Genomic DNA, 60948 nt, shown 5'->3' with positions numbered 1-60948 from the left:
TAGAATTGTTGATACCTGGCTGAGCAGTTGCAATGGTGAGAGAAATCTAAGTGTCCCAATGGACCATGACAATGGGTCTAAGTCTACATGGAGAGAAGTAAGCAGTGGGGTGCCACAAGATTCTGTCTTAGGGCAAGTACTCTTCAATATCTTCATTAATGACTTAGATGAAGGAATAGAAGGGGAACTTACCAAATCTATTGGACCGGACGGAATATGTGCCTACTTCTTAAAAAAGCTATCCACTGCCATAGCCGAATCTCTAAGCATAATCTTTGAAAAATCTTTCAGGACCAGCTCCTTTTATTTTATTTATTTTTCTTATATGTATCCATGTATTCATAACTATGTTTTTACTATACCTATTATTTTGTAAGCAATTGATATAAATAAGTAAATAAATAAATAAAAATTGCAGATGATACTAAGCTGGCAGGAATAGCTAACACCCAAGAAGATAGGCTCAAGATCCAGATGGATCATGACAGACTAGAACACTGGGTCATATCTAACAAAGTGAAATTCAACGTAGAGAAAAGTAAGGCAAGAAAACCAAAAGTACATCTATAGACTGGGTGAAACCAGGCTTAATAGCAGTAACTGTGAGAGGGATCTTGGAGTCTTAGTGGACAACCAGCTAAATATGAGGCAGCAGTGGGCAGCAGCAGCCAAAAAAAGCAATCCTAAGTTGCACTAACAGAGGGATACAATCAAGATCAAGTGTGGTATTAATACCCCTCCATAAAACTTAGTAAGGCCACAGCTAGAGTACTGCATCCAGTTTTGTTCACCACATTATAGAAAAGATGTTGAGACTCTAGAAAAAGTGCAGAGAAGAGCAACCAGGAGACTCCAGGGGACTGGAGACTAAAACATGAAGAACGGTTACAGGAACTGTGCTTGGCTAGTCTAGTGAAGAGAAGGACCAGGGGAGACATAATAGCAATGTTCCAATATTTGAGGGGCTGCCATAGGGAGGAAGGGGTCAAGTTATCTTCTCAAGCACCTGAAGGCCAGACAAGGAATAATGCATGGAAACTGAACAAGGAGAGATTTAATGTGGAAATAAGGAGAAACTTTCTGACAGTGAGAACAATCAACCAATGGAACAGCTTTGCCCTCGGAAGTTGTGGGAGTGCCATCACTTGAGACTTTCAAGAAGAGATTGAATTCCCATCTGTCATAAATGATGTAACGTCTCCTGCTTGGGCATGGGGTTGGACTAGATGACCTACAAGGTCCCTTCCAACTCTGATTATCTGTTATCTGACTTAAATATGAGGCACCAGTATGTTGCAGCTGCCAAAAAAGCCAATGTAGACCTAGGCTGCATTAATAGATGGATGGGATCAAATTAATAAAGGAGAATATTTGTAGCTCGGTGCTGAAGTGATGGTTTCTTGTAGCTTTTGAGCATGGTTATTTTCTTGCAGACATTTCATTATCCAAACTAGGCAAGATCATCAGTGCTGGTAAGGAATGTGAGGTATGCTCTCAAGTTTATCTTCTAATGATTTGCTCTATAAGCACTGGTATGAATGGTCTTGGAAAGTTTTTTGTTGGGCTGTTAGTTTGTTTGGCAGTTCCTTGATTAGGGTATTGTTTACTTCTTGATTATTGGTCTGATGTTAATCAACATCAATTAACCAACATCATGTTAATCAATATCAATTAACATCATTAATTATTGGTGCATGAAATGAAAGCTATGGAAACTACAGACTCCCCAAATTGTGTCTGTTAGAACAGACAAAATTTCAACTAAAGACCTCTTAGCTTGTATAACTGACAAATTATATGAGAAACTATGGTCTCTCTGTCTCTTGTACAACTGGAGAAGAAAGTAAAAAGTTAGCTGCACAAAGAATTTGAAATATTGAAGCAGAGAACAATGTAGCTATTGTGGAGCGGCGGAGGAACGAGGCTGAACCAGAGTGAACGTTAAAGGCTTTATTCCAAGAATAAAGGGTTGCCGCGTCTGCCTTCTAACTTGGCAGGTTAGCTGGCGGCAATGGGGCTGACACTGCTTGACAGCCGCCTTTTATAGCCGGCTGTCAAACGGTGTCAGCCAATGGGAGCGGCTGGTGCTCCCGTTCAAACAGCGGACCTGGTTGTGGACTCCAACCAGTCCCAAAGACATAACAGTAGCAATCTTCCAAAATTAAATATAATATGGCCCTTTATTGGAATATACTTCAGTTAACATCATGCACATGTGAGTGTGCATTAAATTGTAAGGGTGATTGAGAAATATGATTTGCATTTTTATTTTTTGTCAGGTCCTAGATATTTCTACAGGAATGCTGGCATATTGGTGGGAGGAAGGGGGGCGGAATGGAGTGATCAGTATACGAAGGTTCTGTTTCTGTTTCCTGCATTATTGTGCTAATCTGTATATGATATTTCTATTTTCCTGCAATGATGTAATGTGGGAGCGGTTTGGTTAGCATTGCTTTCAATAACTGGTTTTAAGTGAGAAGATTTAATTCTTGCCTAGATCTCTTCTTATCACATGCCTTTCAATAAAAGCTCCTTTTGGAACAACTGCAGTTTCTAGAGTCCTGCTTTCTTGGGAACATTGGACAGGCAAGATCTTACATTTTTATTTCTTTTAGGTAATTTGTTTCTCATTTTCCATTTTTATACACAGTCTTCTTAATATTCTTTATTTAATATTATAAACAATTACCAATCAACAAACTATTCTAAGATGTTTATCAAAAGAAAAAGTTGGATTTATTAAAAACTCATATTTTGGAGTTGTCTTCTTCATTGCTTTTCCAGATCAGTCATAGAGTTGTTTCAAAGACTCTGAGCGATAAAAGTAAATTCCCTTTTTTCCACCGGATGCTCCTCAAAGAAGGGTTTCAGTATTCAGCAATTGTCCGAGTGCTCCTGCATTTCAGGTGGACCTTGATTGGTCTCCTTGCTCCAGACACAGAGGAGGGAGAGAATTTCCTCAGGACTTTTCCTCCTTTGCTTATCTGGAATGGAATTTGTGTCGTTATATCACAACAATTCTCAATGACTGCACATCGAGTACCCTTCATGGATTCCAGCTTTTCTCAGTGGAAGCAAGTCAATGTCTTTGTTCACTTCACAGAACACATTATTCTTTCAAGCACATTTCATATTTTTCATTTAACAATTGACATTTTGTCAGGACCCATTAGAGAGAAAATCTGGATCACCACAGCTTTGGGAAAGTGTATAATAACTCATCATGGATATCACAAATACATCCATAGTATTTGGAGCTTTGAATTTATGCAAAAAGTAAGCCCTAAATATGATGATTTTGAATCCTTTTCCTTTTTAGACCCTCAGTATGAAGACAAGAATTTTCAGTGCTCTTTTCCAAAGCATGTTTTTTCTGTCAAAGGCCGGAAAAGATGCATCCAAAAAACTCCAGTGGAGATAGAGGATGATTTTAATGGGATATTGGTTGAAAACAGTGACTCTGTTTACATGGTCTTTATGACTCTGGCCCACATCTTGAAGGCTGCATATTCATCCAGATCCTGGAGGAGAAGGAAGGAGGCCCAAGAGACACTGGAGGCTCCAAGGCTGCAGCCCTGGCAGGTATGGGGTCCCCACAGGGATCCAGCAAACTATATTCCTATGGAGAAGGAATCTGTTAGAGAAAGAGGGGAATCATATCAACCTCCTTGTACTACAAAAGGCCATCTAGTTGCCTGGGAATTTATTTACAAAAGAGTTGGTACCAGATATGTTTTGATATTAAACACTTCTAATTTTTAAAGGGTGATTGCACTTTTAATGATATTCCTGTATGTAGGGTTTGTGGTTAGCACTGTAGAGTTTTACTGTTTGAAGGAGACCCTGAGAACAATGGATGGCATAAGCGTTAGATGGGTTCTATTTTCCAATGTGAGTGGCTCATGAATCATGCTGGATTGAGGAAGGCAACTTTCAGCTGTTTACTCCAGCAGAAAGAGTGCTTCATCCTGGGACAGAGGTCCATTTCAAGTTCTCTGAATAAAAGTTAGCTCAGAATTTAAGGCAAAATGTTCCTTTGTTGTTTACAACATGTCAACCTATGTGACTTCTTTCACAAGATGAGAGTTCATACTTGGGTGATTACATTTGTCCTTTTTGGTACAGGATTGCCTTTGTTGTATTTAATACAAAATTGTTTAAAAAGGTAAGTGAAAATATCTACAGATCCCTCAAATCGTGGACTTATGACTATAACTTTGTTGCCTGTATCTTTATGATTTGTATTGTTTTATTTGGTTTCCTAGTATGATTTATGTTGATTGTGTCAACCCGTGAAGCATTCCTGACCTGTTCTTGAATTGCTATAGGCAAGGGGATGAGGAATCGAGTCTCGCAGCTGTGTGGAGGAACTTGCATTTCAGTCAAAACAAAGCCCATTCTAGCCATCAACATCAAAGTCATCTCCACAGAGATCCACAGTGGCTGGAGGGAGTGACTTCTACAACCTACGAAATTGCTTCATTGGGGAATGTGACTGATGACACACTTTGAGGGGGAGAGAGGGAAGCAGAGTTAGGGCCAAGGCACAAATTAAGTGAGGTCAGAGTTGGTGTCATTTGGTCTGTGCTGACATGAAGCTCCTAATAAATAACTGGATTTCCTTTGAAGCTTGGCCTGAGGTTCATGATTTAATTAGAGCATTGATTGGAACTATGACAGATTGCTTATTAATATCCTCTGACTTTCCTAAGTGTTGTATCTTATGATTTATGATGAATATATTTTATGATAACTATGATCATGATTTATTACTTATAGCTTTTATGTACATTGAGAGCTTATGCATCAAAGACAAATTCCTAGTGTGTCCAATTACAGTTGGTTAATAAAGAATAAAAAATTCCATTCTGATCACCTCCTGGCTGACAAAGTGTTGAAACCAGGGGTGGGATTCATACTTTTTAAGAGCCAGTTCTGTGGGCATGGCTTCGTTGGTGGGCATGGCTTGGTGGTCATATGACTGGGTGGGTGTGGCCAATTTGACATCACTCATATCGAGGGGCGCTTCTCCTCACCTGGCCTCTCGTGACTGTGGGGATGCTGCAATGGTTGTAAGTGTGAAAAAGAGTCATAAGTCACTTTATTCGGTGCCATTGTAACTTTGAATGGTCACTAAATGAACTGTTGTAAGTCAAGGATTACCTGTACAAAAATACAAAAAGCTTATTTGCTTGCAAAAAGCTGTCCTAAATACCAATTATTAGATTAAAAATACCTGCAAGCTGGAGTTACCTTGAGGAATTAAAATAGTTAAAATACAATGATAACTATCACCAGCCAACTCTTGCTCATAAAGTGAGGTCACAAGCTCTCCAGAAGGAGCACACCCAGGAGAAGCAATCCTTAGATCCATTTGCACCATTTAAAGATGCCAGCTGGTCTCACTCACCTCACAAGGTATCCTAAGGAAATCATCCAGATTTGAGGAAAGATCACATGTCCCCCAGAAAGGCAGTAAAAAAATCAGTGCCAAGCTTGCATCCTGCCTCTTGGAAGTACACCCAAAAAGGACATTGCCAGATACCACTAAAACAGTGAAGGGGGAAAAAACCCTGCCCAGATTAAAAAATCACGTCAGGAAAAAAAACCCAAACACAATAGAAACAATTAAATAACAACAGTAGCTGTTACTTGTTAAACTAATTATCAGAACAAATAGACACAGGAACTAGCCAGATTTCTCAAACCAGTTTCTTTTCAGGAACAGAGATTAACCTTTTTCTTTCCAAACAAAGCTGAACAGGGAATTTTTGTTCCATCAATAAACACAGAATTAAACATCACCAAGGACAGAGCTAAACTTTACCAGAAACCAGTTTTACATCAAAACTCAGAAAGGGTATGTAAACTTATGTTTGAATGTCAATCTTTCTAGCTAGCCTAGAAGCCTTGCTGAATGTCACTCATCTTGGTTCTTTGTCATTAAAAGCTTCTTTCTGGCAACTCTGCTTCATTATTCAATTATTTCTTCAAAATGCTAACTCCAACAGGAGAGTATTTCCTCTCAACAGCAGTGTAGAAAGCTTAAAACAATCCTTCCCCTTTAAGAAAGTCAAGCTATCAGGTTTGCAACTAAAATGGCTACACATATGTCAATTTTGGGCTACAACAAGCAAAGTACCAGCAAAGGAGGAAAAAAATCCCAGAGAAACTCCGGAGACAGGAAGTCTAGTCCTGCCAAGAAAGTAATAAGGGTTAATGGAGAGGCAGTTTTTGTAAGCAACAACTTCAGAATGTAAGGAATACCTTCCTTACAGGATTGGGCCTGTAAAGTGGAGAAAAACAAAAGGAGAATTCTTCTAACAACCAATTCTCCGAACTGCTTAGAAAGTTAACAACCTGTTTCTAGAGAATAGGTGTAAACCGGTAGAATCCCACCCCTGGTTGAAACATTATTTGAAACCTTTTCTTATGAATAATATTCTTCTCCTACAAGTTAATTGCTTTTCCTCCTCCTCTAGGATTTAAAGGGGACTTTCCCTATTTGAAGGATTCCTTTATTTCATGCTCTTCATCATTTTACATTCCTAAGCTGCCACCAAGCTATCATAGCCTAACCCTCTTCTCCACAGAAATCCCAGTTAAATATTATCTGACTACTAGTTGCTCAGTCTCTGCATTAAGCCAAACAGTGAAGGGGAGACTAAACTTCTCTGGTTCACTTGTGAAGCTGTAAAACTGCTCCTCTTCTTAAGAAATTTTTCTTTTAATTCAGCCAGAATGTCATCACTGTTCATTTTATCATGTTCCAGACTCTGGCATAATTGTGAACAGATCATAAGCTTCTGTATAACATCTTTCAGTTTTTGGAAGCATGCTCTATCCTTCTCTCCAGATACAACATTATTAGAAAAGGTGCTTCGAGGGACCTGATTTTCATCTCCTGAAGATCCACATGCCTCTTCTCCTTCTGGTCTTTCCTGAAGGCTAAAACCAGCTCCTTTGACCTCTTCCTTGACTTCATTACCTCTTCCCTAAAGTTGATCCAGGTTTTCTGAAATGTCTTCTCCAAGAAAGGAGGATTGATACTTGAATTGGGATCCCCCCAAATTAAATGTTCACATCTTGAAATTCTTATGGATGCATTTCTATTATTTTCTTTCCATGAACACCTCACTGCTGCCACACATTTAGTTTGCAATCATCTATTATTTTGAAATCATTTTCACAAATACCCCTATCAAGTTTGATCATTCTTTTTCGGTGCAACATTGAAGTTCTTGTAAAAAGTGTTATAGTCCTGGTTCCTAAAAGTCATCTCCTACTGGAATTTACTCATGCACCTCTATCAGGAAATCATCTTTTTGTGGTAGAAACTTGATACTCTTTTCTAAAGATAAAAAAGATCTAAGAATTGGTACAAATTTTTGACAAAATAATACTTTACCAACTCTACTGCAATGACAATATAGAAGAATAGATGACCAAAGACTAATTGTTATTTATAACTACCTAGTTTTATGAGAAAGATTAAGAAGATTAAAAATTATCTGAGTTTTTATCCAGTTAATTATCATACTATCCAGCTATCACTTAAGTTGGTTACTAATAATCACCTAACACAATCATTTGCTAGTACAGGTAAGTCCTCCACTTACAAGCACAATTGAGCCCAAGTTTTTTTTTGCTAAGTGAGATAATTCTTAACTGAATTTTGCCCTGATTTATGACCTCTCTTGCCAGAGTTTTTAAGTGAATCACTGCAGTTGTTAAGTTAGTAACATACTAAGTGAGAGAGGCTTCCCCATTGACTTTGCTTGTCAGAAGATCACAAAAGGGGATCACATGACCCCAGGACACTGCAACCATCATAATGTGCATCCAAATTTAGTCATATGATTAGGTGATGCTGCAATAGTCATAAGTGTGAAAATTTTGTTATAAGTCATTTTTTTCAGTGACGTAACTTTAAATGGTCACTCAATTAACTGTTGTAATTGAACTTTTGCTGAAATAAATTATATCATCATCATTCCCACAAGGTATTAAAGAACTGTAACGATATGCAAGAATAACTTTGAGGAAAGGATAAGATAACCTTCCCAGGAAGTGAACAGATAAAGTAGGGGATCCTGTAGCTGCATAAGAGCCAGCAAAATAAACTCAGAAAGGATGCTCCCTAAATTTTCAGGCTGGAAAATGAATTAGTGGGAGATTTGTACTTTTAGACTTACAACATTAGCTTAATAGCACTCCAATCAAGTTGAATTAGTTTCTGTGATCAAATTTCCTGTCTTGTCTATCTGGGAACAGGTTAGCTTGGGAACTTTCATTTTAGAAAAATGCATGCTTTCTGGTAATCAACCTGTTTTCAAAGAGTTTATGAACTTTTTGCCGCTGTTCAGTTTATTTGATACCTGCTATAGAATGCTCCCTATAAATTGATCAAATGTGTTTATTACATTTTCTCAATACAATTTTTTCAATATACGATTGACAAATTTTGCTGAACTTTTCTCATTCACTTATGAACTTAGTGGCAACACCTGTTGTCCCAATTAAGCATATTGGCACATTAAAAAAGAACTTTAGAAGAAAAAAGGAATATGTGAAAATACCAGGTGGGAGAATAAACCAAGGTTTCTGCTTTTACAATTCCTGGATGTTTCCATTCTAGTTCCATCCCTTTCTGGAGAAGAATGAGTTTTACAATCTTTCCCGCTGGAATCTTTACATGGACCATAATGGAGAAATAGCTGCAGATATGGACATCGAGTTCTTGGTGATTTCGCCTGATGGGGACTTGATGAAAAGAAAACTGGGGAGTATTGAAAGACAGCGAGTAATTATTAATGAAATTGCTCTTTCATGGATAAATATGATCAACAAGGTAGGTCAAATATTGCTGTGTCTTCTCTTTTTTCCAAAGATTATGACCAGTGGTGGGATTCTTTTTTTTTTTTTTACTACCACTTCTATGAGAGTGAGGGAGTGAATAAATGAACTATTTGTCAGTATTTATCTCTCCTAAATCTGTTTGGAATGAGTTTGGAATGAGTTTGGAATGAGTCACTACATATTTCACTAAGAGAAGCCAAGGAACTAATTGGCTAATATTAATATCTACATCCATTTTCATACATGCTTTTACCCAATATATTTTCTTTGGCATTTCTTCTTTTTTTGCTTAGTCTCTGCCTCAGTCCCAATGTGTGGAAAGTTGTCATCCTGGATTTGTCAAGCGGAAGCGAGAAGGAGAGCCCGCTTGCTGCTATGACTGCATTCCTTGTCCTGAGGGGACCATCTCCATTCATGAACGTGAGGGACACCAAGGAAAAGGATAGGACTTGTGGAAGTGGATTCATCTGAAACACTGTCATACAAATAGAAGTTAAAAGACAGACTGAAGCTAAATTGTTTTTGCTAGCAGTTTGGAATTTTGATTCTCCCTAGTTCAGGGTTGACTCTGATTTCCATCCTTGTGAGATTGGTAAAACGAGGACCCAGATTTTTGGGGGGCAATGGGCTAACTATATAAACTGCTTAGAGAGGGCTGTAAAAGCATTGTGAAGTGGTATATAAGTCTAAGCACTGTTGCTATTATCTTCAAATCGCACAATTCCTTATTTAGAGGGAGGAATAGCAGAAAAACCTTGAGGGAAGGCCAAGGAAGAGGTAGGTGGTGTAGCAGATTGAACCAGCTTCTCTACTGCCAGGAAAAAAAATCTCTTCTGCTTTCTAGTTTGGCTTCCAGATTATTTGCAGAACTAACTTTTTTCTAGCTAATTCAATTCCAAAAGACAGGCATCCAGAGTCAAACATATTAAGAAGAGCCATCTCTCAGGATCCAGGAAATGTGTCTAGAAAGATTAATTGGTTATCTACCTCTAATAATATAGGTTCTGCAAATGACAGAAGAAATCATTCAGGTTCCAGGATTTCTTCCAATGTCATAAACTATAAAAATATTCCTGATTTTTAAAATGTTATTCTTCTTACCTTCTTTCTGTACAAATTATAAGCAATACTTCTCAGAAAATTCTGTTGGTAACAATTTTTTTTAAATGTTGCTGTTTGTTTTACTCAGACACAGAAAAATGCACCAAGTGTCCAGATGAAAAATATCCAGATGAGGACAGAATCCAATGTATCCCCAAAGTTATATCCTTCCTTTCTTATGAAGAACATCTGGGAATCATTCTGGTCTCCTTTGCCCTATTCTTCTTCTTAGCCACAGGCATTGTTTTAATCATATTCATGAAACATCTAGAAACTCCAATTGTGAAAGCCAACAACCGAGACCTCTCTTACATCCTCCTGGTCTCCCTCCTGCTTTGCTTCTTGTCTCCTTTTCTCTTCATTGGCCAACCAAGGAAAGCTACTTGCCTTCTCCGACAAACAGTTTTCAGCATCAATTTCTCAGTTGCCATTTCTTCTCTCTTAGCCAAAACCATCACAGTGGTTCTGGCTTTCCTGGCCACAAAACCAGGAAACCGAGTGAAGAGATGGTTGGGGAAGAGCTTGGCCAACTCCATCATCCTTTCTTGTTCTAGTGTCCAAATTATGATCTGCTCTATCTGGTTGGGAATTTCTCCCCCATTCTGTGACTCAGACTTCCATTCCCAGCCTGGAGAGATCATCCTGCAATGCAATGAAGGTTCTGTTTTCATGTTCTACATCACCCTCAGCTACATGGGCTTCCTGGCTGCCATCTGCTTCACAGTGGCTTTCCCAGCCCGGAATCTTCCTGGAGCCTTTAATGAAGCCAAGCTGATCACCTTCAGCATGCTGGTCTTCTGTAATGTGTGGATCTCCTTCCTGCCCACTTACCTGAGCACCAAGGGGAAATACATGGTTGTTGTGCAGGTCTTCTCCATCTTGGCCTCCAGTGCTGGTCTGCTGGGCTGTGTCTTCATCCCCAAGTGCTACATTATCATTCTGAGGCCAGACCTGAATACAAAGGAGCATCTTACGACCAGAAGAAATGTGTAAATGTAAGTTAGAGGAATTTCCACTCTCAACACATTCCAGCAGACCAATTATGTACATGAGCTGGGGCAACAATTTTGAACTGAAATAATCAAAGGGCAATTGGAAGATAGTGTCCTCCATCCTTATCCAGTATAATTGCAAGATGTGGATGATCTGTATTGTCTGTCTGGTCAAATTATGTAGAAATAAAATAAAAGCGGAGCTGAAATAGAAGATTTTACAAAACAATTCCTAAAGAATTAAGAGTATCCATATTTGAGTGTCTGATAAATTTGGTATAAGGTGGGGAGATGGAATTGGGCATAAATACTCCTTACTAAATTGCAACAATTTAGGCACAAAGAATTTTAAAATCAGTTTCAGTTTAGGATTGAAAAATTGAGATCTAAGAGAAAAGAAAATAATAGAAAGACTCTACTATTAACTGTCTGGGTTCCAGAAAAATCCAACTCCAATTAAAAAGTCTGAGACAGGCATTTTCTCAAAGTTCCATTTTATTAGAGGTGTTATACTGGAACATCTAGGAAAACCCGAATCTGAAAGTTCCAGGTTTTCCTCCAATAAGTGAAATTACAAACCCACACCCTGAGTTCACCATTCCATCACGTGCCCCAAACACTATCCATTCCAACTTGAGACATCCCTTCAACCACTCCTCAACCAGGAGGTGCAGGAATAACATTACATGTCAGAATATGTCATTAACATTAAGGAGGGTTCAAGGATAGTTGAACTAGAAGACTGGCTGGATTAAAGTTGTGTCATCAACATAGAGTGTAACCAAACTCCACAGCTCTGGGTGACTTTCCTCAGCAGTCTGTAGAGACAAGATACCATGACGAAGGATAGCAGAAGTCAATTCTTTAGATCAAAGGTTGCCAAACCTCACAGACCATCAAACTCATAATTTTAAATCCTGTGGGCCAGTAATACGAATCCTTCGTGTCACTTGCTGAAGCACCTGGACTCCCACTGAGAGGATGGGATCCTTCAGGCACTTGGTTTGGCTGGCTATTTCTGCAACCTTAAATACTCAAAAGAGTCCAGAGAGTCATTTGGACACATTTCCCACAGAAAACAAAACACTGGGATATCTAATCTCTCTCTCTCTCTCTCCCCCTCCCTCCCTCCCCCTCCCCCTCCCTCCCTCTCTCACACACACACATCTCTCCCTCCTCCCTCTCTCCCTCTTTCTCCCTTTCTCCCTCTTTCTCTCTCTCTCTTCCCCCTCTCTTTCTCCCTTTCTCTTTCTCTCTGTCTCTCTTTCGGCCTTTCTCTCTCTCTTTCTCCTTCTCTCTCTTTCCCTCTCCCCCTCTCTCTTTGTACCTTTCTCCCTCCCTCCCTCTCTCTTTATCCCTTTCCCCCTCTTTCTCTCTCTCTCTTTCTTCCTTTCTCCCTCTTTCTCTTTCTCTCTCTTCCCCCTCCTCTCTTTCTCTGTCCCTGGGGGTGAGGGTAGGGGAAAGGAATCTCTAAACTGGTGCTGCATGGCGAGAATCTGATATCTGGAGGCTGACAAGCCACATGCTGATGACCAGATGGTGGGTGAGGAGGTGGGGGAATGGGGTGATACCAGTGACAGATGGACTCATACACGTGGGAGATCATGGCACTGGAGCCCTTCCTGGGTGATCCCTGGCCTGCAAGGGGGTCAGAATATGTCATTAAAGGAACCTCTGAAATGGTGTTACCACCTGTCTCTTGCCTCTGCACATTGAGGAGGTTGAGCAGCTGTCATCAATGCCCTCAGGTGAAGATGTTGCAAGGGGGAAGCTTGATCCCCTCTCCTGAGGAGCTTCTCTTCTTCCTTGTCAGAAGTGCTCACATGCAAAGCACTCACCGCAACTCTGACACCCAATAAGCCTTCTCCATCCCACTGAGTGTGTGAGTGCTTCTGGCGAGGAAGAAGAAGGGGTCGAGCCTCCACCTTGCAACATCTTCACCCAAGGGCATCACTGGCAGCAGCTTCCCGAGGCTCAGAAGGTCCATGCTCTTCCCGCTGCTGCTCAGCCTCCTCGATGCACTGAGGAAGGAGGCAGCAGCCATGACACGGGTTTGCTAGGGAGACTGCAGGATTGCCTCACCTCCATGCCAGCCATCTGGTCTTAGCACGCTGGACCCATCAAGATTTTCTCTCAGACCACTGGTGGGCTGCGGCCCACTGGTTGGTGACCACTGATCTATAGATCCTGTGACAATGTTTTAAAATTTTAAATTTAAAGTTTAAATTTAAAAAAAGGCCAATCACTGGGAACCTGGTCTTGTGAAAACATGTGAAGCAGATCATCACACTGTAAGATCCCAGAGGTTTCCCTGAGCCACAGAGATGCCAAAGAGTGAGACTCAAGATGAGGCTTGCAAAAATACAGTTTTTTTAAAAAAAATTCTTTGGCCAAAGCAAAATGTCTGGGTGAATATTATGTCCAAAACATACAGCCAAAACGCATGTAAGGAATAGCCATACCCTGCGAGAGTGACTCAGAATATTATATACATTTTACGCTGATAGAAATAAAGTTTATTCAATCAATTTACACTGTTAGAAACAAAGTTTATCCAATCAGAGACAAAAGTTCATTATTAATGTGGAGTATTCTTTGTTTGTGTTCTGTCCATACTTTGTTATTTTACACAGTATTCCTTGTCCTTGTGTGTTCATGTTCCAAGACAGCCCCCCCATCTCTGGATGTTCCTGGGAATTGTCTCCAAGGATGTGTCTAGCTCTGAAGCAAATTGCAGAAGCAAGAAACCAGATAGAAAAGAATAAAATTCTCTTACAGAATGAATTCCTAACAAATGATTCTCATCCTTACCAAAATAGTACAAGCAACTTTTTAAACAGAAGCAAAGAGCAAATATTAGATTGATTCATGTCAATATGTCCTTTCAACATGAAGCCAGCATTTGTTGTGGTTAGCCAGCAGCAGTGAGGAGGAGGTTCCCATGGTGCTTGTGCTAAGTGTGAGTGAGCACAGGATGATTAATAGAAGAGCAGCACAGGCAATTCAGGAGTAAGAATGCTAACTAACAGCCCCTCCCTCCGGGGAATAAAAGCCTGGTTTCAAAGTGTTTTTGCTCTGTAGAAGGCAAAAATGTTCTAAGATATAAGATGGCTTATCTGAAGAATTCTGTCAAGGCTTTTCTGGTTGGACTAATTGGCTGCAAGCCATCTTTTATCTACAAAGTTTATTCATAGATTAAAGCTGTGAAGGTTTGAGTTACTGAGTTTGGTTTTTTTCTCTGGGAACTCGGCTGGGTCAGAACAGTATTTTGTTTATATATTTTGTCCCAAAGTTGCTTTTTTCAAGAGGCAACTCAACTTTCTGTTTTTTTCTTTGAAGTCATTTCATTTCTCATCCAAGAAGCTTCTTCAGCACTGACAGGATAGTGGGGAATGGATAGTGGGGAATGGAAGGATTCCATCCATCCAGAGCTGAAGAAGCTTCTTGGATGTGAGAAGTGAAATGTCTTCCAGGAAAAACAAGAAAGTGCAGTTGCCTCATGAAAAAGCACCTTGTGGACAACCATGATCTGGATGACTGAGAATCAATCTCTCTCTCTCTCTCTCTCTCTCTCTCTCTCTTTCTCTCTCGCTCTCAACCTCCCCTCCCTCCCTCTGTATTTCTGGGGTTTTTTGCCTCTCTCTCATCACACTTAAACCTTTTTATTTTATCCTCATTTGAAACTCTCTCTCTCCTCCCCTTTGTCTTTGTTTATTCCATCTCTTCTCCTAAAGCCTGATTGGTGCCTTGAGTTCCCAGGCAACCATTGTCTCTTCCCTCCTGTTTGATTGGCTGCTGCTCTGTAGGCCAGGATGAGAGGCAGCCACTGGGGAGAGAGAGGGGTGGAGCTTTTGCCTTCCCTCAGAACTGGAGGAGTTGAAGGCAAAATCTTCTCTCTTTTAGGAAACTCTGCTCAGCTGCAGCCCAGAGTAGCGGGAAAAATAAAACAATATTTTTAAAAACATATTTTAAAAATGAAGGAAAAAGACCTTCAGAGACAAAATGGGTAAAAATGTTTTCAAATACAGAGGATTTTAAAGAAATATTCCATATTTTCTTTGAGGACTGATGGATGATCAGTTAGGAAAATGCCATGGAACCTTGTTTTAATATGTGAGTATGATAGTGAGATTATTCAATGCACAAGGAAACATTCAGAACTACCCATCTGGGAGGAATGGCTTGTGAAATTGACAGGACTTTCTGAGATGGACAAAGTGATTACTTTGAACAGAGAAAGGGCAACATTTACATGTTTTGATGACTTGAAACACATTATGGATTTTTTGGCTAAAAATGAAGTTGTGATTTATGGTTTTCATGGAGAGGAAGCTGTAGATGAAAGAGTCTTAATGTAACTTTAGGAAAAGAGGTTAAAATATAATTGTACTTATAATGTCTGTGAAGAATATTGGAAGGTATTTGTTGATATTTTTTGACAGTTTAGATTATTTAACATTTCTTAAAGTTTATTGCATTTTCCCTACCTATTTTCTGTAAACAATTGTCAACCTATGCACCCAAAAATGGTATGCTTTTTAAGTAAGAAAAAGTCCAGGGATGCAATAAAGCAAAGAAGATTATAACTAGAGCCACAGAAGTGAAAGAGGCCTGCAGGAATTGAATTCAATCAACTGTTCTGTGCAAAGTTGTAAATTAAACATTAGCTCAGCTATATTTAGTCTTAGATCAGGTGTCAACAAAATACATCACTTAAAGGAGAACACAGAGAAGAAAAACAAATTTAAAAAATGAACAATTAGCATTAAAAATAAAAAAAAATAACATCAATGTTTGAAAACTGGTTAATGACACACATGGTTTGAAGAAAATCAACACATGTATATGGTTAACATATACATGTTTCTCTCCAAAACAATAGAATAACAGAAGACAAAACTTGGCCATACATGTTTTTGCAGGTGCATCAGCAAAAACTAACTTTTCCCCATCTTGGTTAAAGTTGCAGATTGTGAATCAGTCCTTAAATGTTACATATTTATCCAGGTCCAAGAAAGGATGAGGAAGTCTGAGAACTTCTTGGGTGCTAGAAAGGTACAACCATGATAAAGCCAAGAAGGGAGATATACCCAACCAAACACATTTCTACTAAATTTGAGAAACTATGTCATAATATTTTTAAATAGGGTGTCCCTACAAATTTCCATTTCCAAAAGTTAAGAACAGGTCTTCTGAATCAGGCCAGGATCCATTTTTATCTCTCAGTGCCTTGGTAAGTCCACACTTGGAATACTACATCCAGATTTGGTTGCCACAATGTAAATAGAGATGTTGAGACTCTATAAAGAGGGCAGAGAAGAACAATAATCATTATTAGGAGACTGGAAATAAAACATATTAAGAATGGTTGCTGGAACTGGGTATGTTTAGTTTAATGAAAAAAACGAATAGGGTGACATGACGGCAGTCTTCCAATATTTTGAAGGGCTGCCACAAAGAAAAGAGAGTCAAGCTAGAGGGACAAGAAACAACAGATGGAAAGTAATCAATAATCTATCAGTGAAACAACTTGCCTCAAGAAGTTCTCCAACACTGGACATTTTTAAAAAGAGACAACCCTTTGTCTGAAATGGTATAAAGTTTCCTGTGTGAGCAAGGGGTTGGATTAGAAGACCTCCAAAGTCTTTTCCAAATAACTCCACCATCAGAAGAATGAGATGGATGAATTGTTGCAATTTAGTAAGGAGTATTTATGCCCAATCCCACCTTCCTCCCTTATACCACATTTATGGGACACTTACATATGGATAATCTCAATTCTTTAGGAATTGTTTTGTAAAACTCTTATATGGCTGTATTTCAGCTCCCCTTTTATTTCTACATGATTTGACCAGATGGATAGTCCAGTTTATCCACATCTTGCAGTTATGCTGGATAAGGATGGAAGGCAATATCTACCAATAGACCTCCAAAGTCTGCCTTTGATTATTAGCTGTCTCAGCTCATATATGCGGGACAGCTTGAAACAATTTTTATGCTTGGTCTGCTGGAATGTGTTGAGAGTGGAAATTTTTCTAACTCACATTATACATTTCTTCTGGTCGTAAGATGCTCCTTTGTATTCAAGTCTGGCCTCAGAATGATAATGTAGCACTTGGGGATGAATACACAGATCAGCAGACCAGCACTGGAGGCCAGGATGGAGAAAACCTGCACAGCCACCATGCATTTTCCCTTGGTGCTCAGGTAAGTGGGCAGGAAGGAGATCCACACATTACAGAAGACCAGCATGCTGAAGGTGATCAGCTTGGCTTCATTGAAGGCTCCAGGGAGATTCCTGGCCAGAAAGCCACTGTGAAGCAGATGGCAGCCAGAAAACTCATGTAGCTGAGGGTGATGTAGAACATGAAAACAGAACCTTCATTGCATTGCAGGATGATCTCTCCAGGCTGGGAATGGAAGTCTGAGTCACAGAATGGGGGAGAAATTCCCAACCAGATGGAGCAGATCATAATTTGGACACTAGAACAAGAAAGGATGATGCAGTTGGCCAAACCCTTCCCCAACCATCTCTTCACTCGGTTTCCTGGTTTTGTGGCCAGGAAGGCCAGCACCACAGTGATGGTTTTGGCCAAGAGAGAAGAAACAGCAACCGAGAAGTTGATGCTGAAAACTGTTTGTCGGAGAAGGCAAGTAGCTTTCCTTGGTTGGCCAATGAAGAGAAAAGGAGACAAGAAGCAAAGCAGGAGGGAGACCAGGAGGATGTAAGAGAGGTCTTGGTTGTTGGCTTTCACAATTGGAGTTTCTAGATGTTTCATGAATATGATTAAAACAATGCCTGTGGCTAAGAAGAAGAATAGGGCAAAGGAGACCAGAATGATTCCCAGAAGTTCTTCATAGGAAAGGAAGGATATAATTTTGGGGATACAATAAATTCTGTCATGATTTGGATATTTTTCATCTGGACACTTGGTGCATTTTTCTGTATCTGAGTAAAACAAAAAAGCAACATTTTAAAAAAAATTATGTACTCTTCAAGAAATACCTTCTTGGGACAAAATTTGTTACCCGCAGTATTTTCCAAGAAGCATTTCTTAAAATCTCTTCAGAAAGAAGAGATAGTCAGCCTATTGCCCCCAACAATCTGGGTTCTCATTTTACCAACCTTGGAAGGATGGAAATCAGGGTCAACCCTGAACTGGAGAGATCAAACTGCCAAACTGCTTGCAAAACAAAAACAAAACAAAAACCCAATTAAGCTTCAATCAGCCTTTTAACTTGTATTTGTATGACAGTGTTTCAGATGAATTCACTTCCACAAGTCCTATCCTTTTCCTTGGTGTCCCTCACCTTCATGAATGGAGATGGTCCCCTCAGGACAAGGAATGCAGTCGTAGCAGCAAGCGGGCTCTCCTTCTCGCTTCCGCTTGACAAATCCAGGATGACAACTTTCCACACATTGCGATTGAGGCAGAGACTAAGTAGAAAAACAAGGAACGCAAAAGAAAATATATTGTGACGAAGCATGCATGAAAATGGATGTAGATATTAATATTAGCCAAATAGTTCCTTGGCTTCTCTTAGTGAAATATGTAGTGACTCATTCCAAATCATTCCAAACAGATTTAGGAGAGATAAATACTGACAGATAGTTCATTTATTCACTCCCACACTCTCATAGAAGTGATAGAAAAAAATTGAATGCCACCACTGGTCATAATCTTTAGAAAAAAAAGAAGACACAAGAACATTTGACCTACCTTGTTGACCATATTTATCCATGAAAGAGCAATTTCATTAATAATAACTCTCTGTCGTTCTATACTCCCCAGTTTCCTTTTGATCAAATCCCCATCAGGTGAAATCACCATGAATTCGATGTCCATATCTGCAGCTATTTCTCCATTATGGTCCATGTAAAGATACCAGTGGGAAAGATTGTAGAACTCATTCTTCTCCAGAAAGAGATGGAACTAGAATGGAAACATCCAGGAATTGTAAAAGCAGAAACCTTGGTTTATTCTCCCACCTGGTATTTTCACATATTCCTTTTTTCTTCTAAAGTTCTTTTTTAATGTGCCAATATGCTTAATTAGGACCATAGGTGTTACCACTAAGTTCATAAGTAAATGAGAAAAGTTCAGCAAAGTTTGTCAATTGTATATTAAAAAAATTGTATTGAGAAAATGTAATAGGCACATTTGATCAATTTATAGGAAGCATTCTATAGCAGATATCAAATAAATTGAACAACAGCAAAAAGTTCATAAACTCCTTGAAAACAGCAGATTGATTACCAGAAAGCATGCATTTTTCCAAAATGAAAGTTCCCAAGCTAACCTGCTCCCAAGTAGACAAGACAAGAAATATGCAGGGGTGGGTTTTATAAAAACAAAGAAATATGCAGGGGTGGGATTCTACAGGTTCGCATCTATTCGCTAGAACTGGTTGTTAACATTCTAAGCAGCTCAGAGAAGCAGTTGTTAGAAGAAATTACTCGCCTAATCCTGTAGTGAAAGCAGGAAGGAAACATTCTGGTGTTGCTTACAGAAACTGCCTCTCTGTTAACCCTTTTTACATTCTTGGCAGGACTAGACTTCCTATCTCTGGAACTTCTCTGGAGTTTTTTCCCCCTCCTTTGCTGGTAGTTTGCTTGTGTGGAGTGACCATTCAAAGTTACAATGGAACTGAAAAAAGTGACCTATAACCATTTTTTACACTTATAACTATTGCAACATCCCCACAGTCATGAGAGGCCAGGTGAGAAGATGAATGCCTTGATGTGAGTGAGTGATTAAGACTTGTTAAGAGTTGTTAACCTAATCTTATGTAGCTTTTTCTCTGGTAATATTACACTAATAACTAGAGCATACAAAACATTTGCTAGACCAATACTCGAATACAGCTCATCAGTCTGTAACCCACATTACATAACTGATATTAACACAATTGAGAAAGTCCAGAAATATTTCACAAGAAGAGTTCTCCATCCTTCTACTCATTGCAGAATACCTTATGCCACCAGACTTGAAATTCTAGACCTAGAAAACCTAGAACTACACCGACTTCAGTTCAATCTAAGTATAGTATATAAATCACACATTGCAATGTCCTATCCTAGCTGAATACTTCAGCTTCAACCATAACAACACAAGAGCAAACAATAGATACAAACTCAAGGTTAATCACACCAGACTTGATTGCAGGAAATACGACTTCAGCAACAGAGTGGTCAATGTCTGGAATACTCTACCTGACTCTGTGGTTTCTTCCCCAAACCCCAAAAACTTTAACCTTAGACTTTCTACTATTGACCTCACACCTTTCCTACGATGTCTGTAGGGAGGATGCATAAGCGCATCAATGTGCCTACCATCCCTATCCTATTGTTTCTTTTATATACTTTTTATTTTTCTTATATGTATCCATGTATTCATAACTATGTTTTTACTTATACCTATTATCTTGTAAGCAATTGACAAACCAAATAAATAAATAAATAAAAATGTTGAACACACCCAGACAGTCACATTACCACCAACCCACGCCCATCAACTAAGCTACGCCCACAGAACGGGTTGTTTAAAAAATTGAATCCCACCCCTGGTAATACAATCACAGAAACTAACTCAACTTTATTGGAGTGCTATTAAGAGAATCTTGTAAGTCTAAAAGTACAAATCTCCCACCAATTCATTTTCCAGCCTGAAAATTTAGGGAGGATCCTTTCTGAGTTTGTTTGCTGGCTCTTATGCTGCTGCAGGATCCCCTACTTTATTTGATCACTTCCTGGGCAGGTTATCTTCTTCCTTATTTCAAAGTTATTCTTGCATATCATTAAAGTTCTTTAATAGCTTATGAGAATGATGATAATATAATTTATTTCAACAAAATTCCATTTACAACAGTTAATTCAGTGACCATTTAAAGTTACGTCACTGAAAAAAATGACTTATAACAAAATTTTCACACTTATGACTATTGCAGCATCTCCTTGTCATGTGACCAAATTTGGATGCACATTATGATGGTTGCAGTGTCCTGGGGTCATGTGATCCCCTTTTGTGATCTTCTGACAAGCAAAGTCAATGGGGAAGCCACTCTCACTTAATAACAACCTTGTTACTAACTTAACAACTGCAGTGATTCACTTAAAAACTCTGGCAAGAGAGGTCATAAAATGGGGCAAAATTCAGGTAACAATGATCTCTATTAGAAAAAAAATGTTTTCAGTTGTGCTTGTAAGTGGAGGACTTACCTGTCCTAGCAAATGATTATGTTAGGTGATTATTAGTAACCAACTTAAGGGATAGCTGGATAGTATGATAATTAACTGGATAAAAACTCAGATAATTTTTAATCTGTTTAATTTTTCTCATAAAAACTATGTAGTTATAGATAACAATTAATCTTTGGTCATCTATTCTTCTATATTGTCATTGACAGTAGAATTGGTAAAATATTATTTTGTCAAAGATTTGTACCAATACTTAGATACTTTTGATCTTTTCTAAAAATGTCAAGTTTCTATCCCACAAAGGTGTTTTCCTGATAGAGGTGCATGAGTAAACTCCGGTAGGAAATGACTTTTAGCAACCAGGACTATAACACTTTTTACCAAAACTTCAATGTTGCACTGAAAAAGAATGACCAAACTTGATAGGGATATTAGTGAAAATGATATCAAAATAATAAGTGATTGCAAGCTAAATGTGTGGAAGCAGTGAGTTGCTCATGGAAAGAAAATAATAGAAATGCATCCATAAGAACTTCAGGATGTGAACATTTAATTTGGGGGGATCCCAACTCAAGTATCAATCCTCCTTTCTTGGAGAAGACATTTCAGAAAACCTGGATCAACTTTAGGGAAGGGTAATGAAGTTAAGAAAGAATTCAAAGGAGCTGGTTTTAGCCTTCAGGAAAGACCAGAAGAAGAGGCATGTGGATCTTCAGGAGCTGAAAATCAGGTCCCTGGAAGCACCTTTTCTAATAATGTTGTATCTGGAGAGAAGGATAGAGCAAGTTTTCAAAAACTGAAAGATGTTATACAGAAGCTTATGATCTGTTCACAATTATGCCAGAGTCTGGAACATGATAAAATGAACTCAGTAATGATATTCTGGCTGAATTAAAAGAAAAATTTCTTAAGATGAGGAGCAATTTCACAGCTTCACAAGTGAACCAGAGAAGTTCAGTCTCCCCTTCACTGTTTGGCCTAATGCAGAGACTGAGCAACTACCAGCAGATAATATTTAACTGGGATTTCTGTAGAGAAGAGGGTTTGGCTATGATAGCTTGGTGGCAGTTTAGGAATATAAAATGATGAAGAGCATGAAATAAAGGAATCCTTCAAATCGGGAAAGTCCCCTTTAAATCCTAGAGGAGGAGGAGGAGGAAAAGCAATTAACTTGTAGGAGAAGAATACTATTCATAAGAAAAGGTTTCAAATAATGTTTCAACCAGGGGTGGGATTCTACCGGTTTACACCTATTCTCTAGAACAGGTTGTTAACTTTCTAAGCAGTTTGGAGAATTGGTTGTTAGAAGAATTCTCCTTTTGTTTTTCTCCACTTTACAGGCCCAATCCTGTAAGGAAGGTATTCCTTACATTCTGAAGTTGTTGCTTACAAAAACTGCCTCTCCATTAACCCTTATTACATTCTTGGCAGGACTAGACTTCCTGTCTCCGGAGCTTCTCTGGATTTTTTTTTTTCCTCCTTTGCTGGTACTCTGCATGTTGCAGCCCAGAATTGACATATGTGTAGCCATTTTAGTTGAAAACCTGATAGCTTGACTTTCTTAAAGGGGAAGGATTGTTTTAAGCTTTCTACACTGCTGTTGAGAGGAAATACTCCCCTGTTGGAGTTAGCATTTTGAAGAAATAATTGAATAATGAAGCAGAGTTGCCAGAAAGAAACTTTTAATGACAAGGAACCAAGACAAGTGACATTCAGCAAGGCTTCTAGGCTAGTTAGAAAGATTGACATTCAAACGTGAGTTTACATACCCTTTCTGAGTTTTGATGTAAAACTGGTTTTTGGTGAAGTTTATCTCTGTCCTTGGTGATGTTTAATTCTGTGTTTATTGATGGAAAAAAATTCCCTGTTCAGCTTTGTTTGGAAAGAAAAAGGTTAATCTCTGTTCCTGAAAAGAAACTGGTTTGAGAAATCTGGCTAGTTCCTGTGTCTATTTGTTCTGATAATTAGTTTAACAAGTAACAGCTATTGTTGTTATTTAATTATTTCTATTGTGTTTGGGTTTTTTTTTTCCTGCCTTGTGATTTTTTTAATCTGAGGAGGGCTTTTTCCCCCTTCACTGCTTTAGTGGTATCTGGCAATGTCCTTTTGGGGTGTACTTCCAAGAGGCAGGATGCAAGCTTGGCACTGACTTTTTTACTGCCTTTCTGGGGGACATGTGATCTTTCCTCAAATCTGGATGATTTCCTTAGGATATCTTGTGAGATGAGTGAGACCAGCTGGCATCTTTAAATGGTGCAAATGGATCTAAGGATTGCTTCTCCTGGGTGTGCTCTTTCTGGAGAGCTTGTGACCTCACTTTATGAGCAAGAGTTGGCTGCTGATATTTATCATTGCATTTTAACTATTTTAATTCCTCAAGGTAACTCCAGCTTGCAGGTATTTTTAATCTAATGATTGGTATTTAGGACAGCTTTTTGCAAGCAAATAAGCTTTTTGTATTTTTGTACAGGTAATCCTTGACTTACAACAGTTCATTTAGTGACCATTCAAAGTTACAATGGCACCGAATAAAGTGACTTATGACTCTTTTTCACACTTACAACCATTGCAGCATCCCCACAGTCACGAGAGGCCAGGTGAGGAGAAGCGCCCCTCGATATGAGTGATGTCAAATTGGCCACACCCACCCAGTCACATGTCCACCAAGTCATGCCTACCAACGAAGCCATGGGCACAGAAATGCTGTTAAAAAATGTGAATCCCACCCCTGGTTTCAACACTTTGTCAGCCAGGAGGTGATCAGAATAGAATTCTTTATTCTTTATTGGCCAGCTGTAATTGGACACACTAGGAATTTGTCTTTGATGCATAAGCTCTCAATGTACATAAAAGCTATAAGTAATAAATCATGATCATAGTTATCATAAAATATATTCATCATAAATCATAAGATACAACACTTAGAGAAAGTCAGAGGATACTAAATAAGCAATCTGTCATGGTTCCAATCAATGCTCTAATTAAATCATGAGCCTCAGGCCAAGCTTCAAAGGAAATCCAGTTATTTATTAGGAGCTTCATGTCAGCACAGATCAAATGATACCAACTCTGACCTCACTTAATTTGTGCCTTGGCCCTAACTCTGCTTCACCCCCCAAGGTGTGTCATCAGTCACATTCCCCAATGAAGCAATTTCGTAGGTTGTAGAAGTCACTCCCTCCAGCCACTGTGGATCTCTGTGGAGATGACTTTGATGTTGATGGCTAGAATGGGCTTTGTTTTGACTGAAATGCAAGTTCCTCCACACAGCTGCGAGACTCGATTCCTCATCCCCTTGCCTATAGCAATTCAAGAACAGGTCAGGAATGCTTCACGGGTTGACACAATCAACATAAATCATACTAGGAAACCAAATAAAACAATACAAATCATAAAGATACAGGCAACAAAGTTATAGTCATAAGTCCACGATTTGAGGGATCTGTAGATATTTTCACTTACCTTTTTAAACAATTTTGTATTAAATACAACAAAGGCAATCCTGTACCAAAAAGGACAAATGTAATCACCCAAGTATGAACTCTCATCTTGTGAAAGAAGTCACATAGGTTGACATGTTGTAAACAACAAAGGAACATTTTGCATTAAATTCTGAGCTAACTTTTATTCATAGAAGTTGAAATGGACCTCTCTTCCAGTGTGAAGCTCTCTTTCTACTGGAGTAAACAGCTGAAAGTTGCCTTCCTCATTCCAGCATGATTCATGAGCCACTCACATTGGAAAATAGAACTCATCTAAGGCTTATGCCATCCGTTGTTCTCAGGGTCTCCTTCAAATTTATAACAGTAAAACTCTACAGTGCTAACCACAAACCCTACATACAGGAATATCGTTAAAAGTGCAATCACCCTTTTAAAATTAGAAGTGTTTACCAATTTGGTAAATTAACCCCCAGGTAACTATAATGGCCAAAAAACCAGTGGCCTTTTGTAGTACAAGGAAGTTGGTATGATTCCCCTCTTTCTCAAATGGATTCTTTTCTCCAAAGGAATTTAGTTTGTTGGATCCTTGTGGGGACCCCATACCTGCCATGGCTGCAGCCTTGGAGCCTCCAGTGTCTCTTTAGCCTCTTTCCTTCTCCTCCAGGATCTGGATGAATATGCAGCCTTCAAGATGTGGGCCAGAGTCATAAAGACCATGTAAACAGAGTCACTGTTTTCAACCAATATCCCATTAAAATCATCTTCTGTCTCCACTGGAGTTTTTTGGATGCATCTTTTCCGTCCTTTGACAGAAAAAACATGCTTTGGAAAAGAGCACTGAAAATTCTTGTCTTCATATTGGGGGTCTAGAAAGGAAAAGGATTCAAAAGCATCATATTTAGGGCTTACTTTTTGCAGAAATTCAAAGCTCCAAATACTATGGATGTATTTGTGATATCCAAGATGAGTCATTATATAGTATCCCAAAGTTGTGGTGATCCAGATTTTCTCTCTCATGGGTCCTGACAAAATGTCAAGTGTTAGATGAAAAATATGAAATGTGCTTGAAACGATAATGTGTTCTGTAAAGTGAACAAAGACATTGACTTGTTTCCACTGAGAAAAGCTGGAATCCGTGAAGGGTACTAGATTTCCAGTCATTGAGAATTGTTGTGATATAACAACACAAATTCCATTCCTGATAAGCAAAGGAGGAAAAGTCCTCAGGAAATTCTCTCCTTCCTCAGTTGTCTGGAGCAAGCAGACCAATCAAGGTCCACCTGAAATGCAGGAGCACTTGGACAATTGCTGAATACTGAAACCCTTCTTTGAGGAGCATCCGGTGGAAAAATGGGAATTTACTTTTATCACTCAGAGTCTTTGAAACAACTCTATGACTGATCTGGAAAAGCAGTGAAGAAGACAACTTCAAAATATGAGTTTTTAATAAATCCAACTTTTTGTTTTGATATCTTAGAATAATTTGTTGATTGGCCATTGTTTACAATATTAAATACAGAATATTAAGGAGACTTTATATAAAAATGGAAAATGAGAAACAAATTAACTAAAAGAAATAAAAATGTAAGGTCTTGCCTGTCCAATGTTCCCAAGAATGCAGGACTCTAGAAACTGCAGTTGTTCCAAAAGAAGCTTTTTTTGAAAAGCATGTGATAAGAAGAGATCTAGGCAAGAACTGAATCTTCTCACTTAAAACCAGTTATTGAAAGCAATGCTAACCAAACCCCTCCCATATTACATCATTGCAGGAAAACAGAAATATCATATACAGATTAGCACAATAATGCAGGAAACAGAAACAGAACCTTCATATACTGATCACTCCATTCCGCCCCCCTTCCTCCCACCAATATGCCAGCATTCCTGTAGAAATATCTAGGACCTGACAAAAAATAAAAATGCAAATCATATTTCTCAATCACCCTTACAATTTAATGCACACTCACATGTGCATGATGTTAACTGAAGTATATTCCAATAAAGGGCCATATTATATTTAATTTTGGAAGATTTCTACATTGTTCTCTGCTTCAATATTTCAAATTCTTTGTGCAGCCATTGTATTACTTTCTTCTTCAGTTGTACAAGAGACAGAGAACTAGTTCCTCATATAATTTGTCAGTTATATAAGCTAAGAGGTCTGAAGAGGTCTAAGAGTTGAAATTTTGTCTGTTCTAACAATCACAATTTTGGGAGTCTGTAGTTTCCATAGCTTTCATTTCATGCACCAATAATTAATGATGTTAATTGATATTGATTAACATGGTGTTGATTAATTGATGTTGATTAACATCAGACCAGTAATCAAGAAGTAAACAATACCCTAATCAAGGAACTGCCAAACAAACTAACAGCCCAACAAAAAACTCTCCAACACCATTCACACCAGTGCTTATAGAGCAAATCATTAGAAGATAAACTTGAGAGCATACCTCACATTCCTTACTAGCACTCATGATCTTGCCTAGTTTGGGTAATGAAATGTCTGCAAGAAAATAACTGTCTCAAAAGCTACAAGAAACTGTCACTTCAACACCGAGCTACAAATATTCTCCTTCATCAATTTGATCCCATCCATCTATTAATGCAGCCTAGATCTGCATTGGCTTTTTTGACAGCTGCAACATACTGATGCCTCATATTTAAGTCAGATAACATTAAAAGATAATCAGAGTTGGAAGGCACCTTGTAGGTCATCTAGTCCAACCCCCTGTCCAAGCAGGAGATCCTACACCATTTTGGACAGATGGGAGTCCAATCTCTTCTTGAAAGTCTCAAGAGATGTTGCTCCCACAACTTCCAAGGGCAACTTCTGTTCCATTGGTTGATTGTTCTCACTGTCAGAAAGTTTCCCCTTATTTCCATTGTGAACTACATGCTGAGTGTAGTTTTATCAAAGTGCAGAGGCACTTTGCAGTGAGACAGGTGGCAAACAACTTTAATAAATCCATGAATAAATAAAGCCTTCAGCAAGCAATTATTTGTTATTTGTTGACTGAGCAACTATCAACTCTCCTCAATAGGAACTTAGCATTTATTTTAGACACAATATCTATTTGAGCAATGGGTCAATAATTGATTGGGTATTTTATACAGTTTTTTATATTTAGAAAATATTATTGCCATCTTCCACCCAACTGGATATAAAAGGTATTATTTATACATATGGGTAAATCAACCTGCCAATAGTGGGACTCACAACATGGGTGGGTTTTTTTTGAAAAATTCATTTTGTAGAAAATCATCTCTGTGGGCTTTGTTGCTCTTCAAGCTTTTATGATGAATTTGATTCTAAATACAAAAGGATAAAAATAGTTGACATTTTGGATGATATGCTTGTAATATTTTTAAATAAAGTGATTAATTAATGATAGTAATCACTATGAGGCTGTAAAACAGATATGTTTTATCAACAGTAGATAAGATTGGAATAAACAGAATAACAGTGTTGGAAGTGACCTTCGAGGTCTTCTAGTCTGACTCCCAGCTCAGGCAGGAAACCCTAGACGATTTCAGACAAATGGTTGTCCTATCTCTTCTTAAGAACGTCCACTATTGGAGTATTAACTTCTGGAGCGAAGTTGTTCCACTGATTAATTGTTCTAACTGTCAGTAAATTTCTCCTTAATTCTAGGTTGCTTTTCTCTTTGATTAGTTTCCATCCAGAACTTCAATATCCCTCTCACAGTTATTACTATTGAGTTTTTTCCAGTACTGTTTTTGATAGGTTGATCTGGTTTTTTTCCTTTTGTGCAAAAAATAAGTTAAGCAGTTCTGCTTTCTCCCTGTTGCTTGTCAGCTTCTTACCACTTTCTACTACCAATGGACCAATAATTTCCTTGACTTTTTCTTGTTTTTTACATGTTGAAAAAAGCTTTTGATTATTGTTGTTGTTATTTTTGAGTTTTGCCTTACTTCATTTGAGCCTTCGCTTTTCTCACTTCATCTTTGAAAGCTTGGGTTATTTGCTGATATTCTGCCTTAGATATGAACTCTTTCCCCTTTTTATACTTTTTATACTTGCCCTTTTTGCCTTTTAATTCATCAGAGTTTTTTATGCAGCCATGCTGATTTCTTTTGAGAGCTGTTATTTTTCTTCTTCATTGCTATTGGGCTAGACTGGGCTTTTATAATCTCACTTTTCAAAACTTCCCAAGCTGCTTTGGTTGTTTACCCCTTAAGGGTTCTCATTGATGGAATCCTACCCCAAATCTCTCTAAGTTTATTGAAATTAGCTCTGAAATTAGCTCTAATTTGACTTTGTTCTATTGCTTATATGCTTGCATAATGTTGAATTCCAATATTGCATCTTCATTCCCCCCAAGGTTCCTGTTGCTTGATCACCTTTCTATCATTTCATCTCTGTTAGAGAGAATTAAGTACAGTATGACTGATCCCTTAATTCTCCTTTCTACTTTTTGAGAGTCAAAGTGGTCAGTTTGGTTTATCAGGAACCTGTTGGATCTTCCACAGTTTGTCTCCTGATTGATGTCAGGATAGTTAAAGTTTCACTTTACTTTTTTGAAGGGCTTAGTTAACCGACTAGCAAAAAAATTCAACTATTTTCTCTTTTTGATGGTACGGCTTATAGTGTGCCATTGTCACAGTGCCACTGTGCCAGTCCCCATCCCCCTTTTATATGCATCTAAGTGCATTCAAGAAGTTTTTATAATTGTTGTGCTCTATTTCTGTAAAGATGTACGTATTTCTCATATATATTACAATTCTGTGTACTCTTTTATGTGGTCTGTTTCTTTTAAACAATTTAAATCCCACTAGCGGTATATTCCATTTGTGGGTTTCATCCCACCAAGTTTCCCTAATGACAACAATATCATATCTGCCCTCATTTGCTTGAATTTCTAATTCATCCTATTCCTCATACTCTGTTTGTTGTGCATAGACATTTAACTCCCCTTTAACTGATCATTTGTTTACTTTCTATATAGCTTGTTTGTGCCTGAGTTCCCCTACTTCCTTGCCACCTGTTTTATTAGTGTACATGATATAGCACACAATATCAAAAGCTTGACTTTCCTTGACAGCAAGGTTGATATTCTTATGCAGACAAACGTCCATATTACAAGTACTGCTTACTCTATTAGTTTTAGATTGCTGGGGAGAAAAGTGTTCTGTATCAATTAACTCTCTGTTCCCATTTTTTAATTTAAATGTTTTGCTAGAGAATAAATGAATTTAATGCCAAGTAATTCAGTCCCTTCCTTGATGGATGCAAAGCATCTCTTTCACAATTATTTCCATGAATATGGCATTTGTTCAGCATTATCATCATTTTTCTAAGATCATGTACAAAATGTCAGCTTTCCACCAGTGCTATACTCTCTTATTTTATTGAAGACCCCTTGATTGGACACATAGCCTCTCCTCACCTTCACAAGTATGCATCAGAAGCCCCCAAAGCAATAGAGATGCTATCAAGAGGGGCTATGACTCTTTTTATACATGCTCCCAACCTAATGTGCATTCCAGTTTCCAGTTCCTACAATGGATATAGTTTAAAGCAGTTCTTGAACTCCAAAGAGAAGATATGGCTGGATCTATCATGCACCCACTATCACCCCACTCACTTTATTATAAGGAGAAACACACATACAAACCTGTGGGACTTTATAGGGGCTTACTAATGTTGACATCTGGAGGGAAATCTCTCTGTCAGCTGCATCAAGAAGAGCCAAAACGTTGTCCTTCTTTCCACAGCTGTAGTTGGGAACATTGGCTTCTCCAGTAGAGAGCATGTCCAGCAAGACTTCTGAAGTGCCAAGGGTGTTCAAATAGTTGTCATGGATGTTGTAGCCAAGTGTGAAATTGCACAGGAGCTGGATATTCTTGTTGATCTCTTGAATGGTGAAAATAAAGCGTTCTATTCCTTTGGAAGCATAACTTTCACTAGTTTAAAAAAAATGCTTTGGTTAATACAAGCAACATCAACAGCAGTAATGCAATACCTTTCCCCAAATTTCATCCTCTTTATCAACATAGGACTGTTGAGTATGAAGCCAATACTGATCAAAAACCAGAGGCAAATGATATTCACCCATCAAATTTAATATTTGTAAATGTTGAGAAAATGGGAAGCAGATAAGAATCACAAATAATCTATTATTTATAGCAGCAGTAATTTTCATCAGCACAGTACCCAGTCTTCAAAATCATTCCTATTTTAAACTACAACCATCATAAAGGAAGAAGATATTTCATAAGTGATCCAGAAAAGCTGTTCTAAAAACAATTCAACCACTATTCCTGTAAAGGATCAGGTACTGAATATCAACAAGTAATTATAAAAATATGGAAATGAGTTAGTCAAGGTTAACTACAACTATAGTATTTTAAACTAAAGTCAGTATTCAGGTCTTGCATTCTAGACTGGATGTGGAGAGGAAAATAATGTGGACTTCTTTCAGGTATTTTTTCTGCTCCATCTTTGTATTTGTGTCTCTTCCACTAAATAAGACAAAAGAGGAAACTCACAGAAATTTGATCGATCAACAAAATCAATCACTTCCTAAAATATAGGAGTAAGCAGGATAAGTAGAAAAGAATGAGAGTGTTAGAACTGCAGAAGGAAAGAATATAATTTCATTGCACTGAATATCTTACAAGCAAGACCGACTATAGGGAAGCAGGTTGAAAAACAACAATTTCTGGTTTAGTGTTACTGCACTGGTGACTACACCGATGAGATGATCTCCTGGCTTGTAGTAGCTCCATGGTCTTTCTCTATCCAGGTGCACCATATTCAGTGGGCACTTCATTCTAAGCCTCCCAGAGACTGTCTGGGACACCAGTAGCATCGAAAGCAGAAATAGGCGGTCCATAATTCATGGAGCTGAATCAATCGCCTTTTTCCAAAGAAGAGTTAGATCATTTCAAAGCACCCTCAGAAAATGGAATATCCAGGAGCTTTCCTTTTTCAAACAGAAACAAATTGAGCTTTATCTGGAAAAGAGGGAAAGGTACATTCACCATCACAGCCCTTGCCTGTGTCCTCAATCTTGTTCAAACCATTCAGCATGAGTAGAGGCTTATATCTTTTTCTGATGCAAGATCCATTCCGTGTTGCTTCAGTCTGATGTTATATCAAAGGCAGTCACTGGAAAAGTAGCAGTAGATGTCTCAAAGTCTGGGATTATGATAATTACTGTGAGTGATAATTTGTCCTCTTCCAGGGCTCCTTGTACTGAGGGGCAGCTGAAGAAAAGGATTTTTGTGAAATGTTGCAAATACACCCCTGGAGACACTCTTCTAAAATGGCTGTTAACCTTCCTATCAGGACATGCCCAGAAAGTGATGCTGGAGGAAGATTCTTCAATATGTAGGGAATTGACTTTTGCTGTCTGCCATTGTGGGATATGGTCTCCAGAGAATGCTAGAGAAGATCATCCAGAGCTATGCAGTTTGGTGGCAGTCTAGGTTCTTGACACTTAACTCTAATTCTCTCTGATACCTTCTACACCCTTGAACCCTGCCTGATGTTAAGAACTTCTTTGTTAATTCCTTTCCTTTCCTTATTAAAGTTTTGTTTGTTTTATTAGTATAATATATAAAAATTCCATTTCAATTGAACAGTGTGCTGTCTGGGTACAATTATTTTTAGGCAATCATAGCCTGAGTGTTCACAATAATATGTATCACAATAATATTAAAACTGTAGTGACAATAATATTTTGTTTGTCCATTTTAACAAATTTCCATTTTAACATATATCCTTTTTATGTCCCTTTCTAACTTTTGTTTTTATTTTCTAGCCCCATCAATAACATGAACCACATATGAAAAAGTAGTTGAGTTTCTTCTTTAACTTTGATCGTAAGTGTTCGCCTATCCATTTCTGCGCATCATAATATTTTCTTAATTACCTTCTCATCACACTGCCATTGTTGAGCATGTACAATTCTAGCTGCAGTTACTACATGTAAAATCAAATATAAAATCTCTTTAACATATTTTTCTGGTAGAATGCCCAATAAAAATATTTCTGGTTTCATATCTAAATGCTGTTTTATCATTTTTTCCAACCAGGTATGTATTTTTGTCCAATAGTTTTTAATTTGTGATCATGTCCACCACATATAGTAATATGAACCAGGTGTTTGATTACATTTCCAACATTTAGCAGATCTATCCTTATATATTTTTGCCAGTTTTGTTGCAAAATGCCATCTATAAACATTTTATACCAATTTTCTTTGTATGCAGTTGACATAGTCAGTTTAACATTTCTATCCCAGTTTCTGCCATTTATCTAGTTCTATTGCACATCCAAAATTTTTAGCTCAAATAATCGTTGTCCCCTTTACCTTTTCACTTTCAAGTTTAATGCCTAATAAGGAACAATATATTTTTGTTGTCATTTTTCATTCGTTCCAGTTAATATCTGGTCCAATTCAGTTAGTTCTTTATTAAAACCACATATTTTAGCATCTTTCTCATACTGAGATTGTATCTGCATTTGTAGAAACCATGCAATGTTCATCGCTTGACTACTAGTTCCTATTGGTTTTTAGTTCTTCTTTTTCATTCAGAATATCTTTATATCTTACAATTTTTCCATATTAATAACATTAGAATGTATCAATGCTTCCATTGTGGAAAGCCAGGCTGGTATTTTCAGGTAGTGTTGTTCTTTAATTTTAAGCCATATTGTTAACAATATATTTCTAAAATAATGTCTTTGAAAATAATTACGTATCTTATTCTTCCCATACCATAAAAAGTATGTCATCCCAGTTGAAGGTTGTGCCCTTCTAGACTTTTATGCCTCAAATTAATCCATTCTTTCACCCAAGTTAATATTGATGTCAACTCAAAAATATTTCTCTGGTCTTTTAGAGTTGTCAGCAGAAAGGGAGTGTGGGAAGTAATGCATATTTTAAATATTTTCATAGATAATTTCTAGGCAGCCAAAGCTTCTGGCGTGCAAGATGGAAAGCATGATTCATGACTCTTGGCTATGGATGTGTTCCATTGGAAAATATACATCCAGGAGTGGGGGGTAGACCAGGGTCAAGGGTGAGATGAATTCAGTGTTGTGGCTCTGAGGTTTGAGCCTGCATTGTTAGAGGATGAAGACTCGGACAATGGGGAAGAGGAGGATTTGGAAATGCCTTCCTCCCCAGGACCTTCCTCTTCGGCAATGCCTTCCTCCCTGATTGTGCCTCAGGTGTCGGCGGATAACCAAGAGGGAAAACCTGAGGCTAATCAGGAAAAGGAGGAGGGCATATCGGAGTCTCTGACAGAGAATCAAGCAGAGGAATGCTGGCTTGATGCATCGCAGGCAAAAGTGTGAGCTGCAACGCAGGAGAAAGGGACAAATCAGAGACTGAGCTGAGGGATTGACACACCCCATAGGGAATAAAAGTGGGTGTGTTCGCTCTGAGAGCTTTGTATGGGACAACATGTGACTTATTTAGAGGGGCCTTGGAGTATTCTGTGTTGTGACAGCTTGTGTGATTTATATTCCTGCTTTCTTGTCAGACTTGGCAGACAGCATGTGTGAGACTGCCAAGAACTTTATCGGCTCAAGGAATTAACTTTATAATTACTGAATTTGCTTGCTTGTTTGTATTCAGTTGGAGTTCGGACTTCTCACCTCCTTTGTAAAGGTGAGACATAACAATTCAGTATCCAAAAATAAAAGAAAAATGGAAAGAATCACCGAGTTCTATTCAATAGGTGAGATTTTTTTGGGTGGGGTCGGTATTTTAAAATGCCTCCAAGCCTCTCAGGCTTAGGTGGATTAAAAATAGAACTGTTAAATTTAACAATTAAATAAAGTGTTGTTTCCATTGATTATGTCCTGATACATTCATACTTTCAGGAAAGCATTAACAGAGTACTGGAAAATGCTATCCCTCCTTTTTGCAATCCAAGCGATCAACAAGAATCCCAATGTTTTGTTCAATGTCTCCCTGGGATACAACATCTATGACAATTATTTTGGACCACAAATGACTTCAGAGGTTTTGCTAGACCTGCTTTTGGAGGGGGGGAGGCCAATGTTCCCAACTGTAGCTGTGGAAGTCAGAAAAACACCCTGGCTGTTCTCGAAGCAACTGGTATTGACATCTCCATCCAGATTTCAACCATGTTGGGAACCTAAAAAATTCCACAGGTGTGTCTTTGTTGTGAAGACCATTTTTAGACATGCAACTTACAGTCAGACATCCTCTGTTATAAATGAAGAGAAGAGTTCTATTGTGGGAATTGCTTGAAGTAAAGATGAAGGTTCTATCGAACAGTAGAGAAGGATTGAAGTAGACAGTCCTCTCTCTGGTACACTCATAATACAGACTGTGCATCTCTGCTGGCTACTTGCAATAGCCAGATGCTTCATTGAAGAGCTGCAGTGGCTCAGTGGTTAGAGTGTAGTACTGCAGGCTACTTCTGCTGACTGCTGCTGACTGCAGTTTGGCAATCCAATCTCACCAGACTCAAGGTTGACTCAGCATTCCATCCTTCTGAGGTGGGTAAAATGAGGACCCAGGTTGTTGCTGGCGATATACTGACACTGTAAAACACTTAGAGAGGGCTGTAAAAGCACTGTGAACTGGTATATATAAGTCTAAGAGCTTTTGTTTGCTATTGAAGTGAGAAGAGAGACAATGTAAACAGAATGACCAGGAGTGGAACAATTCCTCTATCAGAGCCAGGTATTATTTTTATGATCCCTCTCAAAAAAAAAAAAAAAAGTTAACTTTTTTCCCTTTTCAGATCAGTCACGGTTTTGATTCCCAGGTTGTGAGTGATGAAAATCCTTTCTTCTACCCAATACTCCCTGCTGAAGGAGCCCAGTACCCAGGGATGGTGAAACTGGTCCTCCATTACAGATGGACCTTGGTGGGTCTCCTTGCTCCAGACACTGAGAATGGACAAAGGTTCATGAGAATGTTGATTTCCATGCTGGTCAGGAATGGCATTTGCCCAGTTTTATCACAAATCTTTTCCCCAGGTTCTCGGGAAGCGGACATAAACTGGCATTTATACTTCAGTTGGAGAAATATGAATATTTTTATTTTTGGTGCAGATTTCAGTTCATTCAATGTTGGGGTTTTACTTGTGGATCTAGTATTTGAAAGGCTTATGGAGCCTCCTAGAGGAAAAGTCATGCTCCCCACAATCTGCTGGGACTTTACTATTTATTTGGATAAACAATTTTTTCCTGTCAAATACATCCACAGCATATTTTCCTTTCCTATGAAGGAAATTCAAATTGCAAAGCATGGTAGCCATTTGAACCTTTATTCTTTTATGAGGCACTATTCAGAGATCTCCTTCCTGTATTCCTACACCAACCTTGCCTTTTGGGTGAAAGTCTGGAGACGGTGCAGGCAGAGAGAAGAACTGGCAGCTCTCATGGAAGAGGAGATGGATCCAATCCTGACTCGGGACAACTATTTCATTTACAACACAATCTGGGCTTTAGCACGGGCCTTAAATGCAGCTTATGATTATTACCATGTCATACACTGAAAAGTGTTTTGTGTATATTAAGCTGTTTAACATCACTGATCCTTTCACTTCCTGTCCTTTTACCAGAATGGGTCTCATTCTTTGGCTAAGAATCCCTCCGATTTTCCTTCCCCGGCTCAAAACTCAAATTGTTTCATATAGAGAAGCCACTTTGGGCCAAGAAGATAAGGAGGGTGAGGTCAGGTGAGAAGATGAAGAATTGGACTGGGAAAAGCATGGAAGCAACAAGCGTGAAGAATATTCCACAAAATCTTCCATAGATGTTCCATAAAATTGAAGGAGGTGACCTTAACTGGTAACAGAGATTATTTTTCACTATGAAGATATTGGGGTCTTTTTTCCATGGCAAGTTGTCCATCTGTCACTTCAATTCAGAGTGTCATAAGCGCAACCTACTAGTAGAGCAAAGGTCCCCACATTCATCCTCAAAGCGAGCAAAGATTTTTCTCTTCCTATCTGCCGATTGTCCTGTAAACCAGTTGTTTACAACATTGTTTCTGTGTGGGCATCTGATGTCATTTTGGCTTTATTGGTAAAATTCCTTCAGTGTGTTTTATTTATTTATTTGTTATTTATTTCCTTTTATTTGTCAAGCTTGTGTTAGATAACAGATATAATTAGAACATGATTATGATTACATGAAATGGGTACAAATAAAAAGGGACATTAGGACAGGAATGGTGGGCACATTGGTGCCCTTATTGTCAGCTTTGGAAGCCATATTCCACACTGCCACTTAGCCTGAGAAAGTGGAAGGGGTGTGTCATTTCAATTTAGTAGCTGTAAGTAGATGAAATAAAATTATTTTGTTAGTTCAAGGTCATTTAGTACAGCGCAGGATGAAATAAAGATCTTACTTTTTGATGGATTGTGATTGGGCCATGTGATGTGATGACGACCAAGGGGGGATGGATTTGTAGTGTAAGAAATTGTGGAAAGCCTGAAAACTTTTAGATTTGGGATTCTACAGATGTGCCAGGTAAAGGCAATATTCTCCAACAGAAGGAAACAGAGACTTACTTACACTCTCTTCTGAGACTAAGACAACCCAGGTTTCTGGCTCTATTTCATGGCCGTTTGAGAAACCACACCCAATTACAGTTTTACATTTTCTTAAAGAGATAGCATTAAAATGTCTAACCTGGTTTATATATTTCGAATCCAAATACCTGTTGGGTGACTTATATTCCTAACATATATCACTTCTATACTATGTATTATCAAGAGAAGTCACACATGGTGAAGTGGGTCATTCAGATTGTAGTTCTTATCAACACAAGAATAGAGGGTTGGGAGGGCGGAGCTGGCGTCGTGACGATATGGCATGTGATCTTGGAGGTCTGAGATTGCTGCCGATATCTTTGCTTCTGGATGGTCCAAGTGGATCTAAACTGTCCCGAAGAGACAGTGAATGTAAAGAGCACATCCTGTCAATCCCAGGGAATATCTCAAAGTCCCTGGTAGATCCAGGAGAAGCTCTTTTTGCCAGCGGCAAAGCTGCTGAAGTTGGGACAGCTTCAAAACGAAAGAGAACGAAAAGAGAAAGTGTGCCGGTTTGATGAGAAGTTTTCTTTATTTTAAGATTTGAGAAGACACTCTAAGGGAAAGAAGAATCTGTAAAAGTTTTTTTGACAGAAGTGAATAAGCGGCGATTTTAAACAGGAATGTCAAAGTAATTTTTTTTCTCTTCTTATTGCTGATGATCTTATATTTTGAAACTGGACTGGTTTTTTTTCATTTTTTATTTACTCTTTTCTTTCCCCTTTATAATATATTAAGCCAGAGACTCCCTTTTAGTCTTTTTTAAAAAAATATCTTTTTCCTTTTTTAATTAATTCTTATTATACTCTGCCAGAAAAGGAGGGGGAAGTGAAAGCTAAATAAACTTTGTAACACTGCCAACTAGAGGCTTGGAAATACTCTATTTTTCCTTTGACCAGACAAAGCTGAGAAAGAATTGAGACTTTTTTTTCAAAGACATTGCCTGTTTGATAAGATAGAGGGAAGAGCATGGGAGAGTATTATTGCAGGTGCTCTTCTGGGTTTCTATCAATAGCCGAAGTTTGGTGTTGAAGCTTAGGAAAAAAAAAGGTGATAAGTTTTTGGAGAAGAGAGTTATAATAAGAGCCTTGGATAATTAAACAAAGTGCAGTGTGCTCTTTTTATTTTTTCTAAGTTGTGCTATCCCTCCTCATCAGCTTTATTTTATTTTTTGCAATGGCTATTTGGATCTTTGACTTTTTTGGAGTTTATCTTTGTTCTTTTTTTTCTTTTTCTTTTTTTGTCTTTGGAAGTCAAATCTCTACACTTGCTTTTTATTTTAAAGGGAAAGCTTTAGTATTAATGTTTCCTTTTTTAAAAGGGAATAGCCTTTTTTTCTCCTTTCCTGGTATTTTTGTTTTTTCATCTACTTTTCTGGTTTATTTTTATGCATTCTTTTCTATTTGAGACCTTTCAATTGGATTAAGGTGTTGAAGACCCTAAAGAATTTTTCCTTTCCTTTTCTTTTTTTTCAAGCCTTTTTCTTCATCTAACCAACCAATTGGGTTAAGGTATACAAGAACCTGAAGAAATTTTGTCCTTCTTTTTTTAATTATCATTACTATCTGGCTTCTTTTTTCTACTATTTTTATTTGGAACTACAATTGGTTATTTCACAATTGGATTAAGGTCTAGAAGAACCTGAAGATTTTGAATTGCTTAAAATGACTGGGAAATTAACAGCTCCTGATTCTTCAACTTCTACTTCTTCCTCTCCACCATCTGGCGGACAACGTTCAATGCAGACAATGTTAAGGCAAGAAAAAGAATAAGAAAAAGTGACTCTGCAGATAATTATGCAAGGAATTCAAAATATTCAAGCAAGATCAGAGAATATTGAAAAGAGAATAGAGAATAGAGAACATTGAACAGAGAACAGAGAACATTGAACAAAGAACAGAGAACATTGAACAAAGAACAGGGAAAATTAATGAAAAAGTGGAGAACATCCAACAAATGATGTTGAAGTATGATGAGAGATTCCCAAAAATTGAAGAAGAAGATAAACAAAGAGACAAGAAGATTGGAGATATTGATAGTAGATTAATGGTGGTTGAACAAGATAAAAGTGGCATGTTGAGATGGGAGATGGATAGATCAGAATTCTATCTTAGATTCCAAAACATAGAGGAAGAAAAAGGACAAAACTTAGCTCAGATAATGATAGAAATGCTGGCTGAAGCTTTGGAAATAACTGAAGAGAAGATGATGGATGGAATAGATGAGGTTTATCGAGTTTTCACAAGATATGCAATGAGAAATAGCTTACCAAGGGAAGTTCACATTAGATTTACAAAGAAAGCCATTAAAATGCAAATATTGCAAGTGGCAAAAGAGAAAACATTGAAATACAAAGATAAGGTGATTGTGGTCTTGAAACAAATACCCATAAGAGTGAGAGAGATGAGAAGAGAGTACTGATTCCTGACCAAATTGTTACTTAAAAAAGAGGTGAATTACAGATGGCTGATTCCAAAAGGTTTAATGTTCACATGGGAAGAACAGAGATACAGAATTGACTCAATTGAGAAAGCTGAATCATTTTACACAGAATTCTTCAGAGGGGAGGAAGAGACAGAAAAAGAAATTTCACTAATTAAATTCCAAGAGGACTCCCAAATGATGATTGGAAAAGAAGAAGGTGCAGTAGGTGGAAACGAGGAAGTCAAAGAACAATGTGAACCAAGATCTACAAGAGCTGTCAAACCTAACTATAAAATATAACCATGGAAGAGAAAAAATTGATTACAATTAATATAAATGGACTTAATTCAGCCATTAAAAGAAGGAAAACCTTTCATAAATTAGAGAAATTAAAATTTGATATAATCTGTCCACAAAAAGTACATATTAAAAAACAATATGAACAATTGTTGATACAGCCAAAACTAGGGAAAATATTTACTTCCTTGACACAATGTAAGAAAAGAGGAGTGGTTTTATATATTAAAGAGACCATCCCAGTGAAATTGATTTATACGGATGATAATGGAAGAATAGTAATGGTGGAAATAATGGACAATAGTATGAAAACACTCCTTATTGCAATCTATGCCCTGAATGACAAACAAGAAGAATTCTACAAAAAATTACATATGAAAATAATTGGACTATGCTAATATAGTTATGATGGGAGACTTTAATAGAATTGTAGACAATAAACTGGACTATTCAGCACAGAAAACAATAAAGCAAAACAGAAAGACTCTCCCCAAATCTTTTTTTTAAATGGTAGATGAAATAAACTTAAAAGATACATGGAGAGAAAGAAATGCTAAAACTAAACAATACACCTTCTATTCAAATAGACACTTAGCATGGTCCAGAATAGATATGATATGTATGTCAACAGAATTAATAACTAATATTCAAGAAATAAATATTGAAAGAAGTACTTGGGCAGATCATAACCCAATGACAATTAAATGGAAAATGTTAGGAATATAAGTCACCTAACAGGTATTTGGGTTAGAAATATATAAACCAGGATAAAAATTTTAGTACTATATCTTTAAGGGAATGCAAGAGCATGCAATTGGGTGTGGTTTCTCAAACAGCCATAAGATGGAGCCAGAAACCTGGGTTGTTTAGTCTTAATCTCAGAAGAGAGTGTGACTCTATCTCTGTTTCCTTCTGTTGGAAAGTATTGCCATTGCTCCATTTCTTCTAATTGACTGATATTACTGGATTTAATGTAAGTCTGATACTGAACTGTTTTTTGACACTGGACTTTGATATTTGGATTATCCCTGGATTGAAAAACTGACTGATTTAACTTGTGAATGACTTTGGATTGCTTATTTTGGACTTTGCTTAAACCTTTCTGGAAGTAAAAACCTACATTCACTGTACAGTGTATCTGTGTGCTCTGTATGTATTATTCCAACACTACTCTCTATACATCTCCCTGTATGCGCTCATTCTCCTAACAGGGAATTACCTCAACAGAAAGGACAAAGAAGATCTAGATGGACGTTAAATAATACTATTTTAAAGTAAAAAGACTTCACACAGTGGATGGAGAAAGAACTAGCTTTTTTCTTTAGAGAAAACAAAAAAGAAGATACATCAATTCAGAATGTATGGGATACAATGAAGGCATGTGTTAGAGGCTTGATAATAGACTATACAAGGAAAAGAAATACAATGAAAAGATTAGCCTCTAAGGCTTAGAAGATGAGTATAAAAGACTTGGAAGAGTTACAGAAAATGCCACAGAAAAAGGACATCAAGTTAAAAATGGATATAGTTAAACATAAAATGGGTCACATAGAAAAAGAAGAATTAGCAAAGAAATTAGAGGTGCTAAACAGAACTACTTTGAAGATGCAAACAAACCAGGTAGATGGTTAGCATACAAATTGAGAAAGGAGAAAGAATCAAGGAAAATGTTGCAGTTATCAGATGACCAAGGCCAAGTTTACTATGGTAGTAAAGAGAAGAAGGAAAACATTCGAAACTTTAATGGGAAACTATATATGCAAGAGAATATTGATGAGGAAAGAGTTAAACAGTACTTACAGAATGCCAATTTACCTCAGATACCTAAAGAGATTGAAACAATGTTAGAAAGCAATATAACGATGATGGAGTTAACTGAAGCACTCAAGAAGCAAAGTAATGGAAAGGCACCAGGCCCAGGTGGACTTCTGGCAGAATTTTACAAAACATTACAAGAATCATTGAATCTTCCATTGCTAGAAGTTATGAATGAAGTTATGTTAAAGAAGAGGATACCTAAATCATGGTTAGAAGCTTATATCACACTTGTTCCAAAAGAGGAGACTGATCCATTACAAATCAAGAACTATAGACCCATTTCTCTAGTAAATGCAGATTATAAAATCTTTGCTTCAATATTGGCAGAAAGAGTTAAAAAATACCTAAATATTTTTATCCAACCTGATCAAAATGGATTTCTGCCAAAGAGACATTTTAAAGACAATATGAGAGTAATCTTGGACACTTTGGAATACTATGAGGCACATCCTGAAAAACAAATGGCTCTGATATTTCTAGATGCATAGAAGGCGTTTGATAATGTGAATTGGCGATTCATGTTATTACTGCTGAAATAGATGGGCTTTGCTAGAAAATGTATTCAAGCAATAGAAGCTATATACCATAAGCAAATGGCAAAGCTAATGATAGAGGGAGAACTGACAGACTCTTTCAATATAAGAAAAGGAACAAGACAAGGGTGCCCACTATCACCTTTGTTGTTTGTGTTAACTTTGGAAGTGCTAAATAGAAATATTAGAGATGAAAAGAATATAAAAGGAATGAAAATCAAAAAGGAAGAATTTAAGCTGCAAGCATTTGCAGATGATCTGATTTTCATCTTAGAAGACCCTCTAGAAGGAGCAAAAATTGATAGAAAAGATAGAGACGTATGGAAAGGTGGTTGGTTTGAAAATGAATAAAGATAAGACAAAGATCTTGACAAAGAATATGTTATCAAGACAAAAGGAAGAACTGGCAGACCTATTGAAAATTCAGGTCACGAATAAGATCAAGTACTTGGGGATATACTTGACAGCAAGATGTAGTACACTAAAAGAGAATAATTATATCAAACTTAAACAGCAGATAGCGCTAGATCTGGCAAAATGGGAAAATTTACAACTGTCACTAATATCAACAATCAAGATGAATATATTACCCAGAATTTTATATCTGTTTCAAACAATTCCAATTAGGCTTGGAAAAGATTACTTTGAAGATCTAAATAAACTTGTGTTGAAATATATATGGCAAGGTAAGAAAGCAAGAATAAAATTAAAACTTTTGCAAGATGCTAGAATAAGAGGAGGATTTGGTTTGCCTAATTGGGAGTTGTATTATCAAGCTACAAATCTGATGTGGGTTAAGGAATGGATAACACTAAGAAATAGTAGATTGTTGGTATTAGAAGGACATGATTTGTTATTGGGTGGCATGCTTTTTTATGGTATAAAGGAACTAAAACACAGGGGTATTTTAGAAGACATTATATTCGGGAGTCTTTGTGGTTAAACTGGGAGAAGATGAAAAGACAATGTTATTTGAAAATTCCAGTCTGGCTATCAACTATTGAAGCATTTTCTTATCCTATAATATACAAAAAGGAACAAACAGTTAGATATGGTGAAATATTGAATGAAAAGGGTGAACTCAAATCTATACAAAAACTAGAGGAACAAGGTATAAAGATGAATTGGTTTTCATATGCGCAGATACATTCAAGGTGTGATAAAGATTCTAAAATAGAAGGTTTCTATGATAAATTGACTGATTTAGATAAGATTTTAACAGGTCCTGATGAGAAGGTGATTAAAAAATTGTATGGATATTTATTAGAAATTAAATTAGAAGAAGAACAAGTTAAAGAAACTATGATTGCTTGGGGGAAGAATTTTGGATATGGGATTGATCTAGAGAAATGGCAAAAATTGTGGTCTCAAAATTATAAAATGCCAATATCAACAGCATATAAAAAAAAATTGTATAAGATGTTTTACAGGTGGCATTTCCCCCCGACAAGAATAGCAAGAATGTTCAAGAATAAATCCGAAAAATGTTGGAAATGTTATCAGACACCTGGCTCATATTACCATATGTGGTGGACTTGTGCGTATGCTAAAAAATACTGGACTTAAATCCACATGTGGTTGGAAAAAATGACAAAAAAACATATAGACTTGAAACCAGAGATATTTTTATTGGGAATTTTACCTGAAATATATTGTAAAGACTTGAAATATCTGATTGTAAATGTTTTAACAGTGGCTAGAATTGTATTTGCTAAGAATTGGAAAAATGAAAAAATACCTATGCAGGAGGAAATTATTAAGAAAATTATGGACTGTGCCGAAATGAGTAAATTGACATTTGAAATTAGAGAACAAGAAGATAAACAATTTTATATGATATGGGATTTATTTTATCAATGGTTAGATAAAAAGACATGGTAAAAAAATAGATTAGTAAACCTTACAATAAAAGTTAATGGACCAATATAGAATACAATATAAAATATTTAACTATTGGATGAATGTATAAGATTAAACCATAATGAAATTTAGAATATATCATATAAAATGATGGAAAAATAGTTTAGTCAAATGAATGTTTAATCATTGATATTACATAAGCACAAGCTAGATTGATAAGGTGATAATTTATATAACTTGTGAGTAATGGTAAAAAAAAAAGGATAGCACAAAAGATTGTAACCAACTGACACACTGTATGTATATAATTGAAAGAGGGTTTTATGTGTTTATGTTTTGTTTGTATATTTGTTGTAAAAATTTAAAACTTTTTTTTTTAAAAAGAGTTAGGGATGAGGCAAATAGTGGAAAAAGGAAATTAGTCAAAATACTAACACAAATATTTTTTTATCTAAGATGTACTCTGCTTAAAAAACTAGGCTTTATAATCAATTTTCAAAGAATTGTTGCAGAGACAAAGACTTACCAAAAAAGTCCTTCATGGGGTCAAGTATCGAGTCTGGGTTGTATTGGGCAATAGGAGTTGTGTTGAATTTGTGAATTTGTGTTGAGATCATGGATTATTTTTAGGGAAGGTGGGTGATTGAGCACAAGACAGGAGCAGATGGGTAGAAGAGGGGAAATGTCTAGAAGACACCTGTAAAGTGGCACATCCATATCTTCATTATAGAATAGAGGGAAAAGCAGAGAAAGGGTTGCTTATAAGTGCAGACGGTACAGAACATGGTGCTGGAAAAGATATCACCTGATTCACACAGAGCGGAATGGTGGAACATCCTGCCCTGAGAGGTCCATGGATTTTGGCATTGATATCAGAAGGAAGACAAGAAGGAAAAGCATGGAGAAGTTTGTAAGAATGTGGAAAGACAGGAGTATGGCCTGGGTAATCATCAGAGAATCAGATAGATAGATAGATGAGACACACAGAGAAGATTATTTTAATTATCTTGGTATCCTGTGGTATTTAGCTAGGGAATGCTTTATGTTGCATCGAGGGCTTTTATCTAATATTTTTTGTTTAGTTTGTAATGCTTCTGCCCAAGCAATTACATCAACTGAAAAACATCAACGTTTGGCAATTTAATTACTTCTGTAAATAAACTGATAGAGAGAAAAAGGAAACTGTGTGACTCTGTGGCATAATGTGTGGTTAAAGCAAAGGAATGCCTTCCATAATCAAATTCAAACAAAAAGATATACAGAATGCAGAATAATGTTGGCACAGTGGTTAGAGTGCAGTATTTCAGGTTAACTCTGGCACTCTAACTCTATCCTTCTATAAGGTTGTGATGGTGAAACTATGGCACCTGTGCCAGAGGTGGCATATAGAGCTCTGCTGTGCATGTGTGTGTACCTCCAGCCGGCCAGCTGGTCTTCAGGTCTCATCCATGCGAGGGGTGGGATGCATGCTTGGCGGCAGGGCACATGCATGGGGGATGCATGAACGGGATACACATGCATGCATAGGGGACATGCATGCATTGCATCTCGGTGATGCATTTGCATGCATGCTTTGGGCACCCAGTGCTGAAAAGGTTGGCCATCACTGTTCTAAGGTTAATAAAATGAGGAACCAGATTGTTGGGGGCAATATGCTGATGTTGTAAACCACTCAGAGACTGCTGTAAAGCATGCAGAGCTGTATATAAGCCTAAGTGCTATTGCTATAATAACGTTGGAAGGGACTTTGGAAGTCTCCTAATCCAATCCCTTGCTCAAGGAGGAGACCCTATACCAGGGGTGGGATTCTACCAGTTCTGTCCACCTCTGTAGAACTGGTAGTTGTGAAGAGCAGCAGACAGAGAGCATACATAGAACCGGTTCTATGTCTGCTGCTGTTTTGGCCCACCCCAGTGGTGGTATTCAAATTTTTTTACTGCTGGTTCTGTGGGTGTGGCCTATTTTGTGGGTGTGGCCTAGGGGGTCATGTGACTGTGTGGGTGTGGCTTATTTTGTGGGTGTGGCTTAGTGGTCATGTGACTGTCTGGGCATGGCTTTGCAGTCATGTGACTGGTTAGGCATGGCTTGGCAGTCATGTGACTGGCTCAGAGATGGTATTCAGCAGGTTCTGTCCAGTTCTGGAGAACTGGTAGTGAAAATTTTGAAAATTTTGGAGAATCGGTAGAGTAAAATTTGAGAATACTACCTCTGACTGGCCATACCCTCTTCTATTCTCTGCCTCCTGAGTCCCAACTGATCAGCTGGGTCTTCTTTTGTTGCCCTGCACAGGAAAACGAAGCTGGAAAGCAGGTTAGTGGAGTGGGAAGGCAATGGGGATTTTGCAGTAACCTTACCCTTGGGTGGGAATGAATTTTGCAGTATATCCTTCCCCTAGAGTGGGGTGGGAATGGAGGTTTTACAGTATCCTTCCCTTGCCATGCCTTCTAAGCCATGTCCACCAAAACATGCCACGCCTACCAAGCCAGGTCCACAAAAACAGTAGTAAAAATTTTAAATCCCACCAGTGCAGCCAGGGAAGGACAGGATAGTGAATAAGATTATCTTATATTAAGATAAAATGGCTGAAGAGAAGAGACAAGGTTTCCTAAAGAGAAGGGAAAGGAGTATTTTGCCTTGGGTGGAATGAATATGGAAATTTAAGTCTGTGTGAACACGCCCTCTTTCTCTCTATGTGTTGTTCTCTAAATTAAGGGATGGAAAACTCACACATTGAAGCCCAACAGATTCTCAACCTGACACATTGTTTTATGCAGATGCACAAACAAACCTAAATAGACAAATACCCACAAAGAGAAAATACTGGTGTCAGAACTTTGACAATGAAAAAAACACCATCCTCCTTGTGATTGTGTTGTATCACAGCCCTATAGAGGCACATGACACTTCTTCACAGGACACTTCTTCCCTGTTGGGAGGGAAGAGGGGAGACAATTAAGGGTTGTAGGGCATTGTCTTTTGACCCTCTCAATTTGTACTAAGACTTCCCCCAGCCCCATTATGATCACATTTCCTCCCATGAAATGATTCCAGTGTATTTGTCCACTTCCCTCGATATAAGAGGAATTTATAATACCTTGATAAGATCACACTTGGAATACTGCATCCAGTTTTGGCCTCCACATTGTAAAAAAATATGTCAAGACTCTGGAAAGAGTACAGAGAAGACCAATAAAGATGATTAGAGGACTGGAGGCTAAAACATACATTTGCTGGAATTGGGTCTATTTAGTTTAATTCAAAGAAGTACTAGGGGAGACATGATAGCAATGTTCCAATATCTCAGGGGCTGTCACAAAGAAGAGGGAGTCAAGCTATTCTCCAAAGCATCTGAGGGCAGGACAAGAAGCAATGGGTGAAAATTAATCAAGGAGAGAAGCAACTTAGAACTAAGGAGAAATTTCCTGACAGTGAACAACTTTCCTCCAGAAGTTGTGAATGCTCCAACACTGGAAGTTTTAAAGAAGAGATTGGACAATCATTTATCTGAATTAATATAGGGTTTCCTACCTAAGCAGGGGATTGGACTAGAAGACTTCCAAGGTCCCTTCCAACTTTGCTGTTCCATTTTTCTGTTATAAGATGACCCTTGGGTTACTTGGATAGTTCATTGGTTTCCATTGTCCCAGTCAAAACTGATGTTTCTCCCAGACACCCTTAATTCCCATTGATATACTTTTATCCTATGGTTGCTTCCTGCATACAGGATCTGGAGATACTCATTGATGGCTTTTCTTTTCCTTTTCTTTCTCTGCAGTATTATTTGGTCCTTGGATCACATGGTAGGCTGCTCTTAATTCAGGAGGGTTACCTCTTTATGAACATTTACATTTTCACATGCTCTCTCTCTCTCTTTCTAAAAGTTTGCTTTGTATTGCCCTACCTGCCAAGCAGCAGCTAAGGATACTTCCTTCAAAGAAACAGCAGGATAAAATTTGACTTTGAACAGAGCCAAAGGGCCAAGTTTCTGCTCAACACAGAAGGGACACAATCACTCCTTCAAACTCAATTTCCCTTATTTGAGTCATTTCTCCAGTCATTTCTCAGCTGAGCTCTCTACATAAAAACTGAGAACTGGACTAAAAAAGGGGACACACACATTTAAGAAACCTCCCAACCAAAATAAACTTTTAGATTGTTGCCTTAAGCACACTCCTAAATGGTACCCTTTCTTTGGCAGCAGAAAATGACATGTGATCAAACTCACCACAACACATAGGATGCCCTATTGTAATCCCTGGTCACAGATCAAAAATTGTGAATCTCATTTCTGACACCAGTTTGTGTGGAATCAAAACACTGAAACCAAAGCAAACAGTCAAGGCTCACTGCAGCATTTATTACACAGGACATACTGAGAGTTGATCTTGTCCAAAAAAATAGAGAGAAATAAACAAAGGGATACACTCACATCCCACTTACACTGGCATGGGATTTTAATGAGATTTTTAAAAATATTGTGAACGTTAAAGTTGCAAGCTGCCCAGTGAAATCTACTGGTGAACGTGGCAGCCTTATACATTTGTTTAATAAGAATATATAAATATTTATGCTTTGCAGAAAAGAGACTAAAATGATGCAAAACAGAAGGAGAAAATGCGGTATACATACATAAATAATAACATAAGAAATTTCAGATTACTTCTTGCCCTTCTGTTATCTGCAAAGAAAAATAGCCTTTGTTATAAGAAGCATTTTCATCTTCTGATTCAGGAATTGCTATGGGAATATTCTGATAAAACTTCCCACAGGTCACTAGGAACTGCAAGGCCACATTCCTTATGTCTCCATTGGCTTACTGGAAAGACTCATTCATCTGGAAACAGATTTTACCCACATTATTGTGACTAAAAATAAGACTTCATATTTTATTTTAGGAATGTTTAGAAATATGGAAGAATAGGAATAGGATTAGCTTTAGGAATAGGAGGAATATATGTGTCAGGGTTCTGGTGATAGCCCTAATTAAATCATGAGCCTCAAGCCAAGCTTCAAAAAAACCCTCAAAAGATTTATTAGGAGCAACATGCTGGCATTAACCTAAATGAAGCCAAGTCTGGCATACATAATTCACAGTCACCTGTAACCCTGTTTTGCCCCTCCCCCCTTGTGTATCATAAATCAGATTCTCCAATAAAGCACTGCCCAGTATCATCAATCACATTCTCTAATAAAGGATTTTCAAAACCAGAATATCCGGTAGCCTAGTTACAATCTTTTTAAGATAATGCTGGAATGTACTTCTGGTTTTACTGCTGTACTGCTCCTTCAGATTCCCCCCAACTTTGTTTATGGCAACTTGAAAACAGACATAGGAATGTTTTATGAGTTGACAATATGTTCAATATGTGCATTTCCTTCTCCCTTTCCCCTGTTGTCAATTGTAAAACAATTTTAGTGATACTATTTATTCTTCAAATGTTTTAATGTTTCATCTTGTTTTTATTGATTGTAAGCTGCCTTTAGGGAAACCGGGAAGCCTATAACTTAAATAAATAAATATTAAATGGTCAAAAACTGTTAATTGAGACTAATCAATGCCATTTTTGAAGAATAACAGATTGGTAAAAGTCATTTTTTCTATATTATTTTAACATCAAATGTTCTTTGGTATTCAGATCTGACCTGAAAATAACAATGTCACATTTAGGGATGAAAATGCAGGCCAGCACTGGATGCTAAAATGGAGAAGACGTGCACAGTTACCATGTACCTCCCTTTGGTGCTCAGGTAGAAGGCACAAAGGATACCCAGACACTGCAGAAGATCAGCATGCTGAAGGAGATCAGCTTGGCTTTGTGGAAGGCCCCAGGGAGATTCCTGTCCAGGAAAGCCACTGTGAAGCAGCCAGTAGACAGAAAGTCGATGTATCCAAGGGCAATATAAAACATGGTGACAGAACCTTCATTGCATTGTAGGATGACCTCTCTAGGTTGGGAGTGCATGTCAAAGTCAGAAAATTGGTGGGGGGACAGTGCCCAACCCAATGCTGCAGGTGACAACTTGGAGACCAGAACAAGAAAGCACAAGTGAGTTGGCCAAATTCTTCCCCAACCTTCTCTGCATTTTGTTCCCTGGTTTTGTGGCCAAGAAAGCTAACACCACTGTGATAGTTTTGGCCAAGATTGAAGAAATGGCAATTGAGAAGACAATGCTGAAGGCTGTTTGTTGGAGGAGGCAAATCAGTCTCCTTGGTCGGCCAATGAGCAGAATGGAACAGGTCAAGATGGAAAGCAGGAGAGTGACCAGGAGAATGTAGGAGAGGTTCTGATTGTTGGCTTTGTCAATTGGTGTTTCTAGAACAGATGGCAAATGAAATTTCACTTCAGTTACAAGAATTATAAAATGAGCCCCTAATGAGGATTAATATATGAAGATCTCACTGAAATTGAGAAAATACCATCGCAGGAGGAAATCATAAAGAAAATATTGGAATATGCTGAAATGAGTAGATTGACATTTGAAATTACAGAGCAAGAGGATCAACAATTCTATAAAATTTGGGACCTTTTTTTATCAATGGTTAGATAATAAAATACAATATTGAAATATGTAGAATCTTAGAAAATAATAAATATATAAAGATGTATTTTTTTTCTTTTTTACTATATCTATAAAAAAAGTTTCAGGATAGATTTGGGAAGATTATATGAATTGTTATAAAATGATATTAAGTAAATTATAGTTATCTTGCAAAATATGAATGAATAAAATTATTGTCAAATGATTGAATAATAATGATACTAGGGTATTTAATTTCTGATTGACAATATGAGTTACTATACAATGTAACTGTAATTGATGATTATGGAATGGATGCACACAAAATTTGTAAACCAACCGACACGCTGCTTGTATATTCATAGAAGAAAGGTTGATGTTTTTATCTTTTGTCTGTTTATGTTTGTTTTTAAAAATCAATAACTTTTTTTTTTTAAAAAGATCTCATTGAAAAGAAAATCCCATACAGCCCCACTCTTTGTCATAAAGACAAATGATTAAATTAGTGGATCAGCTGTGGACATGGTATTCTGGGATTTCAGTAAGGTATCTGACAAAATAGACCACAACCTGCTTCTTGGTAAATTAGAAAAATGTGGGATAGACAGCATCACCAACAGACGCTACTTGCTTGAAATGGTATAGGGTCTCCTGCTTGAGCAAGGGGTTGGGCTAGAAAACCTATAAAGTTTCTTCCAAATCTGTTAAACTGTTATTCTAACATTAGACTGGGTTCAAGGATACTGATTGCTTCCATGGCATTAGAGCACAGACAGCACTAGAGTTAATTGTCATCAGCCAAGAGTGGCACCAAACTCCACAGCTCTGACTTTCCCTAGCAATCTCTTGAAGCAAGAGATTCCATTGAAGGACAGCATAAGTCACTTTCCTGGCTCTTGAAGTATCTTGCTCCAGGCATGACTTTATGCACATACCCTAACAGGAAAGACTATTACCACTACAGGACAGTGCACCAATACGTGTAGCTGGGGTTTTCACCAAAGTCCTTTTTTCTGCCTACTCCTCATTAGATGGAAGAAATTCAGGGTCCCAAGAGGACAAGTTCCTTCTCACTGTAATTGTCACCTTACGTGCCTTGAGACCTCTTCTTCTACTTCTCCAGTGTCTGCTTTCGATGTAAACATGAGACTGAAGCAATATGGAAGCGACCTTGCATTATAAAAGGGTAAATACTACAGGTTATGGTCTTTTGTGGCTCAAATTACAGGATAGGTGGGAGCTGTGCTCTTGAATGTACGTTTTATTTCTTCCAGATGAATCTTGTCTGTTTGAATCAGGAAAGCCAGAGGATATTCTATCCTGTGAGAGTGCTTTGAATTCTGCTAATTCTTCTTTAAAAAGAAGAAGATTGATTCAGCCCCAGGAATTATGGATCTCCTGCTTCTGCTTTTGCTTCTACTGATGTCCCAGCCGGTCTCTGCGAAGCTGAGAATGAAGTGCCCACTGAGTTTGGACAACCAGGATGGAGAAAAGCCATGGAGCTATTATAGGCCAGGCGATCTTCTCATTGGTGTAGTCATCTCTCCATCAACAATAGCACATGCAACATTATCTTTCAACAGGGCTCCTTCTAGGCAGATTCAGTTGTAAGTCATTCATTGTGATGGAGTTTCATTCCCTCCATTTGCAGCTCTAACACTCTTCTTACTCCTTCATCTTGTTTTACTCATTTTTATATTGCAGGACCTGACTAATTTCTTGAACCCTTTTAATTTCCACAGTCTCTATCTCTTTTGTCTTATTTTCTGGGAGAGGTTCAAATCAAAACATGAGGCAAATAAAACCTGAAAAAAGCCCACATTATTTATGTTTCCCTGTTCAATCCTCAATTCATGACTTGAGTAGTGAGTTTTATTGAAAGTAGTGATTGTTGTAGATTCCCCTGCCAAGGTCCTTTTCATATTTTCATAACCTCTCATTGATATTCAATGCTTGATTTTTATAAGAATAGAGGATGCCTCTTTTCAGAACAGCTTTTCTGGGTCACTTATCAAAAATCCGGTATCTTTTAGGATTGTTCTACTTTAATGACTGAATTATTCTTCAAACTGTTTACTGCACTGATGAAAATTAGTACTTCTACAAATAATGGTGTATTTCTGATTTTAACCCTTTTGGAAAACTATATCCATTCTATCTTCTCCACACTCACAACATTAAAGGATGATGAGTGATTATCATTTGCCTCTGGTTTTGGATCAATAATAGCTTAAGATTTAGTTAGCTTGTGGAGAAAAAAATGGATTAAATAGAGAAAAAGTATTGTATTGTTGCTGCTGCTGCTGTTAATACTAATATGAGCATGGTTTTACACTAGTTTATCTCATCGAAAGAAATACATACTACGTGTGATTTTCAATATTGAAGTTTTTAATAAAAATGATCAGCCCCCGCACAATCTCACACTTGGCTGCAACATCCATGACAACTATGATAACACCCTCGGCACTTCAGATGCCTTGCTGGACATGCTGTCTACCGGAGAAGCCAATGTTCCCAACTACAGCTGTGGAAGGAAGGACAACCTTTTGGCACTTGTTGATAGAGCTCACAGAGACATCTCCATCCAGATGTCAACTTTAGCAGATGCCTACAAATTTCCACAGGTTTGTTTTTGTGTTCCCCTATCTAGCAAAGTGAATGGGGTGTAGTGTTTGATGATAGATTAAACCATATCTTCATTATAGAATTCAAAAGCTGCTTTTCACTATATCCATTGTAGGTTTCATGGCTGGGGATTGATATAACAATATCCCAACAGGTGGGACCCTCTATTTGCAGGTTCTTCCATGACTATTTGAGTTTATATCCATATCTATCTCTATCTCTTTCTACCTATCTACTTAAATACCTTTCCATCTATCTCTATAACTATATCATATCTATATATTTATCTATCTATCTCTATATCATATCTCTATCTATCTATCTATCTATCTATCTATCTATCTATCTATCTATCTATCTATCTATCTATCTATCTATCTATCTAGGCTTAAATACATGCCAGCTTCCCATTGAAGAGAGTTGAGAATGATAGATGAAAAGTGCATTCCTTGTAGAAGAACCAGCAGTCTTTAGGCAGATGCGATCCACTATTGACAATTGTATTGACTTGAATTCTCCCATAACTGACCTCCCGAAGTTGTAAATGCTCCAACACCTGTATTTTTTTTAAAGAAAAGAGTGGACAACCATTTGTCTGAAATGATATAGGGTTTCCTGCCTCAGCAGGGGATTGGATTGGAAGACCTTTAAGGTCCCTTCCAACTCTTCTCTTCTCTTCTCTTCTCTTCTCTTCTCTTCTCTTCTCTTCTCTTCTCTTCTCTTCTCTTCTCTTCTCCTCCTTTCCCTTCCCTTCCCTTCCCTTTTCCTTCCCTTCCATTCTATTCCCTTCCATTCTATTCCATTCCATTCTATTCTATTCTGAATAGAATTGAGAGTGGTAGATGAAAAGTTCCTTGTAGAAGCACCAACGGATTTTAAGCAGATTTGATCCACTATTGGTGGTTGCATTGCCTGGAAACATCTCAGAATAAAAATATCAGTCAGAGGAAATGATGGTTTGCTGCTTTCATAGCATTTGACACAGTAAACATAGAAATATCATGGAAGAAACTGATTGCTCTTAAAATGGAACTCAGAATGCTGATCCTGCTCAAAGCCCTTTCTACAAGCACTGTGAGAAAAATTAATCCGTGGAACAGCTTGTGTTATGAAGCTGTGCATGCTCCATTGCTGGAGGCTTTCAAAAATACCTGTATATTCATTTTGTCTGGAATGGTATATGATCTGCTCTGTGAGCAGAGAGTTGGACTAGAAGACCTCAAAAATCCCTTCTATCTCAATTATTCCATGTTCTTCATTCATTTGTTTGAGAGTGTGTTTAGGGGAACATTGAGTTTCCCAATGTTTTCAGCTTTCAAGATTGGGATGGCAGAGGAGATGGTTCATAGATAGATAGGATACAGCATGTGTGCATGTGCTTTCCCTTTACTCACACACGTGAGGATGAGTGTGTGCACATGTGCACTTGCCAGCCATTTTCATGACCCAATTGCAAACCCCTCATGGCCCACTCGTGGGTCGTGGCCCATAGGTTGGGGACCCCTCTTTTAGGATGAATGGAGCCATGAGAGGTAGGACTGATCCTTACCAAACGGTAAGAAAAGTATGCTGCCCATGTACATTTGAGTTTCATGTATTGTTAAGAAAACTTGGCTCTTATTCTCATAAGAATTATCTGATTACTGATAAGTCAATGTCAAAATTTCTGGTCTTTGGGAAATGACATATTGCCATATAGGGCTATTCTATGATGAATAGAACAGAATAGAACGGAATGGAACAGAACAGAATAGAATAGAGGAAGAGGAAGAGGAAGAGAATAGGAATAGGAAGAGGAAGAGGAATAGGAATAGAACAGAACAGAACAGAATTCTTTTATTGGCCAAGTCTGATTGGATATACAAGGAATTGTCTTGTTGCAAATGCTCTCAGTTTACATAAAAGAAAAGATACATTTGTCAAGAGCCAAGAATCATCAGGTAGAACACTTAATTATAGTCAAAGGGTACAATGAGCAATCAAATCACACTAGGAAACAGTCAATACAGATCGTAAGGATACAAGCAACAAAGTTACAGTCATACAGTCACACATGGGAGGAGATAGGTGATAAGAAGTGATGAGAAGACTAACAGTAATAGTACTGTAGATTTTGTAAATAGTTGGACAGTGTTGAGGGAATTATTGGTTTAGTAGAGTGATGGCTTTCAGGAAGAAACTATTATTGTGTCTGGTTGTTCTGGAGTGCAGTGCTCTATAGAGTCATTTTGAGGGAAGGAGTTAAAATAGTTTATGTCCAGATGTGCGGGGTCTGTAAATATTTTCACAGCCCTCTTTTTGACTCATGCAGTATATAGGTCCGCCATGGAAGGCAGGTTGGTAGTAATTTTTTTTCTGCATTCCTAATTATCCTCTGAAGTCTGATGAACTTAAAGAGCATGTTCACACCTTTCCTTACCTGGGTGTATTTCTCTCAGTGACCTCATCTTTTTTACTTCAACATTAAAAGAGGTCATTTAGACCAAAGGTACAAGTGAATGCACTGTTATAAGAATTTTTTAAAAATCTTATCTATGCAGCCTCCTTAGCCTGAAATATTACAGTACAAAAGCCCAATATTACCACCATGTACTTACATAGAGCTGAATTTTTGGATTTAACTTATAGTGTTGAGGTAATTCCCCGTTAGGGGAATGAGTGCATACAGGGAGACATATTTGAGAGTAGTGTTTGAATAATACACACACAGCACACAGATGCAGTCTACAGTAAATGTTGGTTTTTACTTCCAATAAAGGTTTTTAGCAAAGTTCAAAATAAGCAGTCCAAAATCATTCACAGGTAAGATCAGTCAGTTTTTAATCCAGGGATAATTCAATAACAAAGTCTAGTGTCAGAAACAGTTCAGTATCAGACTTCCATCAAATCCAGGAATATCAATCAAGTAGGAAGAACAGCAATATTCTCCAACAGAAGAAAACAGAGATTCACTCACACTCTCTTCTGAGACTTCTACTAAGACTAAGACTAAACAACTCAGGTTTTTGGCACCATCTTATGGCCATTTGAGAATTACACTTTCAGGATTCTGTTAAAGAGACAGTATTAAAATGTCTATCCTGCTTTATATATTTCATCCCCAATAGCTGTTAGGTTACTTACATTCCTAACATCCTGCCTTTTTGGGTAGGACAATATATACAACCTTACATTCTAAGTCCATAATCTTCACAGCTAGCTTTATGCTTTATAATGATCTTTGTAAAATGATCTGCTATATTGTTTTCTGACATACATTATTCTAGCTTAATCATTTTACTTTGCACACATTGTCTCACATTTAAATATCTTAAATCTCTGTTTTTGGTTCTTGTCTTATCAGCAATATTTGAAGCCATCTGTATTGCTGATTGGTTATCTTCATAAACAGCAATAGAATCTGTTACACCAATTCCCATATCAATTAATAATTGCTTATACAAAACTAAATCTCTCCATAATAAAGATAAACATGACAATTCAGCCTCCATTGTTGACAAACTTAGATGTTTCTGTCTAATAGGCCTCGATCCAATCGATGCTTTTCCCAATAATATTACAGTACCCGATGTAGATTTTCATGTATTTATGTCTGTAGCAAAACTTGTATCAGCTTATGCAGTTAAACTCAATTCATTTTTAGGCTCCAAATAAAATGCATAGTGCATTGTTTGTTTCAGATATCTTTTTTAAAAAAACTAATTTTATCAATTTTTTAAAGCCAAACAAAACATAAGACATTAGTACATAGAACCTCCTTTCTGAAAGTTACTTATAGGTTAAGAAAACATTATTTTATACAACATAGTTCCAAATTATCACATTTCCATTTAAGCACATACATATCTTTTTCAAATTTCTCATTATTTCTCCCAATACTTTTATTCAGTTGTATTTCTTTCTATATTTTATATGTTTTTATTCATTATACTTATATTTTCATCTAATTTATTTACTGTTTTATTATTCTCTTCTAGCGTTCCTCCAAGGTTTTATTAATTCTCAATCAAACATAAATACACAAAACACAAAGCATAAAACTTCTTTTTGGAAAGTGGCTTAACCCTGGGTTTTATCTTTTTTTACAGACCTAAATCAAATTCATGCTCACCTTATATACCATTACTTATCTTATTTACCATTCTATATTTTGTGTATTTCTACCCTCTTTTCACTCTCTTAATTATATTTTGTTCATTTCATCTTAATTTAAATCATTATACTTGTATCTTTTGTCCATTCTTTTCCAATTATCTATTTATCTCTTCTCTTTAACAGAAAATTTCCCCTGTAGTCATTAATTGAAGTATGATGCCTTTCTATTTTTCCCCTAAATTTGAGACTTAAAATAATGCGTAATTTCCATTCTGATTCTCCTTATTACATTCTACATGTTGCATTTTAAAATAAGAAAATAATAAATTTATAATATAGTTAAGTACATAATTTCCATTCTTATTCTGCTTAATACTTTATTTTAAAATAAGAAAATGAAGTGATAAATTTATAATAACATTAAAACAATAACAGATTAAACTCTATAGTTAAACCTTAAACATTTTACACATTCCCTTTAATATTTTATTAAATATTGAAGTCTATCATTATTAAACATTTTAATATTTTAATATTTTGTAACATCTTATAATATTCCAGTTTTCTATTTCAAATACAAATACTACAATACTATCTTATGTACTTTTGCAGAATCTTTTTTTAATTGCACTTTATCCTTTGTCTCTATTTTTTTTCTTTTTTCCATCTTGTTTCAAGTCTTTGTGGCTTTTTTTCCCTTTTCCCCTTCCTTTCTTATCCAATCTGGCCTTTTTACCCCCCCGCCCATCTCCTAACCTCTGCCTTTTTAGCTTCCCCTCCCAGTTGTATTCCTCTTTTCTGTTGCTTTCTGGCATTGTATCGATTTTTCACCTTATTTTTCTCTTTCTTCGTTGTTTTTTTAAGTCTTAAATTCTTCATTTTCCTTCCCCTCTTCCTCTTTTCTTTCTTGGTTAAAATATTTTGTCCATTAAAGATGGCTTCTTCTTCTACTTCCTCCAAATCCTCTTGTTGTTGTATTTGCTGGTAGGTAGAAATCGCAATTTCTAAGAAATGAAAAACAGCTCCCAAAGAGCCCTTGCCTTCTTGTTCTTCTTCCTTTAATTTTTCAAATTCCATTTTTAATTCATGCACTGATAATGCCATTATAAGGCTTCTTCTTCTTCTTCTTCTTCTTCTTCTTCTTCTTCTTCTTCTTCTTCTTCTTCTTCTTCTTCTTCTTCTTCTTCTTCTTCTTCTTCTTCTTCTTCTTCTTCTTCTTCTTCTTCTTCTTCTTCTTCTTCTTCTATACAACCCAAATGTTTTTAATCTTAGAGTAATTTCCAAAAGTCCCAAAGTCATCAAGCAATCCAAACAGACACAAAATGTTTCATCTTCTTCCCTTTACACTTTCTCCTCCTGGGGCAGTATCAGTTACAAAGTCCCAAAATGTATTTTAAAGCCTTATTACAATTAATTTCTGGTCTTATAATCTTCAAGGCATCTCCTCCAGCAAAATCTTAGTATACATTTTTTTTTGTCCTCTCCCTTCCCACTTATAACAAAGAGCTTTTGATTTTTTTCTTCTGTGCGAAAGCAGGTTTTTCAATGTCCACTTGCTATCTCCGTAAGGAAGGAGAGTGAACTTTCCCTTTTAACACTTTCATTCGCCACTTTAACAGTCTCCTTTGGAAACAATATATCGTTCAAAAAGTCAAATTTCCAGAGTATTGAAATATATCTTAGTGTCCCAGTTCAGCCAAAAAACCTTTCACTTCCTAACACTTCCTCCTGCACAGTCTTGTCCGATTGAAGATTCTTTGTGGTGACCATTTCTGACTGCCGCTCCACCGCCTTAAGAAAAAGGAGTCTAGCCAGCTGGGGAAAGGGGTTGCGATATCTCCAGACCCCTGCCCGGATCTCCTCTGTCTTCCGTTACCTCTCCGGGGTAACGACAACCCCCAAATCCAATTGGATCAGGGGTATTTCAGCGGCAAGCGCAGCGGGGACCTGCACGATCGCAGATTACTGCCACCGCCAAAGCCTTGCAACAGGAAGTCTGTTTGTTTCAGATATCTTAACACACTTTGAGCAGCTTGCAAGTGTCTTTCAGTCGTCTCAGCATTAAGTATCGCTAATTGATTTACAGTGTATGCAATATCTGGCCTTAACCAATTAATGAGATAAGATAAACTACCAGTCAAGGACTGATAAATATTCTTATCAAAAATAGGACTTTGAACAGCACTATGGCTAAACTCCTGACTCATCGGTGTTTTAGTCAGTTTACAAAGTTCCATTTTAAAACTTTTTAGTAATTGGTTAATTTTATCTGCCTGTGAGGTCTTGTATCCTCTCCTAGTTCTATCTATCTTTAAACCAAGATATTGTTTGATTTCTCCTAATTGTTTTATTTTAAATTTCTTTTCTAATAGTGAAATTATTTTAGTAGCTTCTTTTTCAATTTTGGTGATTAATGCTATGTCATCAGTAAACAATAGGAACAATGATATTATACCATTATTTTCTCTTTTAAACAAACATGGATCAGCCATGCCAGCTACAAAGCCTATCTTAGTTAATTCTTAGTTAATACTATACATTGGTTCCACTCATATCCTGATTGCTTTAAGCCATAAAGACTCTTTTTGAATCTCCAGCAATCAGTTGTATTATCAGTTTTGATACCTAAAGGTTTCTTTAAATATATAGTGTGTTGCAACGGTGTATGCAGATATGCCGTCCCTACATTACAAATGATTTACAATGTATTTCTCCTTAGCTGCCCACACTAATGCTGCCCTTAATATAGTAGCCTTCAGACTAGGTGCAAACAGCTCTTTGTAGTCATTTGCTTTCTGATTAAACCCTTGTGCTACTAACCTGGCTTTATGGGTAACAGTCCCATCCACACCTGTCTTCAATTTGTAAATCCATTTACAACCTATGGCATGTTTACCTGGTGGTAATTTAACGTTTTCATATACCTCCAGTCTTTGTAATGATTTCAGTTCCTTATCTATTGCTTCCTGCCAAGCAGCCTGATCCTTAGCAGGATACAGTTTCAGTTCACTATAGTTACTAGGAACTGTATTCACTTGGCATACAACACTAGCCTGATATCTATCAGGTGGTTGTGTTACTTGGGTTGAACATCTTGGTAATACAGGGTTTACTGGTGGACTGTCCTGTGGCACCTGCTCCTGTTCTTCTACCTCCTCCTGTGCCTGTTCTACTACTTCCTCCTGTGCTTCCTGTTTAATGGCTATTCATGGTTTACTGATTTTATCTTTAGGGACTATTTGGGTATCAATAATGATATCATTGCTGGATTCCTGTTCCAGTTTATCCCACCCAATGTGCTTGAGAAATTTTGCACTAGGACTACAATATACATGAGCTGTGCGTTGATCCCAAAACCTAAACGATCTATGGTTGGTTTCATAACCAACAAAAAATAATTTCTTAGCTCTATGTCACCCTTTCAGTCTTACTTGTGAGGGAATATCCACCATGCTTGACCTCCAAATGTGTGTACGTAACTTAAATTTGGTTTTCTGCCATGCCGACGAGTGAATGGTAATTCACCAGCTGTTGTATTAAATACATTATTTAAAACATGATTACTACACATTATGGCTTCACCCAACAGTGTTTCAGGTAAACCTGAATCTGATAACATAGTATGA

The 60948-nt window shown here is 37.4% G+C and overlaps 3 protein-coding genes across 4 annotated transcripts in view; 2 read left to right on the top strand and 1 right to left on the bottom strand.

Annotated features, from left to right (window-relative positions):
• Positions 1-3372: 3372 nt before the first annotated feature.
• On the top strand, positions 3373-10953 carry LOC148126724 (vomeronasal type-2 receptor 26-like). The gene is made up of 4 exons (XM_087923121.1): positions 3373-3582; positions 8639-8851; positions 9153-9279; positions 10049-10953. Exons 1-4 carry the CDS (start codon positions 3469-3471, stop codon positions 10951-10953), a joined length of 1359 nt encoding a protein of 452 aa, XP_087779247.1. The 5' UTR covers positions 3373-3468.
• Positions 10954-17215: 6262 nt separating this feature from the next.
• LOC113452163 (vomeronasal type-2 receptor 26-like) lies at positions 17216-32523 on the bottom strand. Its single transcript, XM_087923120.1, has 6 exons — positions 32495-32523; positions 30229-30521; positions 25197-25459; positions 18674-18886; positions 18264-18390; positions 17216-17901 (listed from the first exon to the last, which is right to left on the bottom strand). Exons 1-6 carry the CDS (start codon positions 32521-32523, stop codon positions 17216-17218), a joined length of 1611 nt encoding a protein of 536 aa, XP_087779246.1.
• A 19440-nt stretch (positions 32524-51963) lies between these two features.
• Positions 51964-60948, top strand: part of LOC113452321 (vomeronasal type-2 receptor 26-like) — a 21223-nt gene continuing 12238 nt past the window's right edge. For both annotated transcript variants that reach the window (XM_087928235.1, XM_087928236.1), the window contains exons 1-2: positions 51964-52206; positions 52938-53226. In XM_087928235.1, the coding sequence (XP_087784361.1) occupies positions 51989-52206; positions 52938-53226 (507 nt within the window). In that variant the 5' untranslated portion in view covers positions 51964-51988. The remainder of the gene's footprint in view (positions 52207-52937; positions 53227-60948) is intronic.

Source organism: Pseudonaja textilis, chromosome 2, assembly GCF_049901715.1.
Source record: "Pseudonaja textilis isolate UNSWEBS1 chromosome 2, rPseTex1.2, whole genome shotgun sequence".
Taxonomy (NCBI): Eukaryota; Metazoa; Chordata; class Lepidosauria; order Squamata; family Elapidae; genus Pseudonaja; species Pseudonaja textilis.
This window is presented reverse-complemented; position numbering and strand designations above follow the sequence as displayed.

Coding starts and splice junctions, on each gene's coding strand:
- LOC113452163 (XM_087923120.1), bottom strand. CDS start 32,523: ATGCTCAACAATGGCAGTGTGATGAGAAG. Junction 18,887..25,196: donor CAAGGCTGCAGCCATGGCAG/GTATGGGGTCCC, acceptor TTTCCATTCTAG/TTCCATCTCTTTCTGGAGAA. Junction 17,902..18,263: donor GACCATCTCCATTCATGAAG/GTGAGGGACACC, acceptor TGTTTTACTCAG/ATACAGAAAAATGCACCAAG.
- LOC148126724 (XM_087923121.1), top strand. CDS start 3,469: ATGGTCTTTATGACTCTGGCCCACATCTTGAAGGCTGCATATTCATCC. Junction 3,583..8,638: donor CAAGGCTGCAGCCCTGGCAG/GTATGGGGTCCC, acceptor TTTCCATTCTAG/TTCCATCCCTTTCTGGAGAA. Junction 8,852..9,152: donor GGATAAATATGATCAACAAG/GTAGGTCAAATA, acceptor TTTTTTGCTTAG/TCTCTGCCTCAGTCCCAATG.